This window comes from Felis catus, chromosome C2 (genome assembly GCF_018350175.1).
Source record: "Felis catus isolate Fca126 chromosome C2, F.catus_Fca126_mat1.0, whole genome shotgun sequence".
NCBI lineage: Eukaryota > Metazoa > Chordata > Mammalia > Carnivora > Felidae > Felis > Felis catus.
Genome location: NC_058376.1, coordinates 15,818,586 through 15,879,533, shown reverse-complemented (window position 1 = coordinate 15,879,533; position 60,948 = coordinate 15,818,586). Strand labels below are relative to the sequence as shown.

Genomic DNA, 60,948 nt, shown 5'->3' with positions numbered 1-60,948 from the left:
AACACGGGAGGGTCAGAGAGAGAGGGAGACACAGAATCCGAAACAGGTCTCAGGCTCTGAGCTGTCAGCACAGAGCCCGACGCGGGGCTCGAACTCACGGACAGTGAGATCATGACCTGAGCCGAAGTTGGACGCTTAACCGATTGAGCCACCCAGGCGCCCCAGAAATTAATTTATTTAAAGCACAAGATTTATATACAGAAAATACACAAAGGATCAGAAGGCACCATTGTTAAGATGGCAATATTCCACAAACTGATCTATGCGTTCAACTCAATCCCTCTCAAAGTCCCAGCTGCTATTTTTTTTTTTTTTTTTTTTTTGCAGAAACTGACAGGTTAATATTTATATGGAAACTCATGGAAACAGAATATTCAAAGCAATCTTTTTTTTTTTTTTTTTTTTTAATTTTTTTTTTTCAACGTTTATTTACTTTTGGGACAGAGAGAGACAGAGCATGAACGGGGGAGAGGCAGAGAGAGAGGGAGACACAGAATTGGAAACAGGCTCCAGGCTCGGAGCCATCAGCCCAGAGCCTGACGCGGGGCTCGAACTCACGGACCGCGAGATCGTGACCTGGCTGAAGTCGGACGCTTAACCGACTGCGCCACCCAGGCGCCCCTCAAAGCAATCTTTTAAAAGATTAAGAAACTTGTAGGATGTAGACTTCCCAGTTTCAAAACTTATTACAAAGCTACAGTAATAAAGTGGTAAAGACAATGCGGCACTGGCATAATTCAATGGATAAACCATAATCTTTTCACTCTCTCGAGTCCTTGCTTCGAAGATGACCAGGAAAAGAAGGAATAATGGTCATGCCAGAAAGGGCCATGGCCAATTGCAGCCCGTTTCCTCCACCAACTTCTCCCACTGCGTGCCCAAGGAAAAGACTATTAGGAAGTTCATTATTCTGAACATAGTGGAGGCTGCCACCATCAAGGACATTTCTGAAGCAAGTGTCTTGGACGCCTAGATGCTTCTCAAGCTGTATACAAAACTACATTGCTGTGTGAGTTGTGCCATTCACAGCAAAGTAGTTAGGAATCACCCTCGTGAAGCACAGAAAGACCCCACTCTGATTTAGACCCACAGGTGCTGCCTCATGACCTCCATCAAAGCCCATGTAAGGAGGTAAGTCTTTAAGGACTGAAGAAAAACTGCTTTGTGCAAAAAATAAAATAAAATAGAGATTATACTTTAAACACACACACACACACACACACACACACACACACACCAAATCTTTTATCTTTTCAACAGATAGTGTTGGAACAACTGGATGCAAAAGAATAAAGTTGAACCCCTTACCTCACACCATGTATAAAATTAACTATATGGTCTGCAAATATTTTCTCCCATTCTGTAGGTTGTCTTTTCATTTTGTTGAACATGTCCTTGGTAATCAAACTGGAAAGCTGAATGTGTCTTCCCCACAGAAACAATCCTGTGTATATGTCAGTCACTTAGGGGTGGGATATGCTTGGGTGACCTGATCTAGGAGTGGTCCTAGTTATTTTAGAGGATGTGTAGGAAATGGACACAGCATTCCCACTTCCAAACAACAAGCCTCTCAACAAATTTAGATCAGACTCATTCTTCTCTTCTTCAAAGATTTTTTATGTCTGTCCTTCTTTTTATTGTTTTTAATCAAATTGATGCTGCATTCTTACAGAAAACTCCTGAATATATGTTCTGAAAATTTACCTCCTGTCATACACAGGGTAGAGAGGAAGACCGAGCAGGGGTTTTCCTGAATGTGTGGCAATAGTAATGACTCATGCTACTTCCTTTTTCTAACACTTTCTATCGGTAGGGAGGAGAAAGCTCACAGTCAGGCCTGGGATAAACCATCTTTATTTAGAGGGTGTCCTTGGCATAGTGATTGCTTTTTTTCTCCTTTTGCCACAATGCAAAGTGAGGAATTAAAAACGCAGAGCAAGTTGGAGAGAGTTTAGAACTGTAACTCTAGGAAAACAAGAAAAAGTCATCTGTAAAATAAATGCAACATATATTAAAATGAATTCCTTTGCATATGCCATAGAGAAAGTCAAACTTCGCCTATTTCTTTATTCTTTTGTGTGGTCAGAGGTACTAAATGACTCTTTAATCATACAAAGCCAATAAAGAGAACAGAGATGGAGAAAAAAAGGAGGAAGGAGTGCAAAGAAGATGTGTAAGTGTGAACACAGTTTTCCAATGTGGGCAGTCCAGAGAGTATCTCAGTTCCCCAAAAGATGTTTGTTTTGTAATTTTATTGCATTATTCTTTTAGATGTTTTCTCTCTGAATGGCTAGACGTCAACAATTCCAGACTCTAAATCTGTCTGTTGAAAGCAAGGCACTCAAGTCCTTTCCAATTCTCTCCACTCATAAAAAGAGGAATAATTGAGGGTTTTAGACCTTAAGAGATGTCTCGAAGCATTGCCCAGAGATTAAACATCAGCAATTATATAATGCTATTCATAACTTAAAACTGAGGGGAAAGAAGCCAAGTCATTGAGGAAACCAGAGCCAAAAAAGGATTGCTATTTAGTTCACCCAACCGTGCTGCTTTTGAAATACTATAATTCAGATCATTCAATGAAACTTGTTTGCTTAAAATTTCCTTTTCTTTATTTAAAAAGAAGAGCTTAGAGTAAGGAAGGCATGAACTGCTATTCCATAAATAGGTATAATTATACCCCACTGTATGTGGTATTATGAAAATTAAACAGTTATCGGTGAAAGACCTAACACGGTTTGGCACATGTTAAGGGATTGGTAAGACTTGGCTGCCATAGTTTTTATTATTACTGCTGGTATTATTGTTATTATGATAGAGGTAGATCTGTGAGTGGCATGGAAATTGCTCGTAGTTAGATAACTGATCCGAATCATTCAGAATGTTTATATTGTATTTCACGGACATGGACAGAAAATCGAATAACATTTCAGCTTTGGTGTCAACGTAGAATTAGTCAGTGCCAGATTCTCAAAAGAATGCTTACGTTTTATGTTATTGTCCAAAGTGAATTTCAGTACCAGACTCCTGCATGTGAGACTTTGACTGCAACAACTAATTTATTTACCAGTTAATTTCTAAATCTTGAGCTATTTATCATTAATACGATGTCATATGCATTAAAAGCACCCTTTATTATTTAAAAAATTTTTTTCTATTTGTTTTTGAAAGAAAGAGAGTGAGGGAGAGGGAGGGACAAAGAGAGAGGGGGACAGAAGATCTGAAGCGGGCTCTGCGTTGACAACAGTGAGCCCACCCCATGCAGGACTGGAACTCACAAACCATGAGATCATGATCCGAGTTGAAGTCAGACACTCAACCGACTGACCCACCCAGATGCCCCCCAAAAGCACCGTTTAAATAAAGAATACATGAGAAAAAATGGGACAGACTTTGAAATTTACTAATTGCCTTCTACCTCATCCATCTGGGTTATCTATATCTTTTTTTTTTTTTATAAGATCTTTTTAAAAAATTTTTTTTCAACATTTATTTATTTTTGGGACAGAGAGAGACAGAGCATGAATGGGGGAGGGGCAGAGAGAGAGGGAGACACAGAATCGGAAACAGGCTCCAGGCTCTGAGCCATCAGCCCAGAGCCTGACGCGGGGCTCGAACTCACAGACCGCGAGATCGTGACCTGGCTGAAGTCGGACGCTTAACCGACTGCGCCACCCAGGCGCCCCTATATCTTTATCTACCTTCAACGAGGCTATTTCATAACCTGTTATTTATTTTTTAATATTTTAAAAAATGTTTTTGTTTATTTTTGAGAGAGAGAGAGAGAAGGGGACAGAGGATCCAAAGCCAGTTCTATGCTGACAGCAAAGAGCCCGATGCAGGGTTTGAACTCAAGAACTGCAAGATCATGACCTGAACCAAAGTCAGCTGCTTCACAGACTGAGCCACCCAGGCATCCCTCCCTTCACAACCTTTTAGATACAGAAGTTAACTTGTGGAAAATTTATTGTAATGCAAACACTTCCTGTCCGCAAAAATGCAAATTGTATTCCAGTGGATATTGACCAGTTTTGCCAGTTTTGCATCTGTTTGCAAATTCATTTCACATTCTTTATCTGACTACAAACTTGTGGTTCTCTTTTAAACTGGCTACAACATCTGTTGGCCCCTCATTAATTCCTGAGGTAAATAAAATCTTCTATACGTGGTTATTTTATATTGTGTGAAAGTCGTAATTTTCTCTTCATTTAAATTTATCCTTTAATAAAAAAAGATTTCTTCTTTAATGAGTATAAGCATCAAATTTACATGACTCCCTGAGGAACACATCTGAAATTCAAGCACATAACCTTCCTCACCAGTGTTGTTGTCAAGGTCAGAATTACAGCCTTCTTCCTGCAGCTTCTGGACGGTCATTGTCAGAAAGTCAGTCAAAGACAGCTAAGCTTACTAAGCGAAGAATAGAGTCCTGGGAACTTTTTAATAGCCTTTTCTATGGGAGAAAAATCTGCAAAAGTTTCTAAGGCAATGGACAATGAGTTGCCAGGAAAAATAGGTATTAACCAGAGTAAGTGAAATCCCTCTAGAGGGCTTCCTTGAAAGAGAATTTGGAAGCCAGGTTTGGGTTCAGAGAGGATTCAACCCACAAGAATATATTCATAACTAACACTCTTTGAGGTTTTAAACTAAAATTTGGTTAATGTCTTTTAAGAAAGCAAAACATTGAAAAACATTTTGCTTTCATATTTTATCACTATAGGTGCATCGTTTAAAGTATAGAAATAGAGGGGCACCTAGCTGGCTCAGTTGGTGGGGCATGTGACTCTTGATCTCAGGGTCATGGGTTCAAGTCCCATGTTGGGTATAGAGATTACTTAAATAAATAAACTTTAGGGGAACCTGGGTGGCTCAGTCAGTTAAGCTTCCGACTTCAGCTCAGGTCACGATCTCGCGGTCTGTGAGTTTGAGCCCCACGTTGGGCTCTGGGCTGATGGCCCAGAGCCTGGAGCTTGCTTCCGGTTCTGTGTCTCCCTCTCTCTCCGACCCTCCCCCGTTCATGCTCTGTCTCTGTCTCAAAAATAAACGTTAAAAAATAAATAAATAAACTTTAGAGGCAACTAGGTGGCTCAGTCCATTAAGCCTCTGAATCTTGATTTCGGCTCAGGTCATGATCTCACAGTTCATGAGTTCTAGACTCAGACTTAGTCTTGGCAGTGCTGAGCCTGCTTGGGATTCTTTCTCTCTCTCCTGTTCTCTCTGCCCCTCCCCTACTCCCATTCACTCTCTGCCTCTCTCAAAATAAATAAATTAACTTAAAAAAAGTAATGAGTGTAACCTTTAAAATAAGTAAATAAATAGACTTTAAAAAAACAAATAAATAAAATAAAATATAGGAATAGAACCATTCAGATGTTCTCTAAGTAGTATGCTGCTAAAATTTCAGTCCTTCTTACTTAATTTAATCTTACATAATTGCAGAATTGAATATTTTACAACTATAATACCATTCTACTTATGTAAGTAATATTTTATATAATTGAAATAATTATGTGGGAGGAATTTAGTCAACCCAACTATGTAACCATTCATGTAGGTCATAGAATTATAAAGATATTTAAAATATATTTTTATGTGAATGCGTAGTGCTTCTAACAAAAGAGGTATCAAACTATAATCATATAAGTACTGAAGATTATAAATAATGACCATTTAATGAATATGACTAATTACATTAGTGGGTGTTTAATAAAAAAGGAAGCAAGTATGACAATGTAAGTGTGTGTCACCATGTGGAACATTTAATAAAAGAATACAAAGACCTAATGAAAGCTTTTTTGAATTAATACAATATCTGTTTTTAAAACTAGTAATAATTAAAAAAAAACTAGTAATAATCTTTTATTGTGAGTATGCTTCATATATTGCCTATTATTAATCTGATCAGAAGATGAGATAATTTTGTCAATCACTACTCAAGCATCACTTCCCTTGTGAAGCCATTCCTGATGCCCATGAAGCAGAATTAGACATTCTTTCCTTTCTGTTCCCACAATGTGTATGCCATAAGGCTCAACAATTGTTATTTATCCGTGGATCTATATCTATAGGTGTGATATAATAGAAACAATATAGACGTTGGAGTCAAATCAGATTTGAATCCTAAAATCACCAAATTGCTCGTTGAGTGATCATAGATGAGCAAATTAACATGAACCTCACTCAGCAAGAGGCACATAACAATCATTATAGCATTATTGTATATGCTTATATACACAATAGTGTTATATTATTATTGTATATGTTTGTACGTACAATAACATTTAGTAATGTTGTGATTAAGACTAAGGGAAATTATTGGGGTGCCTGGCTGGCTTGGTCAGTGGAGCTATGACTCTTGATCTCGAGGTTCTGATTTCAAGCCCTGTGTTGGGTGTAGAGATTGCTTAAAAAGAGTAAAATATTTAAAAAAAAAGATTAAAAAATTGTATATGTTGCCACCTGGAGCAGAGCAGGTGTTCAAAAAAGTTTACATAAACATTTCCACCTCTTACCTAGATGGAAAGTAAACTATTTTATCAATTTCATTATATATTTACCATATAGTGCTAAATAAATGTTGTAAGAGAGAAGTGTAAAAGACTAAATTATAAATGCTTTAGAAGTTGTTAGTATTTCCCATCTTGTTTTGATAAGTCATTGTTAATATTCACTTTCTCCTCAACTTGGTTAGAGGTGCTATTTTGACACCCATATTTGAAAAAAAAATGCAAACAATTGAGCAATTTATCACCCTTGCGAAATATCCCTGGTGTTCCTTCTTCATTATTGACGGGGAGAGACTAATGTCCAATGCTACTCAACTGGGTAAAGATGAAACATTTGCCCAGGCAGAAAGATCCCATCTTGCCTGCTCATGAAGTCTGGCCTAGGCGAGTAGGGCAGGGGTGCTGGGGGTGCTGGGGCTCTGACACAAGTGGAGTGACCAGACCCTGCCCAACCATCTAGCTGGGCTGCTCACCATTCATTTCCTACCTTCTCACACTAGCCAAACCAGATTTCAGCCAGTCTCTGGACCTGCCACTGACTTTTCACCAGAAAGGTCTTCTGCTTGAACTACATTTCCTCACGTTGTGGCTTGCGTCCTTTGCAACTCAACTCAGTTCCCATTTTGCCTAGAAAATCTTTCTGGGGGAGCCTGGGTGGCTCAGCCAGCTAAGCGTCTGACTTTGGCTCAGGTTTGTGAATTCGAGCCCCACATTGGGCTCTGTGCTGACAGCAGGCCTGGAACCTGCTTCAGATTCTGTGTCTCCCTTTCTCTCTGCCCCTCTTCCACTTGCTCACTCTCTCCCTCTCAAAAATAAATAAGCATTAAAAATATTTGTAAAAAAAGAAATAAAAAGAAAATCTTTCCAGAATCATCCATATTTCTCTTCTATCCGCATTATGCCCCCTATAAGACAGAAGTTATAGTATCTCTTATAGGCCATGTTCCTCTCTCTTAGGATTAATAAATCACAGGCCAGGTCAAACCTTTATTTTAACAAGCAATGTATAACTATCAGCATTAGTATGCCTCCAATATCCCATGAGATTTATATGTATTATTAGTTGTTTATCTGAAATTCAAATTTAACTGGGCACCCTGTGTTTTTAAAAAAAATTTTTTTAATGTTCATTTATTTCAGAGAGAGAGACACACAGAGCATGAAGGGGGAGGGACAGAGAGAAGGAGACACAGAATCTGAAGCAGGCTCCAGGCTCTGGGCTGTCAGCACAGAGCCCGACACGGGGCTCAAACCCACAAACCGTGAGATCATGACGTGAGCCAAAGTTGGACACTTAACCAACTGAGCCACCCGGGTGCCCAGGCACCCTGTATTTTTCTTTACTAGATCTGGCACTCCTACTCTCCTGTCCTGGGCTACCGTAGTGTATTGTTTCACTTGTCTTGTACCACACCATGAGTCACAGCTGTTACCAGGCTCCTTCGGGGCTCAGCAGAGTGTCCAGACGCTTTGCTTTATCTACCTCACTCTTCCTGATGCTCCACCACCAAACGCCCAGCACAGGGCCTTAAATGCCATTGAGAAAGCAGGAGTAGTGTCCTCAGGGATCCTTCCATTAGCCCAGTTTAGTAGCAAATATCTGTTGAACTCCTGTACAGTGCTGGGCGCTGAAGGATGTTCTGGAGATACAACTTCAAACAAGCCACGGCCGTTGTCGTAAAGGAGCTCCCAGCTCACTCAGGAAAACAGGCATGGCAGAAAGCAATCTCAATGGGCGCAATAAGTTCCAGAATAGGGTGAGGCAAGAACACGGGGGAGGGCACCAAACCCAGTCTCCGGGGGTTAGAGGAGTCTTCTGGGAGAAAGAGCAGGTAGGTGGAGACCTAATAATTAACAAGAGTGAACAGGTGATGGCAGAGAGAGAGAAGGCATTCCAGGCAGAGGGAAGAGCATGCATAAAACCCGAAGGTAAGAAAGAACCTGGCATTCATGTGTAATGATTCAATCAAATCTGCCTTTTATTTCAAGCTTGCTTGACCCGTGGATGCCACTGTCCTTTAAGGCATCAGTCTTCTTCTTAACAGTTTTTCTCAAGAAATTCAGTGATAACAGCTCTTTTTTCTCTCTCACCACTTGAGCCTTCTCTGAACTCCAGGTTGGTTTCTCTCTTCTTGGTGTAATCTGACATCGTCTTCAAGGATGTAGAGCTGACCGTGACTGGCCTGCTCCGCTCACCTCACTTTCTCCCATCCAGTCTCACCCCCTCTGCTCCATTCAACGTTCTTTCCTATCTTTCCTTCTGTTTACTCCTTCCAGCTCTTGCTGCCCCATGGCGACGGATGCCTGTACCCACAGCTAACTTCTAATCCACTTTGAGTTATTTACCCTCATTCTGTGTCTCCCACCAAACCCAACCTATTCCATAAGGTAGCGCTAGGAACACTCGCAGGATTCCAGCCCTAAAAGGGCAATCACGAGAGAAAATAAAATCACATCCCTGGTGAGAGGGGTAAAAAGGGAAAGAAGGAAGTTCTTAGGTAAAACCCATTTAAATCAAGCTGCCTCTTCACCAATATTCTTCGTATTAGTCAGCTATTTTTGGTCATTTTTTTCATCCCTGGCTTGTGCCTCACACCTAGCAAACTGATGATGGAAGAATTTACCTTTTGTTCTTTTTTTTTTTTTTTTAACGTTTATTTATTTTTGAGAGACAGAGAGAGAGAGAGAGAGAGAGAGAGAGAGAGAGAGTCCAGATGGGGGAGGGGCAAAGAGAGAGGGAGACACAGAATCCACAACAGGCTCCAGGATCTGAGCTATCAGCACAGAGCCCCACACAGGGGTCAAACCCATGAACTGTGGGATCATGACCTGAGCCAAAGTCGGATGCTCAACCGACTGAGCCACCCAAGCACCCCAAGAATTTACCTTTTGTCCTAAGTAAATCTTCAGTTATGGCCAGGTGGTAGAACTGAACAAATATGATGAACAGTAACTAGCTTTCTGTGCTAAGTGTGAAGTCAGGAATTTTAAGGGCTTATACAGAGTTTGTGACAACAGGGTATCCGTGTTGGTTAACTTTACGAATGCCCAGGATGCCCAGATATTTTGTCAAAAAGCAGCTTGGGCGCTTCTGGAGGGGTGTTTTGGGATGAGATGAACTTTGAAGCTGATAGACTGAATAAAGCAGATTGCCCTCCCCAGTGTGGGTGGGCCTTACATTCTACCGAAGGCCTGAATAGAACAAAGAGGCTGACCCTCCGCCAAGTAAAGAGAAATCTTCCTGCCTGAAAGCCATTCAGTTGGGTTATCAGTTTCTCCTATGGTCCCCAGTGCTCCTGTCTTCAGACAGGAACCCACCACTGGGTCTCCTGATTCTCAGGCTTTCACCCTTGGACTGAAAATCTACTGTCAGCTTTCCTGAGTCTCCAGCTTACTGACTCACCCTGAAGATTTGGGAACTTTCCTGCCTTCATAATTGCATGAGCTAGTTCCTTGTACTGGTTTTATTTCTCTGGAGAACGCTGACAAATACAGGGTCACAGGAAACAAAGCGATCAGAAGTCATTTTGATTAAAAGATGTGCCTTTACAAGGAAATTAAAAGCAAAAATGAGCTATTGGGACCTCATGAGAATAAAAAGCTTCTGCACTGCGAAGGAAACAATCAACAAAACTAAAAGGCAACTGACGGAATGGGAAAAGATATTTGCAAATGCCATATTGAACAAAGGGCTAGTATCCAAAATCTATAAAGAGCTCACCAAACTCCACACCTGAAAAACAAATAACCCAGTGAAGAAATGGGCAGAAAACATGAATAGACACTTCTTTAAAGAAGACATCCAGATGGCCAACAGGCACATGAAAAGATGCTCAACATCACTCCTCATCAGGAAAATACAAATCAAAACCACACAGGGGTGCCTGGGGCGCTCAGTCGGTTGAGATTTCTACTTCAGCTCAGGTCATGATCTCGCGGTTTGTGGGTTCGAGGCCTGTGTCGGGCTCTGTGCTGACAGCTCAGAGCCTGGAGCCTGCTTAGGATTCTATGTCTCCCTCTCTCTCCCTGCCCCTCCCCCCGGTCTCTCTCTCTCAAAAATAAACATTAAAAAAAAAAAAACACTGAGATACCACTTCACACCAGTCAGAGTGTTTAAAATGAACAAATCAGGAGACTATAGATGCTGAAGAGGATGTGGAGAAACGGGAACCCTCTTGCACTGCTGGTGGGAATGCAAACTGGTGCAGCCGTTCTGGAAAACAGTGCGGAGGTTCCTCAAAAAATTAAAAATAGAACTACCCTATGATGCAGCAATAGCACTGCTAGGAATTTACCCAAGGGATATAGGAGTGCTGATGCATAGGGGCACTTGTACCCCAATGTTTATAGCAGCACTTTCAACAATAGCCAAATTATGGAAAGAGCCTAAATGTCCATCAACTGACGAGTGGATAAAGAAGATGTGGTTTATATGTACAATGGAATACTACTTGACAATAAGAAAGAATGAAATCTGGCCATTTACAGCAACGTGGATGGAACTGGAGGGTATTATGGTAAGTGAAATAAGTCAGGCAGAGAAAGACAGATACCATACATTTTCACTCATATGTGGATCCTGAGAAACTTAACAGAAGACCATGGGGGAGGGGAAGGGGGAAAAAAAGTTACAGAGAGGGAGGGAGGCAAACCATAAATACTGAGACTGAGACTCTTAAATACTGAGAATGAACTGAGGGTTGATGGGGGCTGGGGGAGAGGGAAGGTGGTGGCCATGGAAGAGGGCACTTGTTGGGATGAGCACTGGGTGTTGTATGGACACCAATTTGACAATAAATTATATTAAAAAAAAGAGACTGCTGTATAGTTTCACACTTGATGTATATTTGGTTAATACTGACAGCCCAACAATTATACTTCACAGATATCAATTCACTGGCATTTCCTCGGAATATGATCATTTGCATTTTGATCGTCTTTCTACAACTTTCAGAGTTATAAAATAGCTGAAAGACAGTGAAAGGCAAAGACACAGTAGAAGGGTAGATGGGCAAGACCCAAGGTAACATGTTTCGGTCCTTATCCAAGTGTTTCACAACTTTTCCTGATAACAGGAGTGGACAGGAGAGCACAGAGATGCCACACCGGAATGTGGTCAAGGGGGCTGTTCATGGCCCCACCCTAGGGGGTAAGTTCTTTCATGCCCCAGACTCTTCATCTGTGGGGAAAGGGGGTGCTTCAGGCGATCACTAAGGCTCCTTCCATTTCAGCAGTCTTCTTCAAAGTGTGGGTCTTGGACCAGCAGTGACAGCATCACCTGAAAACTTGATAGAATTGCAAATTCTCAGACTCCATCCCAGGCCAACTGAATCAGAAGCTCTAGGGTGGGTTCCAAGAATCTGTGTTTTTACAAGCCCTCCAGGTGATTCTGATACAGTTACATTTTGAGAACCATTACATCCCAGTTTCCTAGGAGATAAGTCTTTGTTATCAGGGGACTGAGTTATCATAACAGTATATTTGCTACTTCCTCCTGAAGTTGGAAAGCATACAATTCTATGTGTAAAAGAGAAAGTCAGTTTGGTTGAAGCTTCTTTGCTCTAAGCAAAACTTCAATCTACTATTTATTTCAACAGAACCAGTTTATTTATTTTTTAAATGCTGATTTATTTTTGAGAGAGAGGAAGAGACAGCGTGAGCTGGGGAAGGGCAGAGAGAGAGGGAGACAGAGGATCTGAAGCAGGCTCTTTGCTAACAGCAGAGAGCCCAATGCGGGGGCTTGAACTCATAAACCATGAGATCATGACCTGAGTTGAAGTCCAGTGCTCAACTGACTGAGCCACCCAGGTGCCCCTCAACACAACCATTTTAAAGAGAGGTCAGAGAAGTATTTCTCGAAGCTTTGGGTTTCACGTATTTTGTAGTTAGAAGCTTCTCTCCCAGTTGTCTTGGTGGGTAGAGATGAGACCAGTCTTCCCAAATCTTATTCTGGAAAACATTTCCTCTTTCTCTTCGCTTGCAAAGGAAATGATCACAAGGCTCTGTGTGGCACGATTGGAAAACTTTCTTTAAACCGTTTCCCTGGGTGGGGCACTTCCGTTCTTACATCTGATGAGCCATTCTGTTTCTGTTTGGTTCACAGAGGACTGGTTTGTCCTATTTGCCACTATCATTTCCTTACAGGTTACAGCTCTCCTGTGCCATATGAAATGGTGGTTTTGGGGGCGCCTGGGTGGCTCAGTTGGTTAAGCATTTAACTTCGGCTCAGGTCATGATCTCACAGTTCATGAGTTTGAGCCCTGCATCAGGCTCTGTGCTGACAGCTCAGAGCTGGGACCCTGCTTCTGATTCTGTCTCCTTCTCTCTTTCCCTCCCCCACTCACACTCTGTCTCTGTCTCTCTGTCAAAAAAACAATAAAATAAAATAAATAAAATAAACATTAAAAAAAAATAAATGGTGGCTTTCAACATCCTAATTCTATAACATGCCTTCTGCACATCCTCAGCATTGTGTGCTTTCCAGTGTTTTCTATACTAGCATTCTCTGGTCAGCTCCATCTGATTGACTGGGACAAAGGTGATCATTATTTCTAACCTGGTGCCTTGACCATCTTTGAAAACTCTTTTATTAGTGACTTAGCCTTTTTCTTTTTTCTTTTTTAAAGTTTACTATTTTGAGAGAGGGAGAGAGAGAGAGAGAGAGAGAGAGAGAGAGAAAGTGAGTGGGGGTAGGGGCAGAGAGAGAGGCAGAGAGAAGATCCTAAGCAGGCTCTGCACTGTCAGCAAGGAGCCTGCTGTGGGGCTCAAACCCACAAACCATGAGATCATGACCTGAGTCGAAATCAAGAGTCTGATGCTCAATGGACTGAGCCACCCAGGCACCCCAATCAGTGACTTACCCTTAAGTATAGGTCAGCAATTACACTGATCAAAGTAGTATCTATGAACTTAACCACTGAGACTTCAGAACTTGTCAATATGTCACTATTCACAGTGTAGAGAAGTTTCTCCAGGAGGTATAAACAGGTATACTAGGAAGAAAGCATTGTGTGTGGTCAATTCTCTCTCTTGAAGATTCATAACGGACATTGTGCTAAAGGCTCTGAGAGTCTTACCGTAAAGAAACTTATCTGTGTTTAATGCAATATTTTCCAAACTTCTTTGAGCATGGAACATTTGTACAACAGGCATATCTAATTATATCCAGCTTGGGAAAGGCAGGTGTAGAAGATTTGAGTTGATGTACAAGACAAGATATTTCACAGAATCCGATTTCATTCATTTATAGTCAAATGAGGTAAGATATTTCAGCACCAATCTTAGATAACAAAACATCAATGCAAATGTGAGTTATATGCTGATTATGGTAACTGAGTCTACCATAGCTTTGTTACTCAAAACCTGGCTCTTTTTGAGTACTTTTGTTACTCAAAAAAAGGCTCTTTTAGAATCTCAGGTCCTGGGGCGCCTGGGTGGCTCGGTCGGTTAAGCGTCCGACTTCGGCTCAGGTCATGATCTCACGGTCCATGAGTTCGAGCCCTACGTCAGGCTCTGTGCTGACTGCTCAGAGCCTGGAGCCTGTTTCAGATTCTGTGTCTCCCTCTCTCTCTGCCCCTCCCCTGTTCATGCTCTGTCTCTCTCTGTCTCAAAAATAAGTAAACGTTAAAAAAAAAAAAAGAATCTCAGGTCCTAATCTAGATTTATTTATTAAATGCTTCATTTGAGTAAGCTGTGATTTCCATGCACTTTAAAGTCTCAGAAGCACTGATGGCAGCATTTTTCCTGTTATTTCCTTTTCTTACTGCCTACTCTATCTGGAATTCCTTGGGATACTTCCCTTCCTGGAAATTCAAAATCTTTGCCATCATTTAAATTTTTTTTTAAGTTTATTTATTTTGAGAGAGGAGAGAGAGAGGGAGGGAGAGCGCATGTGTGTGCGGGAGGGAGAGAAAGAGAGAGAGAATCCCAAGCAGGCTCTGTGCACGGAGCCTGATTTGGGGCTTGAACTCACAGTGAGATCATGACCTGAGCCAATATCAAGAGTCAGATGCTCAACTGACTGAGCCACGCAGGTGCTCCTTTGCCATCATTTTAATGCAAACTTTCATTTCTCTTTCCCTTCTCTGAATTCTAATATCCTATGTGGTTTGTTTTATACCAGTATTGTGGCGGGGCCTGGGAAAATTCTGTGAGGATTGTATTAAACTTTTGAAAATTAATAGCATTCCCTAAACTGTTGAACAATATTAATTAGTTTTCTAAAGTCAGTGTCTCTTTCTTTAATTGTAGGAAAGGGTGGGGAGTGTATTAATTATCTCTTTCCATTTAGAAGAGTTCCTAAGAGTTAAGAATATAAATTCTGCATCTATTAAAAATAACAATCCTTATCATGATAATTTATTTTCAGATGTCTGACTGTCAGAACCATGCAGTGGAAGCCACAATAAGCATGATACAGGCGCATATATAGAATTCTCTAGGAAGATTCCTTCACTACGGGCTTCGCTGATCCAGGATGCTGTTGAGGGGTCGTCCTGCATTGGTGGCCATGTTGCTTGTAAAGGAACGATGTGTTTTCAGTCACCCTGTCATCCACTGAAAGTTAAAACAAAATCACAGTGAGAATCTATAGGTTACATATCAATTTTTTCACTGCAGGCAGATTAAATAACATGTTCAGGCTGGGCATTAACTAAAATGTCTGAGATTTGACCATGTCTTCAGTAGACAATGAATGTGGGTTTTGGTGACCCAGTCCTCCAAGTATTTCCAGAAGAAGCAGTGAGAGGAAATTTTAAATTCTGACAAAGATTTATTAAGTTTCCTCTTTGGTGGGGAGGAAGAGCTGTCTAGTGGTATCTAAAACATTCAGAACTTGTAATCATTCTTGTTCCAAACAAATACCAGTTCTCTAGGTTTATTAGCCTATAAGATCACAGAATTCCAAGAGTATTCCTGAAAGTTCTCTCTTCTTCAATACTTGCACTCATATCTATTCATGTCAGTAAATAAGGTAGCCTTAATATATGAAAATATGTATCATGTAAAAAGGAAGTGAAAGTTACAAATATGGGAAAAGAATGTGATACAAAGAAGTGCATTCTGTATTTAGCAAGGAAACCATGAAAACTCCTGAGAAAAAGCTAAATTTATGAGGTCACTAACTCAACATTTTAAATTCCCCAGTGCTGAATTTTTATGGCTTACAAGCAATCTGAAAGGCATTAAGTTTCTAGGAAAAAGTGTTGCAATTCTGGATTTTTGCCTGTCTTTTGACCCTAATAAGGCTGTTTAAAAATAAAGTTATCAACGGAACTTGGTCTGTCTCTAAAATGAGGAATAATACTCTGTCCTTACAAGCCTCTGATGTCATATACCTTCATACTTTACAAAAACTCAGATTCGCTGAAGATTAAAATATCTAGTCATGCAGAGAAAACAGGAGTTGTTTTCTTTGTCAAAAATGATTGGCTCTGAAACTTTAGAATAGTGTTGTCCAATATTACTTTCTGTAATGATGACAGTGTTCCATATTTACACAGTTCAATATGGTAGCCATTAGCCACATGGGGCTAATGTGGGTGCCTGGGTGGCTCAGTTGGTTAAGCATCTGACTTCGGCACAGGTCATGATCTCACGGTTTGTGAGCCTGATCCCCACTTTGGGTGAACTCAAGCCCTGCTTCAGGTGAACATGATCCTTGCTTTGGGTGAGCCCTACTTTTCTCTTTCTCTCTCTTACCCACTCTCTCTCTGCCTTTTGCTCACCTGCATCCTCTCTTTCTCTCTCTCTTTCTCTCCAAAAATGAAGAAAAAATAAAAGGAAATATGGTTAATGTGATGGAGAAACTGAATATTTATTTATTTTTATTTTTATTTCATTTTTTAATATTTATTTACTTGTAAGAGAGAGACAGAGTATGAGCAGGGGAGGTGCAGAGAGAGAGGGAGACACAGAATCCGAAGCAGGCTCCAGGCTCTGAGCCGTCAGCACAGAGCCAGACGCGTGGCTCAAACTCACAAACCTCGAGATCATAACCTGAGCCAAAGTCAGACGCTTAACCGACTGAGCCACCCAGGTGCCCCTTTATTTTTATTTTAACTTAAATTTAAATAGCAACAATGGCCAGTGACTACTGTGTTAGACAATTCAGCACTAAGAATATTTTCTTTCCAGTATGAATTTAAAATTTACAGCAATATTTTTATTTCTTAATGTTATTTTCTAGTTTATGGATTTAGAAAAAAATGATTTGGGGGCACCTGAGTGGCTCAGTCAGTTAAGCATCTGACTCTTGACTTCGGTTCAGGTGACTATCTCACAGTTTGTGGGTTCGAGCCCCCCATCGGGCTCTGCACTGGCAGTGCAGAGCCTGCTTGGGATCCCTCCTCTCTCTACTTCTCCCCAACTCATGTTCTCTCTTTCTTAGAGATATTTTTTTTTTTGAAAATAATGACATGAAGTGGTCCACCAGACAATGTTGTATAAGTGATAGACATGCTTAACCTGAAGTCTGAGATCCCCTCACATCTGTAGTCTATGGGGAGGCTTGACTGGAGAAAAAGTGCCAAGGAAAACCTGAGCATGATGATGACAAGTCACTGCTGGTCCTGTAGGTCTGCCATTTTCTATTTTTATTTATATTACTTTTGAGTGAATTTACCAAATCATTTGATTTATTTTATCTTTTTCTTTTTTTAATTAAAGAAAAAACTTTTTAAATGTTTTTATTTTATTTTTGTGAAAGACAGAGTGCAAGTGGGGGAGGGGCATAGAGAGAGGGAGACACAGAATCTGAAGAAGGTTCCAGGCTCTGAGCTGTTGGCACGGACTGTGAGATCATGACCTGAGCTGAAGTTGGACGCTTAAGTGGCTGAGCCACCCAGGCGCCCCTTAAATTTTTTTAATGTTTATTTATTTTTGAGAAAGAGAGAGAGAGAGACAGAGAGACAGAGAGACAGAGAGAGAGACAGCATGAGCGGGGGAGGGGCAGAGAGAGGGAGACACAGAGTCTGAAACAGGCTCCAGGCTCTGAGCTGTCAGCACAGAGCCTGACCCAGAGCTCGAACCCATGAACTGTGAGATCATGACCTGAATCTAAGGCTCAACCGATTGAGTCACCCAGGTGCCCCGTTCTTTCCTTATTTTAAATGTAATGTTAATGATGTTTCTTAAAACATCATCTTTTTGTTAGTTCTTTCCTTCAGAATTGAATTACAGACCACATAGGAAAAACCAGTTTCATTACTTACTAATTATGCTTTAGATGTAGAATCAGCTTTTGAATGGGCTGGACTTCTTAGGGAGCAAAGTGGGAAAGAGTCTTCTTTCCAGCCCTCTGTCAGATCGCCTTTCCTGACTCCGGATAGTATCTGTCTCACAGATCTCCTTTGGAGGTACTAGAAAGCCCAGAGTACTACCAAACTTCCAATCATGCATCCAATGCAAACCTTCTCCCATCCACCATAGCTCAGGTATGTGGGTCTGGGAGTCTGCAGTGGGGAAGGGCTATCCGGTCAGCTTCTCTACTCTTCCCTGCACTTTCTCTTCCACCAGCTACCTGCTGCTTCTTGTGCCTCCAGGGCAGGATGCAGGAGGGTGGGGAGTGTCCAAGGAGTGGAGGGGTCTTAGTTGGCTGCCACTGTTGCAATCTGGTGTTTTGGGCCCTCTGGGGAAAGATGCCCAAAGGAATGTTCGACGCTTTCTTTCACGGAGTGCTTGTGAGAATGTCCAAAAGGTCCTCACGCGGCCGCATTCTCTGACTCTGAGTATCAAAACCCTTCTAATTATGAAGTAAGACATGTGCCCAGATGACTGCTTATGAGCTCTGCTTAGCAACCTCCGCTGATGGGGCATCTCCACAGATTCTTCTCCAAGTGTGGCTTTGCCCTGTCAAGCAGACCCCTTCCACAGTGTCTTTTCAAGACTTCTAAAGATAGCTACCTTCCATAGTGCCCATTGAACCCAAAGAACATTCAGCACCTAATTCCAGACAGTCTGAAGATGTAGGTCTTTCTTCCCTTTGCTTAGGAGGGAATTCTAGCCAGCTTCTCATCTGACGTCACTGGGTTAGGGTCAGGCATCTGGCCTATGTCGCTCCTGACAAATCCGGGAACCCCCAGCCCGACTCTCCCAAGAACCTTCAGTCAGGGACCATGTCACTGTGGGGCCCAGGAGTTCGGCATCCAGCTGTCTATGGATGATGGATGGCAGGGAGGGAACAGAGGTAGGGAGATGTGATACTCCTGCCTGCCAGACACCCCAGACCCTACAGTGGTTCCCTTGAAGAACTATTTGCATGTGCTATGTACTAAATGTGTCTTCCCCCAAATTCATATGTTGAAACCCCAATCCCCAGGGTGATGGTATTAGGAGGTAGGGCCTTTGGGAGGTGATAACATCATGAGGACAGAGCCATCAGGAATGGGATTAAGTGCCATCTAGAAGAAGAGACAGGAGTGAATTTGTCCATGATAACAAATCCAAGAAGAGGGCTCTCATCAGGAACTGAATTGGCTGGCAACTTGATCTTGGACTTCACAGCCTCCAGAACTGTGAGAAATCAGTGTCTGTTGTTTAAACCACTCGAGATTTTCGTTATAGCAGACTGAGCTAAGACAGCTTGAGAAAGGGAGAGAAGCCCCCCTCCCACTTTCCCTTGGGGAGGCAGGCCTGACATACAAAGACATCCTAGATAATCTTCCTACTCAAACTGGATAGGAGCTGCAGGGAGGTGGTGTAGATAAGTTTTGAGCCACCCCTTAGAGAATCATGCACAGATGTTCTAATGCCTCCCTTTAGGACTTGAGATAAAGTGTACTGTGATAACCTCATGGAACTGAGAGAATTCATTGGCATCTGGTGGCAGCAATCTCAAAATTAGGAGGCACAAGAGTTATAAAGAGCAAGGAATATAAATACATTAAAAAATACCTTTTCTCACCCTCAGGGAATGATGGCCAAAGTAGAAAAATACCAATATTCACCTCTTGTTGACTACAAATCACCTTCAAACAGTCCACATTGTGTACTGATATGTGGAAATAATGCCTTCACCAGGCTTAGTCTATATTTACACTTTATAGACTTAAGATGATTTAAATAAAAATGGCTAAGCAAAAATTAGAAGGCGGAAAGTTTATTATCTCTGATAAACTCTGCCCACCTGTTCTTTCCTCCTTTGGGTGCTATCTTGCCTTTCTTCCCTCTGAAACCCCCGCCCCTTCCAAACACAGAGACACAAATGCACGAACTCATAGACACACCTTCATAGATCCTGCATGTGGAAAAACAAGCCCTCAATCTTTACACTTCCTATTTGTTCTCTGGCCCTCTTTCTATAATGTATAATCCATTTAAATCTTCCAGTGAACTGTCTCACGCTTGAGATCTTTCCTGCCTCCCAAACCCTGACAGGATTTGTGGTCTTTTGCCCTAGACCCTTAGGTTTTTGACTTTTCAGTAATAAGTCAGAAAAAATAATTCACACTAGTGTTCTTGGTGAAAGGAAAGACATTAATATGTGGTACCTTTCAGGTACCAAATGCACATGCTTGAACCTTACATGGCCTTTGCAGATTTACGGTGCAGCCCACAAGAGTGTCTCAATGGCTGCAATGCAAGACACTATGGGAGCTGGTGGAAGAGATATTGCTGGAGCTTAGGACCTTTTTTTGTTCGCTTCAATTCACACCATCTGGATACATTTACAGAGAATTTTTTCTAGGGAGTTCTCACTCATTGAATTGGTTTTGGAGGCGCAGCCAAAGATGAGACAGAAAAAGTTTTATTTTATCACCCGTTGCAATAGCGGCCAATCTCCAGATTTTTGCATGTTAAAAAAAATACGATGCTTATATTTTTTGCAAGTAGAATTATTATTTTTTTAAGATTTTATTTTAGTTTTTATTATTTTTTTAAATTTTATTTTTTTAAATTTATTTTTAAGTAATGGCCGCATCCAATCTGGGGGTTCCAACTCATGACCCCAAGATCGAAAAGTCTCTCGCTGTACCGACTGAGCCGGCCAGGCACCCCACAAGTAGAATTATTTATCAGTAAGTTCTAAGCGGCTTTGAAAAATAAGAGTAGAATTTCAGGGAGACAAAAACTTCCCTTGACACAAGTTTAATATTAAAGCCTTTCATTGTTTCCTTCATTAGTCTTTGAGCAGCAAGTCCTTGTGAAGTAAACTGAGGGAATTTAGTAACGTATGTAACAACCCTGTCTCCCCGCCTGCTGGGTGCATTATCGCCGCAAAGATTGTTACTGCGGAAATGCAAAGAGAGAGCGAACCACGTTGTGACTTTTGACTGCCAGCACAGGCTCTTCAGTCTTTCTGGTTTCCTTTTAGTCCTTTCCATTGGCTGGCTCCTACTTGTTCTTTGTCACTTGGCTGCAGAATGCCTTTGTCACTTTACCAGAATGCCTTCTCTAGTTTCTGGTAAGTTCTATTTTGGCTTCATAATGTCAAGCACAATTTTATCTCAGTATTTAACACACCTTGAAATTACTTATGTTACCTCTTTCTCAGCCCTTAGAATGTTTTTGGCAGCAACCTTGTCTTACTCATCTTTGTACTTTGCCTGACCCCACCCCCTCCTAATGTCTACTTCATGCCTACCACATAATAGGTGCTCAGTAAATTTTTATTAGCTAGAGGAAATTAGGTAGGATTGGGATGTATTCTTTTTTTTTTTTATGAGAGAGAGAGAGAAAGAGAGAGAGAGAGAGAGCGAGAGCATGCAAGCAGGGGAGGGGCAGAGGGGGAAGGAGAGATAGAATCTCAAGCAGGCTCCATGCTCAGTGAAGAGTCTGATGCGGGGCTCGATCTCACCATCTCATGACTGTGAGATCATGACCTGAGCCCAAATCAAGAGTCAGATGCTTAACCAAGTAAACCACCCAGGTGCCCCGGATTGGGGTGTATTCTTAATCACATTTTACAAGTAACAGAATTGAGACCAACCAGGAGTTGGCAAACTCTTTTGGTAGAAGGCCAGATAGTAAATATTTTATGCTTTGCAAGCCATCCGGTCTCTTTCACAATTTCTCAAGTCTGCCATGTAGCAAGGAAGTAGTTATAGATAATATATAAATGATTGGATGTGGCTGTGCTCCAATGCCACTCTATTTATAAAAACAGGTGGCACACAGATTTGGCCTCAGGGATCTAGTCTGCCAGCTCCTGCACTAAACTAAGACTGGTTTACTGACCTGACTTAATTCAACACATACGAGTTTACTTGTATGTGGCTGTTCTTCCCCAGAACTCAAACTATTTTTATATATTTGAATGATAGCATATTATGGTGGAATAGTAATCTTCTCAATAGTTTGCTAGTGGCATAAAGATTTAATGTCCAAGCAAAGATGTATAATTTACAACCAAGACAATGCTTCCTCCTAAGAGAAAGCAATTTAAGTCCCACTAAGTCTAATGTACTTGTGAGTGGGAAGAAACAATTAATATTGGCTGTTCAAGCAAATAGTACATTTTTTTAAAGAACAATCTGTTCCCCTAGTGTCTCCCAGGTGATCAAGAGAATAGACTCTTTAACTGGCAGGAATTATGTACTTAATAAAATTGTAATACTGGCTCTACTTGTCAAAGGAAGCTCATTATTCACAGATTATGTTTCTCTGTGTCCTCCTGTTCTCCCACCGTTTCTTGACATTGATGATGTCCTCTGGTAGGACTGTCTCTCACAGAGGTCCACGTGGTCCAAGCTGGATCTTGACTTTTATGGATGTTTGCCAAGACTAAGCTGTGGGGGACAAGACGACAGACTCCAAGATCTCTAGGATCCCATTCAGTCCTCAAATTTATAAACTGCTTTGTCCTCTCTAAATTGCCTCTTTTCCACCCCATCTCAGCTCTGGCCTTGGCACGTTTTCTGTTTAAATTAGCTGCTCCTTCTCTGAACTCCATTGCCTCTTTAGGCTACAGTTCATACAGCAGAGTTAGCTTGAATATTAATCTGATTTCTGTGTATTTCCCTTTCCTTCTGTGTCTTACCTTCACATGAACTCTGGGGAATCCCCAGACTTTAATCAAACACCAACGCAAGCATTTTGAGATGCTTACTTGTCAACACATGATAAGTTTAGGGCTGAGACTGAGAAGGGCCGTGGAAGGACATCTGGGCTATGAGAGGAAGGTGTGGAGGGCTAGACTCACTGAGTGGAGTGAGGGAGGGGAAGGAAGGACCAGGATGTGGCGTGAGTCAATACCACACTGTGCTAGAGATCCATTTGCCCTCAGAAACCTACTGCCCATGGACAAGCCACGATCTGAAGGTACTGGGCCCTTATTTGTGCCTTGGACAAATGTGGAATACTTGCAGGGAAGAGGAAATATTTTTCCTGCTACTGTCCTAGGTTCTCTGGCTGAGGGCCTACACATTGGATAGACAAAAGACACATGAATAAGAGAAAAACAGCTATGGGGTGGCTCTTGGTCCTGGTGGTGGTGGGGGGAGGGTGTCACAGGTCATCTGAGGCAGGTTCCCCTGGTGCTCCCCCATGGAGGGGACAGTGTGCACGGCTGCAGCCCCAAATGCTCTCACCTCGTACCACACATGATGAAGGTGCTGGTCACAGTAGCTCAAGAGGGGGCAGCCCATGTGGCCTGTGTGGGCTTGTGAGTGGAGGTGACCAGGGTCAGATAGTGGAGGGGAAGCCACTTGGCTGGCCTCCAACTGGGGCTGGAGCTACTCTGTCAGTGTTTAAAACTTTAAATGAGAATATAGAGTATTATTTACAAGGAAATGACAGTGAATAAGTCTTTCTAACCTCTTCCAGTCTTTCTTTTTCAGAAGAGAGACCATATTCAACTTACATATTTGAAGACTGCATATTCTAGTTTCCAACACCAGTGGTTTCTCTGTTTCGTCATTCACAAGAACTTCTTTACTAACAAATGAAATGATCCAGGAGTATGGAACATGTGATCTTTACATTGGTCTCAGATTGACTATGAGCTTCAGCATTTTCATTAAAGGGAGTTTCATTTGGGGAAAAAAAAGATCTTCTGCAACTTGCCAGGAAAGGCTCCATGAGAGCAGGTCAAGGTGGCCATGCACATCTTAAAGAATGGTTGTGGTGGCTGGATTGCTATCAAGTATGCATATAGAACATTTCAAGAAAATGTTATGGTTGTATATTAAAATATTTGCATATAGTAGTACAGCCTCATATTACTAGTCCATTTAAAAACGTTAAGCCCTTATTTTTTTAATGAACAAAATCAAAATATGTAAAATTTAAGCCAGTAAAAATGATTTAGCATCTTAACAGTTTGTTTAATTCGGATGAGAAGACTTTCTTTTACCTGTTTGATTAGAGCACGTCTGACATTAAAAAAAAAACGAAAAACAATCAAAAGTTTATTAACATGTGCCACATGTTTACATAAAGGAGCACTCAGAGATGAGTAACTCAAAGGGTTGGTTAGAACTTGGGCTTATATACCATCTTAGCAAAGGAACAATACACTTTCAGAAAAGTGACAAGACAAAGGAAAAGAACTTTGAGTTTTCATGGCAGCAAATTGTGGGAATGCAGATATATGAGAAACTAAGGGTCGATAAAGGGTAGCTCTGGTAAGGTTTGTTTCATAGTTTCCTCTGGTGCCATCTCCAGGCTAATAAGGTCCAACGTTGTCGCTAGTGATTAACTCTTGTTCTTTCTGGTGGAGAGGGGGGTCATCTTTGTAAGTTTATGTTCTGCTTATAGGCAAATAGGAGAGAGCAGAGAGCTTTCCTTATATCTGCTTCTGATTTACCTTAACTCAAAATCCTTATGCCAAAGGGACATATTTAGGGGTGGCATATTCTGCCACCATACACTCACCTTGTCAAAGCAGGAAGTGTGAGAGAAAAACACATTGGCCTGGCCTAGATGGATAAGAACAGTTGGAAATTTCCCTGTGAGATGGAACAAATGTAGACTGTGAGTCAGTCTTGTGTTTAATTACTTTTCTATTAACACATTTCCTCATCCCAAAATGGGTAGAATAAGACCAACTTTGCAGAGTTACTTTAGGGATATGAGAATGTGTTCCAGGCTTGTAAAATTATTCTCATATACCAATGAATTTTTATTACATTAAGCTCACTGAGGATCAAGCTTTATTCATCACTTATACCACATGATGACTCATATGTCAGAACATCATCAAGATTTGAAGTTTATGGAAAGTGTTTCCTGAATATTTATCATATTGATACTACATTCATGAGTCATTGCAGTTACAAAATTCCTCCTACATTGAATGTTCTCACTCTTCCCTCAGGGTTCAACTCAAATGTCCCTTTCCCTGTCATGCCTTTGTCAACACTTATGCCCTAGCCTCCCCAGTTCTGTTCATTCTTCTCTTATATACATCAGATCGTGTAATGATTGGTTATTTATGTGTCTGGTTCTCCTGCTAGTTTACAAGCACTTGGAGGGAGAAAAACAGCCTGTGTTTTATTCATCTCTGTATCCCCAATATTTGCACCATCTGACAGCATAAATGTTCCATGCAGTCCTGCAGCTTCTTGAGTTGTGCTGATATTTGTGGGATGATCACAATTTGGAACTCTGATAAGAGCATTTGAATATTCCTTAGCCTGTAAACACAACTTGGAACTAAAGACATCTGGTCTACTGTGAAATATTCTGAGTGGTCTCCATTTTCCATTCTTGTCTCCTTTCACTCATTTTCCAAATACTGCCAAAGAGAACATCTTGAAATAAATCTATTCATCACTTTATTGATTAAAGTTCTTTAAAGTCTTCTCTTTGCTGAGGGACTTAACTTTTCAAGATGGCACAAGACCCTACATAACTTGATCCTGTCTACCTCTCAGGTCTTATCTCTTCATTCATCTTTTCCATTCTCTCCTCATTTTCTGCCCCCCCCCCCCAGCCCCTCCTGCCACTGTAGAGATGCTGAGCTCCAAATAATTATCTAAGTGGGCAATGCTACATTAACCTTTGCATTAACCCTTATCTTTTCTCATCATCATCACGCTGTTCTTTCATTGTTATCTCGATTCCTGATTTTGTCTCCTTGATTATTTAAACATCACTTATTTTATAGTCTTATTCAGTCAGATCTATTATATCTAGTTTTTTAAATGTTTTATTCATTTATTTAAATTAGATTTTTTAATGTTTATTTATGTGTCTGTGTGTGAGAGAGAGAGAGAGAGCGAGCGAGCACATGAGTAAGCGGGGGAGGGACAGAGAGAGAGGGAGACACAGAATCTGAAGCAGGCTGCAGGCTCTGAGCTGTCAGCACAGAGCCCAATGTGGGGCTTGAACTCATGAACTGTGAGATCATTACCTGAGCTGAAGTTGGATGCTTAACCTACTGAGCCACCCAGGTGCCCCTAATGTTTTATTTATTTTTGAGAGAGAGCGTGCCAGTGGGGGGAAGGGGCAGAGAGAGAGGGGGACAGAGGATCTGAAATGGGCTCTGTGCTGACAGCAGTGAGCCTGATGTGGAACTCGAACTCATGAACTGTGAGATCATGACCTGACCACCCAGGTGCCTCAATTATATCTGGTTTTTCTAATGTGAATTTTCTATTTGGAATGGAACAGAATCTCTCTCGTGATGATGGATTGTTTCTAAGTGTGTGTGTGTGTGTGTGTGTGTGTGTGTGTGTTTGTGTGATTTTTAATTTTTTTCACTGTGAGATCATCTTCATTAGGGGTTGGTTTTCCCCACTGTGGGAGTAGTGCCCTGGGTAGTGGCCATACCAGCTTTGCTAGCTTTCTAGTTTCATGGTTCTCATACCAGTATAATACTAACATCTTAGCTTGGGATTTTGATGGGGAAAATATAAATTGGACCCTCATATGCAAATGTGCCTTAGGTGTGGGGTTTTCAATTTTTTCCCCACTCTGAGTTCCAGGCAGATGGCAAGTTTCCTTGCTACCTCTTTAGGTTGGTAGGGGGAATATTTCTAGTTCCTTTTTCCTAGATGGGCCCAGCTAAGTGCGGAGGTCTCAGTTCCAGCTCTCTACCTCACACAGGCTGCTTCCTTTTCTTTTTCCTGCCTGGATATTAACACTCAGCCTTCACTCTAAGGAGGGCTGACAACCCCTGGGAGGCTGCTACATCAGTTAGATTTACTACTCATCATTTGATTGTCTCCTTCATTTTTTGAAATTATGGGTTGTTTTCCTTTCCCTTCTTTCAAGCTTGGCTATTTTTTCTTATGCTATTTTATCCAGTATGTGAAAGAATCTGTGTTAGTTTTGCCTACTAGGTTGCTGGAGGGCCTCTGATTTACCCACTGAGGTTGTCTTCACATCTTTTTTACATATAATGTCCTGCCTTCACACTAACTCAGACCCCAGGAGAAACTTGCTTATCTCTCAGTACTTAGGTCAAGCACCCCTTTCTCAGTGGAGATTTTCCTAACCCTTCTTTGGGGTGAAATTTGTCTTTCCCTCACTCAGACCTCCACTGTGCACTTTATTCTCCTACTGTAGACCTGGGACATTAATGTGCTTAGCAGCATATGTGACTCTCTCTTCTTCCCTGAAGATTATATTTTATTTATCTTTGTGTCCTCAGGGTCTTGCTCTATACAGAGTCCATACTATGTGTTCAACACATGCCAGGTGAATGGATGAATAAATGAATGAATACATAAAGTGAATGGGTAAGGAATAACAAAATTCAACCTGCCTCTTTCATGCCATGTTAAGATAATCAAATTCAAACAAAGTATTTTGTCCTGATTAGAAGTGAAATATCAGATATGCAAAGAAGATCATGGCAGAAATCATAGGTACTGCTCACCGTGTGCCAGGCGCATTAAATTAACACATTTAATTTTTATAACAACTTTTTTGAGGCAGATACTTTTACAGACAAGGAAACAAAGTCACCAAAAGGTTAACTTGACCAAGCTCATAAATAATATGACCAAGCTCATAAGTAGCAGATCTAGGATTTGCACTCAGGTAGTCTGGCTCCAGAGGCCCTGCTTGTAACTAGAATATTAGAAAGACCGTTAATACCAATGAAGGAGACATATTGAAATTTCTGGATCCAAGATTTTTTTAAAAGCCATTATTTGTAAGTCCAAAGTAAATAGTTGTTTTCTAATGATGGCTCAGGATGTTAAAACCCTGGCATGTGGGAAGTTTACAACCTCACCCAGTAAGTTATTTTTCTATTTAACTTCTCAGTCTTAAAATCCTTCCAGAATTGAATTTAGATCTCAGATATTGCTGTTTAAACACCTGCTTCCTTATTCATAGGTAAGAGAGAGAGAGAGAGAAAAAAAGAACAAATACAGCAACCTTCTCCTTGTGTTTCTGGAATGAAAGTTGGGGCTTGATTAAAGATTATTTAGTGGTAGTACATCCTTTTGTTTTTGGAATGCAGAAAGCACCTAAACATTTTGGATATACTGATACCAATTCACCATGGCTCTTACTCTTCTCCTTATCACCGAGCAAGATGTAAGAATCAAGACATGTTGTGGGAGAGCAACGCGTTCCGCTGGCCCGGCCATTCTGATGCTCATTTGTTTCGTGTGGTTACTACCATGCTTACCCTTGTGGATGCAGACACTGGTGATTCCTACATTGCTAATATTATCTCTCATCTAAACTCCTTTAATGGAAATGTGTGGATAAATGATGACTTCCTCACTGACTATAAGCAAAATGGGAATAAATTTTTAGAGCAGCAGAAGTTTCTTAGGGTTATTAAAGAATAGGCTAAGAAAGAGAAGCAACTTGAGCGGTTACTAAATATACCAAGCACGCATGGGGCTGAGATATATGAGGTTACGCGCAGCTGAAAAAACAAAATGACTATTTCGGTAGGGACCCTGCGTGTTTGGTGCTTCGGTTTTGATGACGCACCTTACTATTTAAGGAGTGCAGGAGAATTATCCTATCTGAAGTCCAGAATAGATTTTTCTCTTCAAGAGAAATTTATTTTTACATATTTGAATGGCCTTTGAGTAAAATATATTTATCATAAAAATTATCCAACAATTTACATTGCCACCAAGATGACACAGTCTCAGAGCCACGGTGAAAATAGATGTAGTCAGTCCAGTACAAGGAATTCATTTTTCTTTTTCTTCATGAAACTGGCTCTATTACAGCGATAGTGATTTCCAGAAAATGGATGGTTATTGAGATGAGATTACTTATGAGGAATGATTTGGGTTATTTAGGTGAAAAGCTTTTCTTTCCTTCTTTTTAGGCCTAATCTATTATATTTAGATTTAATGTTCAAACACAAGTTATTACAAGTATTAAAATTTAAATGGCTGCCATTTAATTAATGACTGGGAACCTTGTTTAAGGTGTTCTAGTCATGCATGGCACGGGAGTAAGATTTTTCAAATATTAAGAGAGAAATCGTACTGAAAGACAATATCTGATAAAGGACTCAGACAGTTTGAGTTCATGTTTGAACAAGCATCCGCAAAAGATTTATTGTTTTAGAAATGATCTCCCTGTAAGAGATATCTGAGTTGTTTATGAGTTACTGGCACTTTCGTACAAAGCTCCAGTTGTCGCTTTTCTCCTAGAACTGGGAAGTCCCTTTTTTTTTTTTTAAACGTTTATTTATTTTTGAGACAGAGAGAGACAGAGCATGAATGGGGGAGGGTCAGAGAGAGAGGGAGACACAGAATCGGAAACAGGCTCCAGGCTCTGAGCGGTCAGCACAGAGCCGGACGCCGGGCTGGAACCTATGGACCGCGAGATCATGACCTGAGTCGAAGTCGGACACTTAACTGACTGAGCCACCCAAGGGCCCCTGGGAAGTCCCTTTTGATTTTAGTTGTGTCCAATGGGTGGCACTCCATCTCTAAAGACTGGATGATCTCTCTTTTCTCACTAAAGAACACAATCAGAAGCATACACGGTGATTAGACACAGGGGCCTCCATGCAAGGATTTTCTCGCACCAGGGACCTTCATGCCTGAAATCAGTTACAATTCTTTAGTTTGGGAACTAGATAGCTGTCGAGATGACTCGGAAAGAAAAACACATTCTTTAATTTTGCAAGGATGTATTTTTAGGCTCAGATGATATGAGAGGGGATCGCACAGTATCAGGATAGTTGACCTGAGTTGACCAAAGAGCGTAAGCTGAAAAAACAAAAACAGCGGCTTATTTTAAAGGGTAGCTGACACGATACAGGAAAATAGTGGGTAACTCAGGGAAAAAGCAGGGGGGGGGTCTGACGAGTCGAACCTGGAGGACATGGAAGCTGATGTGACAGATCGTGATGGTAACACAGTCGCATATTTTGTACTCTGAAGTTTTTCAGCTCCAAGTGACGAAGATGGGTAAGAATATTTTCCAGTGGCCGCTTTAAAGCAATGTGATCATACTCGGTTTTTTGGGTATGTGGTTATAAAAGGGTTAAAAAGTGACGGTGAAGGCGTATATTGATCCAGCAGCATAGAAAATAATCGACGAGTAGTTTTATAAGTAAAAATATTTTTTGATGTTATTCGAATTGAACTGATAGAGAAACAAGTGAAACAGAAATAAATGAATTTTAGATTCATTTCTTTCTTTTTTTTATATTAAGTTTTTATTTTAATTCCCGTGTAGTTAACATACAGTGTAACATTTGCTTCAGGTGTACCATCTAGTGATTCAACACTTTCATACAACACCCAGTGCCCGTCACAACAGGGTACTCCTTTATCCCCCAAACCCATTCCCCCCATCGGCCCACCCCCTCCCTCTGGTAACCATCAGTTTGTTCTCTATAAGGAGTTCTGTTTCTTTGCTACTCTTTTTTTTTTTCTTTTGCCTGTTTGTTTTGTTTCTTAAATTCCACGTATTAGTGAAATCATATGGTATCTGTTTTTCTTTGACTTATTTCACTTAGGATTATACTCTCTAGCTCCATCAACATCGTTGCAAATGGCAAGATTTAATTCTTTTTGATGACTAATATTCCTAGACTGATTTCTTAATTCCCAAAGATATTCATTTCATTTCATTTCATTTCATTTCAATTTCATCTTATCTTCTTAAAACAAATTTTTAATGTTTATTTTTGTGGGGGGGGGGGGAACAGAGACACAGCACAAGCAGGGGAGGGGCAGAGAGAGAGGGACACAGAATCTGGAACAGGCTCCAGCATCGAGCGGTCAGCACAGAGCTTGACGTGCGGCTCAAACCCACAAACCGTGAGATCCATGACCTGAGCCGAAGTCAGTTGTTTAACTGACAGCCACCCAGGCACCTCCAAGATACTATTTTCTGTAAAAACTCCTCTTTAAAGGGAAATACATTAAGCAAATTTTGAAAAGGGATTTTATGTTTTTTTTAAAAACTGTATACTTCAATTTTAGATAGTAGTTTTAAAATACCCACTAAGAAGATGGGGGTTTTTATCATCGTACATTTCTTTTCCCTCCTCTCTGTTATAGGGTTAGGAAACTACAACCAAATAGGGCCTGCTACCTGTTTTTGTAAATAGAGTTTTATTGTAACTTGCTCAGTTGCCCATGCCCCTTTGTTTATGTATTGTCTATTCTAACTTTTGAGTTACAGCAGTGTAAGTTGTAGCCCTGATGGGAACAATATGGTCTTGTTTTGGTAAACAAAGTCTTAGTATTAACAAAGCCACATTGTTATACATATACATTGTTTATGTATGGTCTATTCCTGCTTTTGAACTGTAGCAGTAAAACTAAATAGTTTTGACAGAGACCATATGGCCCACAGCCTAAATTATTTACTATCTTGATCTTTTTAGGAAAGGTTTGTTAACCTCTATTATATTGTTACTTTTATATTATCAAGATGTGTAATACAATCTCCTTTGCAATCCTAGTTCCACAGTTTTTGGCATATTTAAATGGATACAGTGCTCATCACTAGTCCTCTTTACCATGACTTCTCCAATTTTGAGTTTTTTATTTTGATTCTTTTCTGGATTTCATCAAGCAGTTTCTTCAGTAAAAGTTTAAGAGCTAAGTTTCCTTTTTTTTTTTTTTTTACATTAAAAAATGTATACCTGGGGGCGCCTGGGTGGCTCAGTTGGTTAAGCGGCCGACTTCGGCTCAGGTCATGATCTTGCGGTCTGTGAGTTTGAGCCCCGCGTCCGGCTCTGTGCTGACCGCTCAGAGCCTGGAGCCTGTTTCAGATTCTGTGTCTCCCTCTCTCTCCGACCCTCCCCCGTTCATGCTCTGTCTCTCTCTGTCTCAAAAATAAATAAAAACGTTTAAAAAAATGTATACCTGTTACAAATTACTTTAAAATAACTTGAATAGCTATTATATTTTTTTGGATATATGTTATGTTATATTATATGATATTATATTATAATTAGAATTAGAATTATATTCTTTTGGAGCTATTATATTCTTTCCTAAAATACTATGTAGATCAATGCTATCTGATAGAATTATAATTCTAGTAGCCACATTAAAAATATTGTGTATAACAGAGGCACCTGGGTGGCTCAGTCATTTGAGTATCCAACTCTTTTTTTTTTTTTCAATGTTTATTTATTTTTGGGACAGAGAGAGACAGAGCATGAATGGGGGAGGGTCAGAGAGAGAGGGAGACACAGAATCGGAAGCAGGCTCCAGGCTCTGAGCCTTCAGCCCAGAGCCCGATGCGGGGCTCGAACTCACGGACCGCGAGATCGTGACCTGGCTGAAGTCAGACGCTCAACCGACTGCGCCACCCAGGCGCCCCTTGAGTATCCAACTCTTGATTTCAGCTCAGGTCATGATCCCAGGGGTCATGGATTGAGCCCCATGTGGGACTCCACACTGAGCACGGAGCCTGGTTGAGATTCTCTTTCTCTCTCTCTCCTTCTGCCCCTCTCTCCCGCTCATGCTCTTTCTCTGTAAAATAAATAAGTAAACAAACAAATAAATAAAAAATATCATGTAGAATAGACAAAACTAATTTCAATAGTATATGTTATTTAACCCACTGTGTCAAAATATCATGTTAACATGTAGTCAATATAAAACCTTATTAATGAGATTTGAAAAAACTTTTTATAGTAAGTTGTCAAAACCCAGCATGTATTTGACACTTAGAACACAACTCACTTTGAATTAGCCGCATTTTAAGTGTTAAACAGCCTTATGTTGCTAGTGACTGTCATTTGGACATCACACTGCACACAATTCTTATTTATAGTTGAGCATGAATGTTGCTATGCAGAAGTCTGAGATCTGTCTGATTTTTTTTCTCCTTGGAGGTAATTAACTTTTTCTGATGCCTGAAAAATTATTTCTTCATTATTTCTTGAAATTCACTAACTTAACACGGACATATATTTTTTTTTAATTTTTTTTAACGTTTATTTACTTTTGAGACAGAGAGAGACAGAGCATGAATGGGGGAGGGGCAGAGAGAGAGGGAGACACAGAATCGGAAGCAGGCTCCAGGCTCTGAGCCGTCAGCCCAGAGCCCGATGCGGGGCTCGAACTCACGGACCATGAGATCGTGACCTGAGCTGAAGTCGGACGCTTAACTGACTGAGCTACCCAGGCGCCCCAACACGGACATATATTAATGTAAAGAATTCCATACCTAATTTTCATGTTTATTCACTGTGCAGATTTAATTTTTAATGTCAGGTATATTTTCTTATAATATATTTTTGTAATACTTTGCTTATTTCATTTGTTATTTTTCTTCTAGATACCAATTATGCATTTGTTGGAGGCCTATTTTGGTAGTTTATGATTCTTTAAGTACCCATGTTTATTTACATTACTAGGATGTTCATAATCTTTTTCTAAATGTAAGTAAGTGGATTTTGTTTTTTGTTCTTTCAATCTTATTTATTTGTTTCTTACTGTTCTTAACTTGATTAATTTTAGTGGCATTGTTTTGCTCTCTTTTTATTTTACGAGAAATACTTTCCCTTTTCTTATAGTGTTCCTTATATTCTAATTGTGCGCTTATTTTGTCAAAGTCAAGTGGTTGTTGTTGACTATTCAAAGCTCTTCTGAAAAATTTCCTTGGGTTTCTTGTTTGCTTTGTTTTTCTTCTACATTAGTTTCTTTATTAATTATACATTGTATTTTCTTTGTTCTTGTCCTATTTGTCCACAGTTTCTTTTCACTATTGTCATTCCAGTTACTATTTTAAAAAATCTCATTCACTCTTATTGTTGGCCATGATTCTTTCCTCCTCTAGCACGAAGATTCCTTTCTTTCTTTAAGATACTGATACCATTGGATATTAGGTGACTCTGAGGAGCAAAGGGAGGCATTAGGATATATTCCCATCCACTTGAAACCTTGACCTTTTGCACTTTTTGCTGATTTGATAGTGAAACAAGTGAAAGTGACTTACACAGAGTCTGAATAGTCATTCTTACCAGTACCCGGATCTGGACTAGACTTTGTGTCTAGCCTAGCTTTAGTGTTACTCCATCACTACCACAAGCTAGCTTGCCAGAAGTATAGTGTAGCCTAAGTGTATGGTGTGTGTGTGTGTGTGTGTGTGTGTGTGTGTGTGTGTGTGGTTAGGCTCTGCTTTCACTTTTGAGGCTCTCTTTAATATTGGGCACCTGAATTCTCACTATCTGGTCAGGATATATGCCACGGGTAGACCTTAAATTCACATTGGTTCTCAATTTACAAACATCTTAGGCACTTTATCTTCTTCACAGAGAATCAGCTGTGTTGTTTATACATCTGAAGATAAGCAACATACCATCCTTCTTTTCAAATGTGTGTGTGAGGGTATGTTAGTGAGAATTCTTGGGATTTTGTTTATGGACCAATGTGGCTTCGGGGGGAGGGTAGGAGTGAAATTAGGAACTGTGCCATATTCTTCTCTGTGATATGTGTCTTCTCCTTTTTAAAATTCTTTTTAGGGGCACCTGGGTAGTAAGTAGCTCAGTTAGTTAAGCCTCCAACTCTTGGTTTTGGCTCAGGTCATGACCTCATGGTTCGTGGGATTGATCCCTGCATTGGGATCTGTGCTGGCAGCATGGAGCCTGCTTGGGATTCTTTTTCTCCCTCTTTCTCTCTCTCTCAAAATAAATAAGTGAACATTAAACAAAATGAGGTTCATTGTAAGCCAGTTCTCATGGGGGCCTGCATCTTTAATTAAATTTGTAAAATTAAATACATGCACTTATCTTTGTTTTATACTTAATGCCTGAGGATGCTTGACTACTTGCAGAACCTTATTACCGTCAGTTGTTTTATTGTGTCCCGTAAAGTACTTTTAAAGCTCTTGTTTTATAGATGAGGAAACAGGAATGAAACATCTTTGAGTATTGTCTTTTTATTTTAGCACTGAGACATTTTAAATTAGTATAAGGTAAAGTTGACTTCGGTCTTATGGTATACAGTTCTATGAATTTAAATACAGGTACTGTTTCACTACAACAGTAAAAATACAGAATAGTTCTCTAACCCACTGACATTTCTCAGTGCTATCTTGGTTTTGGAACCGGCTTCTTTGACCTGCCTTTGACATTCATCCAGGTTGTTGCAGCGATTGTTTCATCGTTCAGAACACCTGTTGTTCTTTTCAGTTTGGGATAGGTATGAATACAGCAGCTGTAAACATCCACGTAAGGATTTTTCACTGAACCAAAGTGTCCAAATACCTAGGAGTGGGATTACTGGGTTGTATGGTAAGCCTGTATTTCACTTTAGAAGAGACTGCCCAACTGTTTTCCAGAGTATCTCTATTTTTCATTCTGCCAGCAATATGTGAATGTTTCAGTTGCTCTGACTCCTAGCCAGAACTTGGTATTGTCAGTATTTTTTATTTTAGCCATTCTAATAGGTGTGCAGAATTCTCTCATCCTGGGGTTAGTGTGTATTTCTCTAATGGCAAATAATTTTGAACATCTTTTCATGTCTTTACTTGACATCCTCTTATCCTCTGATAAGGTGTATGAGTCTTTTGCCTTCTTTTTTTTTTTTTTTTCTTTTTTGAATAATTTTAATGGACTCAAGTTGAAAACCATTCTTTATGGAATCTAATATCTGGTAAAAAAAAAAAAACAACACTGGGAAAACTCAGAGATAAAAGGAATTGGAGGCACCAAGGACAGTGATAAATATAGGAGTCTTGAGCCATAATAGAGCATGCGTTAGCAGATTTCAAGTATACAAAACCATATTATTAGCCATAGTAACCATGCTGTACATTAAATCCTCAGAAATTATCTTCTAACTGATAGTTTGTGCCCTTTGACATATATTCCCACATTTTCCCCCTCTCCTCAGTCTCTGGCAACCTCCATTATATAACCTCCATTAAATTCTCTGTTTATTTATTTTTTTCTTAAAAAAATTTTTTTTGCATTTATTTATTTTTGAGAGACAGAGACAGCATGAGCAGGGGAGGGGCAGAGAGAGAGGGAGACACAGAATCTGAAGCAGGCTCCAGGCTCCGAGCTGTCAGCACAGAGCCCAATGTGGGGCTCAAACCCATGGACCATGAGATCATGACATGAGCTGAAGTTGGATGCTGACCAACTGAGCCACCCAGGTGCCCCTAAATTCTCTGTTTCTATGAAGTTGACTTTTTTTTTTATTTATTTAAAGGTTTCATGTATAAGTGAGATCATACAGTATTTGTCTTTCTCTGTCTGGCTTATTTCACTTAGCATAATGCCCTCCAGGCTCATCCACGTTGTCACAAATGGAAGGATTACTTTCTTTTGTGTGGCCCAATAATATAGTGTTGTTTATATATATATTGATATTTTGTTTATCCATTCACCCATTGAAAAGCATTTAGATTGTTTCCATATCTTGGCTGTTTTGAATAATGCTGCAGTGAACTTGGGAGTGCAGATTTCTCCTAGAGACACCGATTTTGTTTCCTTTGGTTATATACCAAGGTGTGAGATTGCTGGGTCTTATGGTGGTTCTAATTTTATTTTTTGAGGAACCTCCATACTGTTTTCCATAGTGGCTGCACCAACTTAGATTCCCACAATATACTAGAGTTCCCTTTTCCTCACATTCTTGCCAGCACTTGTTATTTCTTGTCTTTTTCTTAATTTAAATTTTAATTAGTTAATATACAGTGCAATATTGGTTTCACAAGTAGAATTCAGTGATTCAGCACTTACATACAACATACAGTGCTCATCACAAGTGCCCTTCTTATACATATCTAGCCCATTTCCCACCCACCTTGCTCCATCAGCCCTCAGTTTGTTCTCTATCATTTCTGCACAGTGAAGGAAACAATCAACAAAAGTAAAAGACAGCCTATGGAATGGGAGAAGATATCTGCAAATGCCATATCTGATAAAGGGTTAGTATCCAAAATCTGTAAAGAACTTATGAAACTCAACACCCAAAAAAACCCAAACAACCCAGTTAAGAAATGGGCAGAAGACATGAACAGATACTTTTCCAAAGAAGACAACCATCTGGCTAACAGACACTTGAAAAGATGCTCAACATCACTCATCATCAGGGAAATGCAAATCAAAACCTGTCAGAATGGCTAAGATTAACAACATGAGAAACAACAGGTTTTGGCAAGGATGCAGAGAAAGGGGAACCCTCTTGTACTGTTGGTGGGAATGAAAACGGGTGCAACCACTCTGGAGAACAGTATGGAGGTTCTTTGAAAAGCTGAAAATAGAATTACCCTACAAACCAGCAATTGCACTATTGGTATTTACCCAAAGGATACAAAAAAACAGATTTGAAGGGGTACATGAACCCCAATGTTTATAGCAACATTATCAGCAATAGCAAAACTATGGAGAGAACCCAAATGTCCATTGACTGATGAATGGATAAAGAAGATGTGGTGTATATATATAATGCAATATTACTCAGCCATCAAAAATAATGAAATCTTGCCATTCACAAGACATGGATGGAGCCAGAATGTATTATGCTAAGCAAAATAAGTCAATCAGAGAAAGACAAATGTCATATGATTTAACTCATATGTGGAATTCAAGAAACAAAACAGATGAACATATGGGAAGGGGGAAAGAGTAAAAAGGGAAACAAACCACAAAAGACTCTTTTGCCTATTTTTGAATTGGGTTATTTGATTTTCTACTGTTAGATTTTGAGAGATTTTTATACATTCTGGATCCAAGTACTATGTCCAATATATGATTTTCAAATATTTTCTCTCAGTCAATAGCTTATCTTTTCATTATCTTAATGGTATCTTCCAGAGAGTAGAAGGTTTTAATTTTGATGCAGTGCAGTTATTATTGTTTTTCTTTTATGGATGTGCTTTTGTTGCCATGTCCAAGAACACTTTGTCTACTCTTGATACTGCAGATTTCCTCCTATGTTTTCATACAAAAGTTTTATCACTGTATGTTTTACATTTAAATCTATGATCCATTTTGAGTTATTTTTTGTGAGGTGTGAAGTTTAGCTTGACGTTCATGTTTTTGCATATAAATGTCCAATTATTCCAATACCGTCTATTGAAAAGATTACCTCTCTACATTTAATTTTCTTTGGAACTTTGTCAAAACTAATTGGCCATATTTGTGTAGTCTAATTTTGGACCTTCTCTTCAAATCTGCCCATTATCATGTCAAACTTTCACTAATACCACATCGTCATGTTTACTGTAACTTTATAGTAAATCCTTGAAAAAGATAGTGTGACTCCTTCAACTTTATTCTTCTTTTTCAAAATTGTTTTGGTGATTTCAGTTCTTTTGGTATTTCACATAAATTTTAAAATAAGTTGGTGTGTATTGACGAAAATGTTACTGGATTTTGAGATGTTATTGGACCTGCTGATCAATTACAGAGAATTTACATCTTCAGTGTTAAGTCTTCCAGTCCATACACATAGTATGTCTTTCTATTTATTTAGGCCTTTGATTATTTTCATCAATATTTTGTAGTTTTCAGCATACAGACCTGTGCATGTTTTGTTAGATATATACCTAAGTGTTTTCTATTTTTAGAGTCATTGTAAGCAGTAGTATGATTGTAAATTTGGTTTTTAATTGTTTATTGCCAGCAGGTAGACATACAATCCATTTTTGTGTGGTGACCTTGTTTCATGTGAACATGATACTAGGAGGTTTTTTGTTTTTGTTTTTGTTTCTTTTTTGTAGAAACCTTGGGACTTTCTATGTAGGTATTTATACTGCAGATAGGGACAGTTTTATTCACTTGTTTCTAATCTGTATGCCTTTTATTTCTGTTTCTTGCTTTCTTTTATTGGCTAAAACTTCTGATATAATGTTGAATAGGAATGGTGAGAGTGGATATCCTTGGCTTGTTCCTATCTTAGGGGGAAAGCACTCAATCTTTTGCCATTAAGTATGAAATTATCAGAAGGGTTTTATTTTTTTTTTTGTTTTTGTTTTTTGCTGATTCTCTTTATCAAGTTTAGGAAGTTTGCTTCTATTCTTGGTTTCCAGAGAGTTTTGTTTTTGCTTTAAATTTAGAATGGATATTGAATTTTGTCAAATGTCTTTCTGCATTAGTTGATATGACAATACAGTTTTTCTTCTGTAGGCACTCAATATGATGGATTGCACTGATTGGCCCAGATTTGCATTTCTAGGATAAATCCGACTTGGTCATATTGTATAATTATTTTATATATTGTTGGATTTTATTTGTTAATATTTTGTTATCTATTTGGTTTACTTGCATATTTTTATTTAATTCGAATAGTAATCCCGTGAATTAAGAGGTATTCTCAATTTATTTTATTATTGTTATCATCTTTTTTTGAGAGAGAGTGCACACAAGCAGGGGAGAGACAGAGGAAAAGGGGGGAGACAGAGAAAATATTTTTATTTTATTTTATTTTATTTTATTTTATTTTATTTTATTTTATTTTATTTTTGTATTTAAATCCAAGTTAGTTAACATATAATATAAAAACGTTTTCACAAGTAGAATTTAGTGATTCATCACTTACATCATTCAGTGCTCATCCCAACAAGTGCCCTCCTTAATGCCCTTCACCCATTTAGGCCATGCTCCCACCCAACACCCCTCCAGCAACCCTCAGAGAGAGAGAATCTTAAACAGGCTCCAGGCCTAGCGCAGAGCTTGATGCTGGGTTTGATCTCATGGCAGTGAGATCATGACCCGAGCTGAAATCAAGAATTGGATGCTTAATCGACTAAGCCATCCAGGCTCCCTGAGGTACCCCAATTTATAGAGAAATATAATGAGGGCTGAGAGTGTTGGCAATTTGCCCAAAGTTACACAGGGAATAAGTAGTAGAGCCAGGAGTTTGATAAATGGATTTCTGAATCTAAAGTTATTCTTTCCACTCTATCACCAAGCCTGGGGTTTGGAAAAAGAGAGTAGGAGAGCCTCAAGAGATCTTAAATGTTGCCATGCCTTCGGGATTAGATAAATTACTTCTCAGAGTGTAAAAGTCTTCTGGATTTGTTGTCTGAGACATTAGGGAATTGGAGAAGTGAAAGAAGCGTAACAACGTGCAAAGGTTTTAAAAGTGGATTTAAGAAATTCTAGAATCTTTTATTAGATAGATGGTTGAGGAACACTTGGAACAGAAGATGATAATCAATAGGAACTGACTGACGTACATTTACTAAGAAAAGGTCAAAAGTAACTCTCATTTTCTTAAGTCATAGACTTCCTAGATTGTATGATCACCATAGAATAGTAGACAAAGCACGTATCTTATGGGTTCTGGGACCCGCAGTTGTCACCATAGGACCAAAGTCCACATGGAAGAAGATAAAGTAAGAAACAACTTCAAATTAAAACTAACTTTTATAACCAATAAGGGACAGTCTTAACATTACCTGGAAGAAGACTTACCGAGTCTCAAGTCAAAGTCCACGACGTCATCTTCCATGACTCAGGTAGGTGTCCTCCACGTCTGTTATCATTGCTGCCTACTGTGTCCTATAATGTACAGCGTGTTGTCTTCACACACCCTCAATTATTCCACAATATTCCTAGGGGGTGGGTGAAGGGGCGTATTTCCTGGAAATATCCCTTTAGGGTTTCCTAAGGGGATAAGGATTTCCTCATTTTCATGACCATTGGCACATGATTTGATACTGTGCCCCCTCATCTGAGCTGTGTGGCTTCTTCACAGTTTCTGCTGTTGTTTTTGTGATTGGTTCCTCCTTTGGCTTTTTTAAAACCACTTAGCCATCGGTTCAGTTCTTTTTTCTTTTTGTGTACAGAAGTGACTAAAAAGGGCACAACTATCCACCCCCACCCCAGCAATCTTTATTCTGGTCTTCCCTTGGATAAAGCCGATCTAAATGATCTTGTGAACACGAGAGAGGCGTGTGGTATGGCTGGTACTACAAACGTGACTTTTCAGGTAGTTGGACAATCACATGAAAGGATGTAAATCGAGGGAGGTCAACCCAGAAGGAAATGTCTCCAGGTACACCACAGTTCTTCATTCTTAGACTTTTCCTGTGCGAATTTTTATCAGTGACTTGGACATAAACATAAGCCATGTTTATCACACTTACAAATTTACAGTTAAAATTTTTACATTTTACATTTATTCGTTTTTTTTTTTAATTTTTTTTTCAACGTTTATTTATTTTTGGAACAGAGAGAGACAGAGCATGAATGGGGGAGGGGCAGAGAGAGAGGGAGACACAGAATCGGAAACAGGCTCCAGGCTCTGAGCCATCAGCCCAGAACCTGACGCGGGGCTCGAACTCACGGACCGCGAGATCGTGACCTGGCTGAAGTCGGACGCTTAACTGGCTGCGCCACCCAGGCGCCCCAACATTTATTCGTTTTTGAGAGACAGAGAGAGAAAGAGCACAAACAAGGGAGGGACAGAGAGAGAGGGAGACACAGAATCCGAAGCAGGCTCCAGGCTCTGAGCCGTCAGCGTGGAGCCCGACCCGGGACTCGAACCCACCAGCTGTGAGATCATGACCTGAGCCGAAGTCGGATGCTCAACCGACCGGGCCACCCAGGTGCCCCACGAATTTACAGTTTATAAAGCTGCAGGTAAAAGATGAAAAGATCTCACCAGGCTGGACACCTGGCTACAAAATGGTGTGAAATGTGTTCGTTTCTATTGTCAACTTCAAAAGGTCAATTTTATAATGATAAGATCTAACATCACAAACCTTTTTGACGGCAGCTTTTTGTGATAACAAAAATAAAACGTGAACACATTAACTGTGAGTTAAAACACTACACGGCTCTGCCGAAACCTTAACTCAGTCTTATGCTGCAGATATTGACCATGAAATCTAAGTTCTAAACACCGTGTTTTATGTCTCTTTATATCCCCAGTGTCTTGCACTCAATAGATTCTCAGTTACAGTTAGTTTAGTAACAGCTATCATAGTCAAGCTGTAGCTGGAGTATTGTATTGAAACTTGATTGTCACATTCTAAGGGTGTGTTGCTAAAATGGAGTGCAAATAAATAGTAATGGTTCAACAGAGAGGGTCTGAAAACTACATTCTAGGAGATCCAATGGGAAAATTAGGAATGTGCAGAAGAGATCAACGAGAGACAAGCTAGTTATTTTGATCCAGACTCATTTTATCCTGTCCCAAGGCAAGAATTTGCTTGAGCCTAAGGGGAGATAGCTGTAAACTCAATATTAAGAAGAACTTTCCATAATTAATGGAAAGAGTGGTGTGGACTATTGAATGATCATCGGTTAGGAATATTGCAAAGGGAGTTCTTGCCTGTGAATATGGTGTGGTGATTTGGCTTGGCCTTTCCAACTCAAAGATTTTAGGTGGTAAGTGGTAAGGTTTAGTTTAATTTTTGAAACATGATAATAAATGTGAGTGACGTGCTATTTTCCATGAATGACAATACTTCATTAAAAGACCTTTCCTTTATGATGAGTCAGCCAAGAAATAGCGTTTCTTTTTCAAACATTTTTCGAGAAATAAGGTTTCTACTTCTTTTTTTACTATAGTTTTATTGTTTCAATTTGTTCTGGGTTAGGTATCACTAGACATTTGAATTACTAATATCTATTATTTTCTCAAGATGTAGTTATCTCTGTTGGTTTTTTAAGTCCTTAACATATTTTTCTGAATTCAAGTGTTAATTTTATAGCATTTTTCATAGTTAGATCATTGTAATAATTTTCAAAGCCAAAGATATGTTTTAGTTTCATGCATTTTACATTTTCCCCCACAGTTAAATAAATGAAGAACAGTAAACATTTTTAATTACTGATTTTTATTCTATCGTGACCCACATACGTCAATAATGAAAAGTTGAGCCAAACTATTTGCCTTCTCTCAAAACAGTTCAATGTAACACTATTTTCTATTTGCTAACAACACAAGTCAGCAGTGTACTATTTAGTGGATTTACCACCACTTTCTTAACATTATTTTACCCTGGATCCTTGGAACACTGTGTTTTCTGGTTCTGTTCTGCCCTCTGGCTTCTTCACAGCTGCGTCTCCCTCATTCTCTTCTCAATTGTTGTTCTACTCAAACAAAGTCCTTGACACTCTCTTGACTGTTTAGGATTTTCTGCTTTGGGGTCTTACCTATTTCCATGCCTTCCATGGTGAAGCCCCATTATTCTCGCCACGTGCCATGCCCTGGCTCTCCAGCTCCTGGTGAGGGCTCTCCACTGGAGTGACAGATCTGAGATCCAACTTTAGCAGCGTTTGTTTTTCCCTCAAAACGAAACTTTGGCATCTTCTCTGTTTCTGCCAGTGATCAAATCTTTCAGCCACGAAAGCTCACACCCTCTGCTCCTTGCTTATAGAGGTGATGTCTCATGATCGTGAAGAGCACAGTTTCTGATTCAGGCTACCTAGGTTCAAACCCAAGCCCTTTCTTCTTCCAGTGGCACAACTTAAACTAATTGTTTAGCCTGTTGAGGCCTCATTTTTCACATCTGCCAAATGGAAATGGTAGTAACAAACTGTGAATGTTGATGTCCATGTAGTTGGAACAAGTATTATGGACTTGAGAGCCCAAACTTCGAGGCTGACCAGGCCATTGTTTTGGTTATTCAGACATGTCTCTGATGAAACATGGATATCAACAAAACATTAGATACGAGAGGCAGATTATATTTTAAGTGACTTTTTAGCGGTAAATTTTTAATACAGTAATTTATTCACTGGAGTATGTACTTAAACTGTGGAAAAATTAATATACTGAATTAGTTTGCAAGGGTTGCTATAACAAAAATACAAAAGACTGTGTGGTTTAAACCACAGAAATTTATGTCCTCACAGTCCTGGGGACCAGAAGTCAAGATCAAGTTGCCGGCAGGCTTGGTTTCTCTTCAGGCCTCTCTCTTTGGCTTGTAGATGGTCATCTTCTCTCTGTGTCCTCATGTCGTTTCCTTCTGAGTGTATCTGTGTCTTAATCTCCTCTTCTTATAAGGACACCAGTCATACTGGATTAAGACCTATGGTAAAGATCTCATTTTGTCTTAATCACCTCTTTAAAAGCCTTATCTCCCCAGTCACATTCTGAGGTACTGGGGATAAGGGCCTCAACGTATAAATTTTGGGGATGGGTAGGGTCACAATTCAGCCCACAGCATGTACCTACCTGAGGTCTTAACTGATGAAAAAAGATGAGTAGAGTTTTAAATTTGTCTTCTCTGCTCTTTCCCATGAGGTAATCTAAAATAACCTGGGGAACCTAGGTGGTTTTTAAAGCAGTTACTTTTGTGAGATTTCATCATTACCTCTCAAAGTGGAGGGAAATGAAACTCAAGCTGGCCTATTTGGTTTCTCTGACACCAACTTTGCTCACCCTTCTTGGGGGAGGGTAATTTTGAAACTACAGACTAGAAAGGCTTTTGGATTGTGTGAGTCATCCTCTCTCTGTGACCCCTCCCATGCTTTGTGATCAGGAGGTGGCTGTAAAATTACTGCTCTGGGCAAAGACCAAATTTCCATTCTTATATCACTCCTAACACCACTATTGCTCTGATGCATCATGCATGATTGTGTGAAGCTTAAAATCAATCCACTTAATATTTTCACTTTTGTAGGTAGAGTTTAGTTCCTTTAAGGATCAGGTTCGTGGTCATGAGTGGGGACCCAAGGTGGGGGGAGTAGGAGGGTGGAGGGAGTCACAAGGAGTTTGCCTCTAACATGAATATGGGCTCAAGTGCCCTCTTGTGTCTGCTTTGGCTTACTTTGCAGAGGAAGAGCCCAAGTTGCATGGAATCCCCTTGCCATCTAATTTCTTTCTCTCTTGATTTTCAAGCAGGTGTTAATCCCTATTAGATAACCAGGTGATAGAAAACCCATTTTCAGTAGGGTTCAGATGTCTCCATGATTCTTTGAAACCTTGAACCTCCACTGTTTGAATTGTGTCACAGCTCAGTCAGCCCGGAAAGCTATTCTGAGGTCATGGTTACTGTACGGTTTATGCAAGGAGGAACTCTGGCCATCATCTGCTCTAAGTGGCAAAAACGGGTATTGTCAGAAATGAGAACAGAAATCCACCAAGTACTGGAGAAGCATTTCCTCCTGAGAAGTTCATTTTGTGAAGCCCAAGTGCAACTGAATGATAAAGGAAAGAGCATCTCCCACTGGAGCCTGACAATATTTACAGAATGGAGTTAGGTTGCTCTCCTGACAGTTGAAGATGTCTGTCGACGATGTCATGCGTTGTTTTGCTGAGTGGGTATTTAGGGTTGGCTGTGGGAGGAAATGAAAGCATGACAACTGGCAAGGGGGAAGGAAATCTACAGAAATTTGCCTTTTCTGTATATTTCTAAAGTCTTTATGTCAGTCTAGTGTTTTGAAACAACTTCCAGTCTACCTACAAGCATTTACATGAGTTCTTTCCTCTGTTTCTCATGTGAAGACCTAATTTAGCTTCACCCACCTGGCCAAGTTCTTTGTTTTCATTATTTGTCAGTAAGTGTTTTTGTTGAGCATTTCCTCATCTTCCTACCTCTTCTGGGTCCCTTCCACTCTGCCCACCTGCCTTTCCTGTCCCCAGTCTCAAATGGAGAGTGATGCATTTTACTCATGCTTTACACACTTCTCATTAGGGAGGATCCTTACCTTTGACAATATGGTTGACTTGTGGAATTGTCAAAGATGGTTTCAGTGGTTTGGGGACGTCACCTGGTTTGATCCCCCGCCCCCTCCCAACGCACACATGCAGATATCATCTACCCAGCAGTATCTTATACCTCTATTCTGTATGGAAACCTTGAGTGGAAAGGTCAATGCCCTGGGCTGATCACTTGTCAACTACAACAAGAGTCAGAAGTCCTTGCTGTTGTAGTCACACCTTCTGTCTGTTGACTTGGGGTGGACACTGGGAATTCCTGCAAGGCCCTTATATAATTTTTGGAACAGGCCAGTGTGGAAGGAAGAGCTCTCACCACCAGAAGGAAAATTTAGTCCCTAGCCCTGCCCTGCCTCTGCCATGTTCTCACTGATTGTGTGGCCTCAGGTGGGTCATTTAACCTCTCTGGACTTAGTTTCCTCATCTATAAAAGAAGGACCCTGGCCTGATGGGGGAAACTGGCTCTAACATCCTTTCCAGCTATGGCTGCTCTGTGGTAAGACGTCCTTGGACAATCATTGTTTTGGTGCCGTTGAGCTTTGCCTTTCATGAATTCTTTCTGCTCATTCTTTTTCTCAGACTCAAAAGTCTTAGAGGGTGACTCATCTCCTCAAGTTGGTCTAGCCAAAGAGTGAATCTCCTTTGCTGCTAATCTTCTGAAGAATAACTCATTCCAGGGACAACGGACCTCATCCCTGAGTGCACCAGTCAGCTTGCTGCTGGCTGTCTTCATGAGGCCTGGGCCCCACCACCAAGCCAAGCTTGCCAAGGATTGGGGCGTAGCTCCCACAGCTATGCTTGAGGTCTGCTTCCCAGCCCTGTATGTCTTTCCTGGATTAGGCAGCAGCATTCTAGGAACAAATGCCCTCTGCTCAGTCTGCTTTCCTGCTATCCAACTCATTTTCTGAATCACAATTCTTTCTTCCCTGCCAGTGCTGGCAAGACTGAATTTGTCAGCCTTGCAAATCCCCATGGGCCTGTCCAGGTGGTCAGGACTTTGGTTGCTCTTAACTTCTTCCCTAGATATTTTTAAATGCTTTTAATTGATTTGAAAAACATGCTAACTTTGAGTTTTAAAGTATTTGTAAGTGGACCCCATGGCCACTGGCTTAGCAGTGGAGTTGTTGAATGGCCCATAAATAAACAACTTAAAAGGAAGATGTGGGGCCATGAAGGCAGTGGCAGAACTGGAAGCTTAAAGAAGCAGTTTCTTCCTCTTAGCCCTGACTGTGTGTGTCAGTTCCACAGACTCCAAGAGTGGAGAACAAATTAACTTGCTATGAATTCCAAGAAATGGGTTGCAGTGGGGCAGATATAAACCTATGCTTCCCTGACTGCTTCAAGGCTGATCTATATAATGGGAACTCCCAGGATTGTGGAATTTTAATTATGACTCTCTAGGTTAATGACGGTTTACCTTCTAGCAACCCAGCTCTTCTAAGATGGTACAATGATTGTTCTTTTATCCTGGGTACCTCTGATTACAGAAAACATAGACCTTGAAACAATCCTAGCTAATCTCTGGCTTATGTGTAGATTAAAATCCAAACCCCTTAAGTGATGAGATGCCCTTAGAGACGGAATGCGTATCCCAACGCAGTTGTGTTACTGCTTTGTGGTATCAGGTGTATTGGTCAGTTTAGCTGCAGTAACACACAATCTCCAAATCTCAGGGGCTCATGCCAACAAGTTTTCACTTCCCACTTGCATTATATGGTGGTAACTCTGAATCAGTTGCTGCAATTCTACTCCAAGTGTCTCCTCTTTTCAGGGGTCTGCAAAAGAGCAGCACTTAGCTGAGACATGTTGTTTTTTGCAGCAGAGGGATAACAGAGAATTGGCTAAAAAATGTGATCTGTCTAAGTGCTTCCTTGGAACAGGGCCACTGTCACCTCTGCCCGCATTTCATTTGCTCAGACAAGTCATATGGCCAAACCTGATAAGTGAGGCAGAGCAGTAAACACCCGTAGAAAGGCACTACAAGCACCCTGGAAATGGGCTGGGATGTGCAGTCACCTTAGGAAAGAGAGCCAATATTGGGAACAATAACATAATCTATCATTCTGGGCTGACATGCCAGACATGTAACTTCGTGAGAAAGGCAAGGCTCTCGGCAGAAGCCTCAGGCCCATAAATTCCATCTTTCCTATCCCTGAGTGCTGACATGTGAAGGAGACAGGGAAGATCTCTTTGGTTTTCACACCTGGGAAGCCCTCTACCAATGTTCCTTTTATGAGATGAAGTCTGGTTTTGATCTAAGTCCCTTGAGGTTCACTGATTCCTACCTTAGACTGTGTCTCCCTTCCTGTGAGTTGCTTCCATTTTTTGGCCTTCACCTTTTGATTTCATTTGGTGGCTTTGGTGTTAATAGAATTTCATTTTGCTCTTCTTCTGGCTGACTCTGAAATAGTGCTTTTGCAGCTATAACATCACTGCGATCTGAAGCCAGGCCAGAAGATGCGGGAATCAGCATGGGCAGAGACCAGGGTGTCTTAACTCCAAGACGGGTTCAAGAAGTAGAAGATGACAGAAGAGTGAGACATAGAAACAAATGCATCAGTTTCTCTATTTTTAACTGATGATTGGTTGATTGGGTAAGTATTAAAATACTAAGGGAAAGTATAAAGAAAAATGAAAAACAATTTTCATATCCCTGCATACAAAATTTGAAAAACAATAGCTACCTCTTACTGACCTTTTCCTGCACACCAGACCCTGTGCCAAGGTCTCTGCAGACACGAGAAGTGGGACTGTGCTCTCCATACTGGAGACGTGGAGCTGAGGCCCAGAGAAAGTTACTGCTTGCCCAACGCCCCACAGTTGGCCAGTGGTGGTGAAACTCATATGAGGACAATGGTTATCTGATTGTGTAGCTCATGACTGAAAAAGAAGATATTGCTAAGTGAAATGGTTCTACTTAATGCACCAAAGAGATTGACTTAGCACAAAATTCCCTTTCTTAAGAATCAGTGAGTTGCCTTGCAGACCCTTGTTGGGTTGGCATTTTTACACTCAAGTTGCCTGGGGTTTGTGCCCATGCCTCCCCAGTAGCCCTGCCACCATCTACACAGTGTTTTGTTTCAAAATGAACACAGCTCTTTTAGTTTGTAATTTTTTTCAGGTGTCCTTGCCCATATATATCTCACACCCTTCATCAACCTAAGCTTTTCCAGAACGTATGGCAGGCAGGTGGAGTTTCCATCTCTAACTGCAGAATGGTGGTTATGGATAGCATTGAAACCTCCTGCTTGATTGGTCTGTCTCATCTTGATGGCCAACATTTTCCATTTTCTCAGTTTCTCTATGAATCATCACTTCCCTTAGAGTTTTCCTTCCACCTTACCAATCAAAGAGATAGTATCTTAGAATTAGAGCTATACAAAATAAATATATTGACAATGACACACTTACCATGTGGAAATTTTTCTCTAGAAAGAATTATGCTAGCATACTTTATATAATTTTGATGTATTTGTTCTTCGCTGTTTATATCCTCTTTTTAAAAAGATACACTGTGCATTAGAAGTTGGCAAGATCTATTGAAAAGAAAGGACAATTTATTTTAAGTGCTGTAATTATGTCAATTATATCATGAAATCATGAATTGTGGCTCTCTGTCAAATGTGCTGTATCTCCTCAGACGTGCAGAAGACGATGCATTCCCAAGCTAACTCACTGAGGTGTCTTTGTTAGGCTGACATGTTTGATATAATTCCCAGATAATTTACATGGTCAGAGATATTCTCATTATGCAACCCATACTTGAGCAAGAGGCACTGGGGATTTTGCTCAACCGCTAAACGTTCAGATGAGTTGATTGCTTAGCTAGCCAAATCAAGTTAATTCTCTATCTATGTATGGCATCATTTATTTAAAAATATGTATTGAATTCTTTCTATGTGCCAGACAGGTTTACAAGTGTTGGGGACTCCCAGGGAATTAAACTGATGTGTTCCCCTGCTCTTAGGGAGATTCCCACTCCAGCATTAGGTATTAAAACGACACATTCTGAAAAATGTGGTTGGTAATTTTTAAGGCTTAAATAGTTCAAAAGTATTTGACGGTAGATTCATATATCAAGCATGTTTTAAAATAAATTTTAGGCACTTGTCTAAGCCAGCTTACATTATTCATTTACAGCATTTCTTGACAAATAACTTCTTGCTTTTGTCTTTCAGTCTCCATTCTGTAATGTATTTACAAAGTCAGGAAACACAGGATAAACTTCAATTAAAACAATGTGTTAGCTACATTTTCAAATAATAGGCTCAAAATGCTTTCATGTGAGGTGGATTTGCCATTTAAAGCAATGGACCTAATTGCTAACCTGAGGGCTGGGGGGTGGGGAAAGACTCTTATAAAACACTACTGACTGTCCAAAAATTCTGGAAGTGCAGGAAACAGTATAATTATTATACTTTTTTAAAGGCCTGAAAGTTGAAGAAATATAGACTATTTGACATATATATGATACATGGATGAAAATGAGTTTATCCTGTTTCCTGACTTTGTGGGACACCTTGAATTTTACTTTTATACTCGAAGCAATAAGGAAGTAGTCCTTGATCCTCCATACATATCCCTTGTTTGACCTCCCTTTTATTCTTTCTTCATTGTGAAACAGCCGAAGATTGGGTGCTATTGGCAAAAAAGTGGAATGGATGCAGATTCTCTTCTAGAACGCTGTGAACTTGACTGAGGCGATGAAGGTCTGGTTTAATGGAAAGAGACAGGAAGTCTACCTTCTGGTTCTACAGCAGTCTCAAAGGGTTTTCTGATATGGGCCAAACTCCTCCTCTTCATGTCTCTATAAAATGAGAAGTTGGGAGGTAGATATTTTTTAAGTCCCTTCTTGTTCTAACATGAGATGGTTCCACTCCATATGTGTCATGAACTTGAGAAGGTAGAAGAGTACCATTTCTTTCCATTTTTTATGATGTCTCTGCCCATAATTACCATCTCTTTAAGGGTTTGGATTCATCATTAATGGCAACACTTCTTTCATGCTTTATTAATAAAAAAAGCTAGAGAGTCAATTGACTCTTCTTTTAGTCGATTATACATTGCATGAAAGAGTGAGAAATGCACACATTGTGGGGAGAACAAGAGCAGTATCCTGTTACTTTTCAGTTGGATTTTGTCACTTGTTATTGTTTTTGAATATTTTAAGTATTAAGTAAAAAGTAATTTTAGCCTTTCTAACAGGTGTGAGGTGAAATCTCATTGTAGTTTTGATTTGTATTTCCCTGATGATGAGTGATGTTGAGTGTCTTTTCATGTGTCTGTTGGCCATCTGGATGCCTTCTTTGGAAAAGTGTCTATTCATGTCTTCTGACCATTTTTTTAACTGGATTATCTCGGAGGGGGGGTTGAGTTTTATAAGTTCTTTATATATTTTGGATTCTAACCTTTTATCAGATGCCATTTGAAAATATTGTCTCCCCGTCTGAAAGTTGACATTTTGTTTTGTTGATAGTTTTCCTTCACTTTCTAGAAGGTTTTTGTTTTGTTTTGTTTTTATCTTGAAGAATCCTAATAGTTTATTTTTGCTGTTGTTTCCCTTGCCTCAGGAGACATGTCTCATAAGAAGTTGCTATGGCTGAGGTCAAAGAGGTTTCTGTCTGTGTTCTCCTCTGGGAGTTTGATGATTTCCTGTCTCACATGTAGGTCTTTCATCCATTTTGAATTTATGTTTGTGTATGGTGTAAGAAAGTGGTCAAGGATGTGGAGAAAGAGGAATGCTTTTCACTGTTGGTGGGAATGCAAACCGGTGCAGGCACTCTGGAAAACAGTATGGAAGTTCCTCAAAAAGTTAGAAATAGAACCACTCAGTGGTCCAGCAATTGTATGGCTCAGTATTTACCCAAAAATACTGATTCAAAGGGATACATGCACTCCAATGTTTATAGCAGCACTATCAACAATAACCAAATTATGGAAAGAGCCCAAATGTCCCAACAACTGATGAATGGATAAAGCAGATGTGGTATATGTGTGCAATGAGATATTATTCAGCCATCAAAAAGAATGAAATCTTGCCATTTGCAATGACATGGATGGAGCTTGAATGTATTATGCCAAGTGAAATAAGTCGGTCAGAGAAAGGACAAATATAAGATTTCACTCATATGTGGAATTTAAGAAACAAAAAAGATGAACATGGGGGAAAAAAGAAAGAGAGGCAAACCATAAAACAGACTTTTAACTATAGAGAACAAACTAAGGGTTGTTGGAAGGGTGGTGGGTGGGGGATGGGTTAAGTGGATGATGGGGATCAAGGAGGGCAGTTGTGATGAGCCCTGGGTGTTGTATGTGAGTGATGAATCACTACATTCTTCACCTGAAACTAATAGTACACTTTATGTCAACTAACTGGAATTTAAATAAAAAGTTGAGGGAAAAAAAACTAAGCATTTTCAGGAACTGGGGTTTCCAGAACCTACAAATACATTGAGTTCTTATATCTTCATGTTTGAAAAATATAAATCAATTTTATTTAAGACGGTGAGTTAAAGATTAGGAAGAGGAGGCCTAGGATATTTCACATACTTTGACACATTTTTCCTCATGAACCTTCGTGTAAAACAAAATAAGACAAATTCATAGCCCCCCAAAGAAGTCCGTGGCCAGTCTGCACACAAACCAGAACATATGGCAAAGGGTGCTGTTCTGATGCATTCCTCTATCCGGGAGGAGGGCTGAAATGTTGTTTTCAGAGTCAAATGGTTAAAATAGTAATGGTTTATTTGTTGTCCCCTACTGTGGCCGGGAAATACACAACAGATTAAAAGTCAGGCAACTGAGTTTCTGTTTCTGATCTGCCGACTACCAGGGTAAGTTGGTCTCTCCATGTGATCATCTTGGCAAATGTCTCCTCAGGCCTTTACTGGAGAGACAGGAAACAATGATGACAGAGCCGGGCAAGCCCAGACCCCACACGAGTCTCCTCTGTAATTTTGGATAGTTCTGGAAACTGGACCATCGGCTCTAATTACCTATGTCGGGAAACCTATGCGCGCTAGGCCACGTTTCTCAACAGCTTGCCTGAGCCATGCTCCTAAAAACAGCTCAGACCTGCTCCGCAGGAGCATTAATCCTGGCAGCCAAAGAAGGTGAACTCATCTGGGCATAGGCTGTAAACAACAGAAAGATCCACTGTTCTGTGCATAGACCTGACCCAACAATGTTGTGGCTGTAAATCGTTTCACTTTTGCAACTTGAGAAGCTACATACTTTCACCTTATAGCAGATCTTGGTCAGATAAATTTCAGTGAACTGCTCACTCTCTGCAGATTCAACTGCAAAAACCACAACCACCTCCACCACCATTACAGCAAAATGAATGTGCCATTCCTAAGCTATTTCTCAGAGCCATCGAGCTAACTGGAACAGATGAACCAGGCTTCTTGTGTCATCAGCACCAGCAGTTGAGTCGTTAAGCAGGAGTTGGGTGTGTTTTTTCCACTCTCCATACACAACAAACTGAGATCCGTCATAAAATGATGGCCATTTTATTTTTTTTATATAGGGCACAGAGTTTATTAAAAAAATTTTTTTTTGATGTTTATTTATTTTTGAGAGACAGAGAGACAGAGCATGAGCAGGGGAGGGGCAGAGAGAGAGGGACACACAGATTCCGAAGCAGGCTCCAGGCTCTGAGCTGTCAGCACAGAGCCCGACGGGGGGCTCAAACTCATAACCATGAAATCATGACCTGAGCCCACGTTGGACGCTTAACCGACTGAGCCACCCAGGTGCCCTGATGGCCATTTTATAGAAAGAAAGCCAGGGTAAAAATCAATTGCCCGAAGGTACAGCTTAGTGATGGAGCCTTGAATTCTTTACTCTTTTATTCCATTTCATTTTTTACTTGTCATCATTACTCATTTCATTCCATTCCAGGGGCAATCAAATGTAAAAACAAGAGCAAAAAATATATTTCTATAAATTTTTATTTTCAACCCAAGATTTTGAGCTTTTTTGTGGGTATTAATGTACTTAAGTTTTATGATAAGAATATTACTTCTAGTGGTTATGTTGTGTTATTACATCTGAGCAATTGTTACAAAGATTAATAATGTGGTACTTGCAGATGATTTAGAGACGTGTTCTGTGAATATGCCTAAAATTTGTTACTTCTACCTAATTCACATTTTTTATTCATGAGAAATGGCTTAAGGAAGAGAAAGTGTAGCACACATTTTTATTTGATGTCTTTTAATAATTATGAAGGAAAAAACTGACGAAAAGAATGTGTAGACTATACTCTTTAATATATTTCAGCAAATATTTATAAGAACTGACTGTATGCAGGACACTTTGTTGGCTACAGGGTATCCATTCTTTAGAATGTTTGCTTAGGACAGAAGTAATTATCTTACAGGTTTATTAAAGGGTATTATCTCAACTGAGCTAAAATGTTTAAATAAGTGATCTTGACAGGAGAGATCTTGAAAGGAAACAAACAGCCAGGCTGTAAAGCGATCTTCACTTGAGCTTGGACTTGTAAGAATAAGTACACAATGCTGCCCAATGAGAATGATAGGGTGTTATCACCATCTGGGACCTGTTGATGTTTTACAGATGAAGCAATCGCCCTGAACTTCTAAGAGTGAACAGAGTCTGAAACTCGGGTTTTCTTGTTTCTAGCCATTTGCTGGCTGCAGCAAATCCCTGGTTCTCTTCCAAAAGAAAACAAGTTCTTCCACCTGGCAGCTTTGCAAAATTTATGCAAAGATAGTAATTTGAGGTTGGCCACTCTCAAGGTTATGCTTCTGCAGAAATATTCTGCAGAATGGGCTTCTGAGAAATACTTTTTCCCATCAAGAAATAACACTGAACACCTCACCAAAGAAGACATATAGATGGCAAGTAGGTACATGAAAAGATGCTTCAGGTTCGAGGTCGACCAGCAGGCCAAACGCATGGCCACAGCAAGTCGTCAGGTTTAGAGGTTGACTGGCACACCAGATCCCTAATAGTTGGCCACTCAAAGCTCCAGGAGTCTGCGTGCCACAAGCGTCCCAAACAACAGTGAATTACTACCACAAATACTACTACACGCTTATTAGAATGGCCAAAATCTGGAACACTGAAAACACCAGATGCTGGCGAGGTTGTGGAAGAAGAGGAACTCTGGTTCTTGGCTGGTGGTAATGCAAAATGGTGTAGTCACTTGGAAGACAGTTTGGTGACTTCTTACAAAAGTAAACATACTCTTACCATACAATCCAGCAGTTGTGTTCCTTGGTATTTACCCAAAGGAATCAAAAAATTGTCCATACAAAAACCTTCGCAAAAATGTTTATAGCAGCTTTATTCATAATTGCCAAAATCTGGAAGCAACAAAGATATCCCTTAGGAAGTGAATGGATAAGTAAACTGTGGCCCATCCAGACAATGGATTACTATTCAACATTTTTTTAAATGTTGTTTGTTTGTTTATTTATTTATTTAAATTTTATTTTTTATTTTTTAAAATTTACATCCAAATTAGTTAGCATATAGTGAAACAATGATTTCAGGAGTAGATTCCTCAATGCCCCGATTTAGCCCATCCCCCTTTCCCACAACCCCTCCAGTAACCCCCAATTTGTTCTCCATGTTTATGAGTCTCTTCTGTTTTGTCCCCCTCCCTGTTTTTATATTATTTTTGTTTCCCTTCCCTTATGTTCATCTGTTTTGTCTCTTAAAGTCCTCATGAGTGAAGTCATATGATTTTTGTCATTCTCTGACTGACTAATTTCACTTAGGATAATACCCTCCAGTTCCATCCACATAGTTGCAAATGGCAAGATTTCATTCTTTTTGATTGCCAAGTAATACTCCATTGTATATATACCACATTTTCTTTATCCATTCATCCATCGATGGACCTTTGAGCTCTTTCCAGACTTTGGCTATTGTTGATAGTGCTGTTATAAACATGGGGGTGCATGTGTCCCTTCGAAACAGCACACCTGTAACCCGTGGATAAATGCCTAGTAGTGCAATTTCTGGGTCGTAGGGTAGTTCTATTTTTAGTTTTTTGAGGAACCTCCATACTGTTTTCCAGAGTGGCTGCACCAGCATGCATTCCCACTATTCAACATTTTAAAAAAGTTATGAAGCCATGAAAACATATGGAAGAAACTTAAATGCCTATTACTAAATGAAAGAAGACAACCTGAAAAGCTCTGTACTATATAATTCCAGCTGTATGACATTCTGGAAAACCCAAAACTATGGAGACAATAAAAGAATCAGCAGATGCCAGGGATTGGGGAAGAGAAAAAATGGAGCACAGAGGATTTTGAGGACAGTGAAACTATTCTGTATGATGCTCTGATGGTGAATACATGTCATTATATATTTGTCCAACCCCATAATGTATACAACACCAAGAGTGAACCCTAATGTGAAAGATGGACTTTGAGTGATGATGTATCAGTATCGTTCATTGGTTATAACATATGTAGCCCTCTGATGGGGGATGTTGATAATGGGGGAGGTTATGCATGAATTGGGACAGGGGCTATATGGAAATCTCTGCACCTTCCTTTCAATTTTGCAATGAGCCTTAAAACTGTTCTAAAAAAAAGTCCATTAAAAATAATTAAAAAAAGAAATAACACTGAAAATCATAGTCAAATTCATATTTTACATTTAAAAGTTACCTTTTAAATTGGATGTATAAGATGAAAAATGGGAAAGAGTTTTTCGTCTCTCTTAAGAATGTCCACATGAGGGGCACGTGGGTGGCTCAGTTGGTTAAGCATCTGGCTTTTGATCTCTTGGCTCATGAGTTCAAGCCTCACATCGGGCTCTGCACTGACAGCACAGAGCCTGCTTGGAATTCTCTCTCTTTTGCTCTCTGCCTCTCCCCCACTCATTCTCTCTCTCTCTCTCTCTCTCTCTCTCTCAGAATACATAAACATTAAAAAAATTTTTAAAAAAAATGTCCACATGAAGATTTCTTATACTTTAAAATCCATACCATAAAGAAAGTGAGGATATGTAGGCAATGAATTTTGATTTAGCCCCTGGTAGGAATGTGGTTTTACCATTTCAAAATGGAAAAATTTTGGTTTATGCCCAATCTCAATTCCTTTTAACTGTACATTTCTTGAGTTAATTAGAAATAAAAATTATTCAATGATATTTCATGCAGCCATTTCCTCTTTGCTATATAATGATTCTTGTTTACAGAGAGTAAATACTCAGCAGAAAGCATAATGCATATTATTGAATGGTTGCTTTTTGTCCAGTAGAATTTTTGTCTTTTAGTCACATGAACTTCTAATCTGAGTAGTCAGCAAATTTTGTTTGACTTCTCTTGCTTCTTTTAACAGACATTAAGATCCCTATTAAACATTTTCTATTTTCATTCTATTCACTATTGGATACGGTAACACTGAGTCTTTATTCACAAGAGGAAGGGTTTATTTCCCCATTTTCTTCCTACTTCCCAAAGTGCTTTTTTTGGATGATTTCATTTCTTCTTCCAAGAAGAAAATTGGCTAACCTTCCCTTAAAAGTTATATTGTACAGCAATGTTTCAATATTTCATTTAGTTACAAATGAGAAACAGAATTTTTACAACATGACTTTCCTTCTGTGTGGTGAGCACGGTGGGTGGGAGTCAGCATCACTAACAAAAATGACAAATGCGCCTTTGTCTTTCTCCTGTTACAGATTCTGAAAATCTAGGGTTCCATCCAAGCTCTTGAAATCATAAAATTTATACCCGTTTCTCCTCTTTTGATAAGAAGGCTATGTGGAGAGACTTTTAGAGTAGAATTCCCTCTTCTGTTTGAGCTAGGACTACAATTTTTATGTTTAAAGTCAACATTTCCAGCTTTCAAATTTTTCCTGTAAACTGGTTCTTTGTCCAATGAAGAACAAAACTAAGAAACCAGAACTTGGTTTAGTAAAGTGCTAATAATGTATATGTACATTAAAAAAAATTCAGTGATGACTGAACAATATCCACTTTTCTGTAGTTTTTATGTAATGAGAATGAAGATGTTTTAATATCTTATTATATTTGGGGTTCCCAAATAAACTATTTTCAACTTTAAACATTCAAAATTCATCCAGAAAATATTTAAATGTCTTCTTTATCATTGGAAGAATTCATCTGAAAATGATTTCTACTTCTTTTAAAAGTTTGGAGGCATCACTTGAGAATATTTCCTTTTTCCATTAAAAAAAGTACCATATTCTGGGACGCTTGGATGACTCTGTCGGTTAAGCGTCTGACTCCTGATTTAGGCGCAGGTCATGATGTCAGGGTTCATGGGATTAAGCCCCATACTGGGCTCCATGCTGACAGAGCAGAGCCTGCTTGGGATTCTGTCTCTCCCTCTCTCTCTTTCCCTTCCTTGTTCATGCTCCCTTTCTCTCAAAATAAATAAACATTTAAAAAAATACCAGGGCACCTGGGTGGCCCAGTCGGTTGAGTGTCCGACTTCAGCTCAGGTCATGATCTTGCAGTTTGTGAGTTCAAGCCCCACATCAGACTGTGATGACAGCTCAGAGCCTGGAGCCTGCTTCGGATTCTGTGTGTGTGTGTGTGTGTGTGTGTCTCTGCCCCTCCGCCACTCACACTCTATCTCTCTCTCTCTCAAAAATAAATAAACATAAAATTTAAAAAATACCATATTTTCTTTGAAAATATTTAAGAAATATGAAACAGTTAAAATATGCCAATAATTCCATCTATATGCAACCACTGATAACATCTGGTGCTTCCTTTTTTTTTTCAGCTTTATCCCCAATATACGCTTTCTAAAATATTTTTAAAGTTTATTTTAGAGAGAGAGAGACACAGAGAGAGAGAGAGAGAGAGAGAGAGAGAGCGCAAGTGGGGGGGGAGGGGCGGAGAAAGAGGGAGACATAGAACTTGAAGCAGGCTCCAGGCTCTGAGCTGTCAGCACAGAGCCCAATGCAGGGCTTGAGCTCATGAACTGTGAGATCATGACCTGAGCCAAAGCCAGACGTGTAACCAACTGAGCCACCTGGATGCCTGTATTATATTTTTATAATCATATTGTATATTAGTTTTTCCATGTCTAAATATTACATCATGTGTATTTTCCATAGTATTATTGTATCTCTGGTAGAGAATAGTAAAAATAGTTTTTGTCAAAGTAACCTTTTAAATTATTTTTATTTTATTATAAGAGTAATATAAAATGAAAATATAAAGTCTCCTAACTGTTCCTAAAGTTTCTTAACTGGTCTTCCCACGGCCTCCCCTCCCCTTTAGAGATAACCACTTTTAAGAGTCTCAGGTATCCTTCCAGAAATTTTCAGGCATATAAAAGTGTATTCTTACATAATGTAACATTTTCTATATTACATGTTATCTAAGTATGTGTTCACTAGAAAATCATTCATACTTTATTTAACTTAATAAAATGTCTCAGTGGTTTCTTTTGCAGACTGGTCCCTATACAGTTTTCTCATTTTTTTTTTTTTTTTTTTTTTTACAGCTCGATAAAATTCTATTGTATAATGTACAGTAATTTGGTCCATGGTCCTCTAGTGATGAACATTTAAATTTTCTTTTTTTTTTAAAGCCCATTTATTTATTTTAGATAGAGAGGAGAAAAATCAGGAGAGGAACAGAGAGAGGGGGAGAGAATCCCAAGCAGGCTCCACACTGTCAGTGCAGAGCCTGATGAGGGGCTTGAACTCACAAACTGGGAAATCATGACCTGAGCTGAAACCAAGAGCTGGATGCTTAACCGGCTGAGCCACCCAGCTACTCCTAAATTCTTTCTTTTTGGTGTGTAATTATAAAATATGGGCACTAAGGCAGCTGCCTACTCCATGATGCCTTTGTATGGGTTAGAAAATGACACTCTTCTATGAAGGATGTCTTCTATGAGTCCCTCCAGTGTCACCCTCCATCATTCCCCACCTTGCTCTGTTCCCCGGGAGGCTGATCTGCATACGGATCATATCAATATGCTCTTTTCCTTTTGTGGGGTTTGGCGAATGGGAGCAGCTGCAGGAGATTGGAAGGAGGAAGTAAGGAGAGGTTGGGGTATTTACTTCCTAGGCTCTTCCTGCCTGCTTCCCGAGGGCTGGTTTCCGGTCTTAAACTTTCTCTCTTGAGGTCCTACCTCACTTTTCTGAGAGCTGCTCTCTTTTTTTTTGTCTTTCTAGTCCTAGGACACTGCACTATCCTCTCTGGCTTCTCTACACTGTGCTCTACCTTTGTAAGTAGGCAGAGCTCACATTGCCCAAAGTGAATGTGCCATCCATTCCTACTAGGACCCTAACCAATTCACTTTTCTCAACAGATTGAGCCCCAAACCGGGATGTTTGTTTATTAGAGCAGGTGATTACCACCCCACCCTCTACTCCCTGCTATTTTCTAAGGGTGCCCAGTGCAGGCACAATGTAGACAATACGTGGTAGCCTAGATTGCAATCCAAATGATGGTTGTGTGTGTGTGTGTGTGTGTGTGTGTGTGTGTACTTTGTGTACTTTCATGAAATCCACAGGATAGATTAGGAACAGTAGAATTGGGTCAAAGGTTATACACACACTTTTTAACTTTGAAAGAATTTGTCAAAAGGTTATCCCAAAGATAGCCTGGATTTACATCCTGTCTGTACTTTTGCCAACTGTAGGTTGTAACACTTTACAATTTTTACCATTTTCTTTTTGGTAAAATGGTATCTCATTTTCTCTCTGACATCACGTTTCTTTAATTACGTTCAGGTGGGTATCTTTTCTATTGGGTTAATATTTTCCTTCCTTACTTAAAAGCACTATTTTTCATATTAAAGAAATAGCTTCTTGTCACATGTGTAGCAAATATTTATTTTTAAATTTTTTTTCATTTCATATGGATGTTTAAAAGTTTTTATATAGGCAAATGATACCAGATTTTTTTTTTTCATATCTTCTGCATTTTGTGTTAGGTCAAAAAATGCTTTTCTTACTCTAACATATTAATTGTTAAAAAATCTGGTGTCTACTTCTAGCGTTTATTATTCTTTTTACACGTACAATTTCAACCCATCAGGAATTAATTTTTGTATGGAAGAAGTAGGTGTGTGGCCCAGATTTTTTCCCCAGATGGCTGGCTAGTTATTTGAAAATATGACTTGGAAATGATTTGATTTGGCAAAGACGTTGTAATCAATAGAGCTCTTTACCATTTACCATTAATATGGAATGCCACCTGTGTTATATCTTAATATCCTATATCAAGGCCCCCCTTGATCCTGGTATTCATACCTTTGTGTGATGCCCTCCTCTTGAGTGTGGGCCAGACCTAGTCATTTGCTGCAAAAGCGATGGGATGTCACGTCAGCAATTAGATTACAAAACCTATGACTTCCATCTTACTGGGACCCATTCTTCCTCTCTCTCTCTCTCTCCCTACCTCTCTTTCTCTTTTTCTCACTCTCAGTTGTTTGCTTTGATGGGCTGCCGTGTTGTGAGCTGCCTTCTGTAGAGGGGATGTGGCAAAGAAATGAGGGAGATCTCTCGGTTACAGTCTGTGAGGAGCTTAATCCTTCCAA

At 39.8% G+C, this 60,948-nt stretch overlaps 2 long non-coding RNA genes, 1 other non-coding gene and 1 pseudogene across 3 annotated transcripts; 3 read left to right on the top strand and 1 right to left on the bottom strand.

The window, feature by feature from the left end:
• Positions 1–666: 666 nt before the first annotated feature.
• LOC102902126 lies at positions 667–1,127 on the top strand (annotated as a pseudogene).
• A 3,625-nt stretch (positions 1,128–4,752) lies between these two features.
• Positions 4,753–4,825, top strand: TRNAK-CUU. The gene has a single exon. It is a non-coding gene; the product is annotated as a tRNA-Lys (tRNA).
• A 6,672-nt stretch (positions 4,826–11,497) lies between these two features.
• Positions 11,498–15,782, top strand: LOC123379882. Its single transcript, XR_006584852.1, has 2 exons — positions 11,498–11,655; positions 14,875–15,782. It is a non-coding gene; the product is annotated as an uncharacterized LOC123379882 (long non-coding RNA).
• Positions 14,836–18,367, bottom strand: LOC109503358. Its single transcript, XR_002162282.3, has 2 exons — positions 17,720–18,367; positions 14,836–15,062 (listed from the first exon to the last, which is right to left on the bottom strand). It is a non-coding gene; the product is annotated as an uncharacterized LOC109503358 (long non-coding RNA).
• Between the last annotated feature and the right edge of the window lie 42,581 nt (positions 18,368–60,948).